A 60,948-nucleotide genomic window follows, 5' to 3' on the forward strand; every position below is an offset into this window, starting at 1 on the left:
AGGGATGTGACGCTCAAAACTGACGTCTCGAATTAGTGTCAAGGCTTCGAAGCACAAGTGTTTCGAAACGTGGTTCAAAACAGCCATGTCGTTGCCACTGCTTCGAAACATCGTTCAAAATGCCCATGTCATGTGACCAAAACTCGGGTCGGGGTAAGATCCGGAAAGGACCACGGGGCGGGAATCGAACCCGGGTCACCGGCGTACGGTGCAGGTGCCCCAGCCAGTTGTGCCACGGCTGGGGCCATGATGTCTAGCTTAGTCTTATTTAAGTGATTTCTTGATTGAGAACAGGTGTGGCAGTAATCAGGCCTGGGTGTGGCTACAGAAATTTAACTCAGGTGTGATGAAGCACAGTTAGGCTATGTTTTCACAGGGGTGGCAAACACTTTTTCACACAGGGCCGTGTAGGTTTGGATTTTTTCCGCCTTAATAATATCAACCTATATTTAATAACTGCATTTTGTGTTTACTTGTGTTATCTTTGTCTTATATTTAAATTTGTTTGATGATCTGAAACATTTAGGTATGACAAACATACGAAAATAAGAAATCAGGAAGTAAGTGTGTGTGTGTGTGTGTGTGTGTGTACACGCTGTCTGTAAATATTCTTACTGGTTTTCCTTGGCAGAGACACTCCATGGGAAATTCTGTAGCTGCAGCCAAGCCTCTCTCCTCCCTCTCCGACAAGAGACCCAGCTACACGGACATCACCATGCCCAGTAAGTGATGGTGTGTGTGTGTGTGTGTGTGTGTGTGTGTGTGAGTGCAAGAGTTTGTAGTCAACTTAAAATACCTTCCTCAACGAAAACAGTATTCCCGACTCCATTCCAATTAGGTTTTAGATCAAATCACAGCACAAAAATGGCCCTAGTAAAAATATCTTGATGATCTCAGAATGATTTCAGACTTGCTACTGACTTAAACAATCCAAACAGTCTCAATCCTTATTCTTCTAGATTTGAGTGCAGAATTGAGTGCAGCATTCGACACCATTGATCATCATAACATTTTAATGCATCGCCTTGCAAAGTGGGTTGGTCTTTCTGATAATGTTTTAAACTGGTTTCAAACCCACATTACTGGCAGAGATTGTTATGTTAGTCTAGGAGATCATGTGTCTGTAAAACATGATTTGTCCTTCAGTGTGGCCCAAGGGAGCTGTCTTGGTCCTCTGCTTTTCCCCCTCTATATAATAAATCTTCAAATTATGGCCGGGATTCTATTTATAGCTGGACCTCGGATAATAACCGGGAGCGTGGTCGATCCGGGGTGGTAATGCCTACCAGTAGGGCTATCAGTCCACAAGTACTATAGGACATTGTTTCGATTTAACTCAATGAAATAAGAGCTCTTCTTAATATTTTGCTGTTGGTTGGTTTAATAGCCTACTGTTGCCAATGAAAAGTCGTTGTCCTGCACCATGGGTCTCCAACACGTCGCTCTCAAGCCCATCGCAAGCCGCCCCCTTTTGAGCTTGCCAGAGGCTGAAGCAGTACTACATTTAAACACAATTGTTGCCGCGAGGCATTCCAGCCTACAAATTTTAATAAAAAATAACTCAATTTACAGTAGGCTACCTGGTTACGCAATAAGGTTTCCATTAGAGCACAGCGCACATAAATGAAAGCGGCTGCCTTGTTTCGCAATAAAAAGCGGGTGGAAATCCTAACACTTTTTCAACTACATATAATAAATACATATAATCAAACAGTCCAAAAGTAAATTAAATCCCAAACCAAATCGAAAATCTACTGGTTTTGGTAGCCTACCGCTTTGAGGTCTGCCTCCAGTAAAGGCCTGTGCTTTGCGCAGCCTAAGTAAATAAAAGACCCCGGTCATAATTTGAGGATTTACGGTATGCTTCCGTTAGGAAACATCAGAAGTCAGCATAATGTAAACATCCACAGCTATGCAAATGATGTCCAATTATATATTTCTGTGGAGCCAACTAACCTCGATGGCCTTTGCTCCCTTCTCGCATGCTTAACCTCCATTAATCAGTAGATGAGCAACAATTTTTTAAAAGCTAAATGACGATAAAACAGAGGTACTTTTGGTTGAACCCAAATCAAAGTGAGACACTTTGTAATCTTGGGAACCTGACACACCAGGTCAAATCAAAAGTAACAAGCCTAGGTGTCTTAGATACAGAGTTAAGCTTCAAGCCCCATATTGGTAACATTACCCAGACAGCTTATTTCCACCTGAGAAACATTGGCAAAGTGCTGCCTTTTTTAACTCAACAAGGTGCAGAGAAACTAATCCTAGCCTTTATCTCTAGCAGGTTAGATTACTGCAATGCACTTTTTACAGGCCTCCCAAAAAAGCTCCTGCTGCTTGACTTTTAACTAAGACCAAGACGAGAGAGCACATCAACCATGTGTTAGCTGAACCCCCAAAAAAAAAAAAAAAAAAAAAAATCATCAGCATATTGTACTTAAATGTAATGCAATGCAAATGCAATCCTTCCCTTTGCAATTCAGCCGACAGAGATTTGGGACTGTTACGGCCACTTTGGCCTCTCGGCTGTTCTCTACTTATTTTGTCTGCCTCTCCTCTCATAGGCCTGGTGCCGTGTGTCCCAGGATAGTGGGTGTGCCAGCGTATGGGGCGTGTCCCACCTTACCGGATAAATCTGCCCTTGAGTTAGTTGGGGTTAGAGTTAGCCGGACATCCTGTGTGTGTGTGTGTGTGTGTGTGTAAGAGAATGATATTTATCTCTGTAGCCTGTGTAACCAGCGGTGTGTGTGTGTCAAAGAGGGCCATATTTATCTCTGTAGCTTGTGTGTGTATTTGTGAGCAGAGCAGATGTGTTGGTTCATATCAGAGCTGCGATCTTGTGTGAAATGTCATGGAAACTCATGAAGCATGACAATCTTTCGTTTATCAAGAAATTCTCTCTCTCTGCCACCCCTTCCATCTCTCTTTTTCTCTCTCTTTTCTCTCTCTCTCTCTCTCTCTCTCTCTCTCTCTCTCTCCCTCCAGCTGATCATCTGTTGCGGGCAGCATCCAGTGGTCGTCCAGCCCCGGTTCTTCAGAGAGTCTCAAACTTGGACTCATCCAAAGCCATCTCAGGTGTGTGTGTTTGTGCGTGCGTTTAGCCCTTAGCCCTAACATGTTCAGTAAAGTATATACTGGGTGGTGGAAGGTCATACAAGGTCACTGAAATGTTGTCAATGAAAATGGGTCGGAATCTGGAACATTGAGTCAGTAGAATAACCCTGTGTGTGTGTGTGTGTGTGTGTGTGTGTGTTTGTGTTTCAGTCTCTCGTAGGAGCAGTGAAGAGGTTTCAACTCCTGAGGGAAGCTCTGGCTCTTCCCTGATGGCTGCCACTCCTCTCAGCCTCAGCTCACCCTCACCCACAGCACGCAGCAGACTCCGGTACACACACACAAATACAGTACAAGGTGTTTTCACACTTGGTCCCTTTCAGGCTTCTAAACGAACTCAGATCGATGACTCAGCATTTTTTGTGCTTAAGTGAGCTGAGCACGCCAACCAAACTCAGACCCCTCCTAATGTTGAACCGAACTGAGACCACTTTGAAGTCTGCGGCACGGTTCGCATTATCCTTGCATTTTGAACACAAATCGTCCTGGGTTCTCATTCACATATTGCATTGTAGGCTAGTCTATTTTGTCCTACTTGACTTTCCATTGCCAACAGAGTAGGCATGTCGTTTATTATTTAAAAAATAAAATTATAAAATTAAATTTGGTGTGTTCTAACGTTAACGCTGAATTTCTTTTCACCCAAGCTATTGGTAGCCTAACTAATGAAGAATTAGCAAACTTTGGATTACATTGCTCACAATTTTTCATGATCTGCTAGGCTCTGTCGAACTCTTCTTGCAGGTAGAAAACGTATGAGTAGCCTACATACTGAGCAGCGCAGTTAACAGGCTGCTGCTCACTTGTCATTTTGGAGGTGAGCTGAAGTTGGGCATAGCAACAGTAACCAGGTGGGGTGGGCCCACCACTGAGTTAGACAGTGTGATTGGCTGGCATGTTCTGCAGTAACTTCAGATCAAAATTCCTTCAGAAAATATATTATCATATATCATCAGAAAAAAATGAATTTATTAAACAAAATCACCAATTGACCCCAAGAGAAGGTATAGTGTGAACAGGAAGGAAACTGAGGCCCGACCAGAGGTGAAGTGCACCAGTCCTTTTTAAAATTAACTCATAATGTGGTTCTTTAAAAAGGGACTACAGTATATGTGAAAACACACACACACACACACACACACTCCTTGCCCTCATCCACAGCACGCCACAGACTCAGGTACACATACACACACACACATACAGTATAGAAATTGATGCACAGATAATTGCATATACACTTATACACATATACATATCACATACACATTCAAATACACATACTCATATTCATGATGATGTATTACATACTGTAGTGGTACAAGATACCAGTCACATTGCAGACTCCTGACCTCTTGCCATCTCTATTTAATTTGTTTAATTTAGTTTATTCTATTTATTGATCCTAGCTGAAGTCGAAGATGTTTTTCACAAAAGAATTTCACCCACTTCAGAATTGGACTCAAAATCAGACATATTTGGACTGTTTATACTGTAATTGTGTGATGTGATCCTAAACTCGAACCCTGAACACATGCACACATACAAAAACTCACAGCCAAATACACAAGTGTAACTCTGTGTGTGTGTGTTGGTATGTATGTACTGTGTGTGTGTGTGTGTGTGTGTGTATGTATGTATGTGCGTGTGTGTGTGTGTGTGTGTGTGTGTGTGCGCAGAGAGGAGCGGAAGGACCCATTATCTGCCCTGGCTCGAGAGTACGGGGGTTCCAAGAGAAATGCTCTGTTGCGATGGTGTCAGAAGAAGACAGAGGGATACCAGGTGTGTGTGTTTTTTGTGTGTGTGCGTGTTTGACTTGACCGCAAATATCATGGTCAGACCTGAACCGATGTGCCAGATGACTACAACGGACCCAGTTCAGTTCCAGATGGAACGATTTTATTGACCAATATTTGAGTTCAAAATAATTGAGTCAATATTTTATTGACTGTCTATGCACAATTTCAACCAAATTTTGCTGCTCTTATTTTTTTCATTATTATATGTGCCCTCTTATTTACTTATTTACTTAGTTTTTTGTTTACTTGAATGTTATGTTTGTCTGTGGACCTAAATTGGTAAAATATGTCTTGTCTTCACCGTGGGATAGTGAGAAACGTAATTTCGATCTCTTTGTATGTCTGGAACATGTGAAGAAATTGACAATAAAGCTGACTTTGACTTTGACTTTGACGATTTCTGTAGCCCAAGGCCTGAACCCAACTTAGCACTGGGGGACGGTTGCCAGGAAATATTTTCTTTTAACAAGATTAATCACTTATCCAACCAGGCTTAAAACTCCATCAACCCAGGACCCTTTACACAGGCTATGGGCCCCTTACACAGTTTCTGGGCCCTTTACACAGGCTTTGGGCCCCTTTACACAGGCTATGGGCTCTTTATACAGGCTATGGGCCTTTTATACAGTCTATGGGCCTCTTGTACAGTCTGGGCCCCTCCAGGTCAGCCCAGGGCCTTGGCATGAGCTACAGTGATAGGAGACCGAGGCAGTGGTAGTGTAGTGGCTAGGGAGCTGGTCTGGAATGCAGTGGCCTGTAAGTTGTGGGTTCAATTCCCAGCTTCCAACCTTTGTGCCCTTGAGCAAGGCACTGAACAAGGACGTAGCCTCGTGAGACCAGCCTGATCTCGCGAGCTCCATTTTTTCCACTCGCAGATCAGCCTGGCTTCTTGTTTGGAGCCGTTCGCCAAACGAACGGCCAATCAGCGTTGGTTTTGAGGCGGGTTTAGGTTAAGGGTACCCTAGCTTGTGGTTGTATTATCATCGTCGCTCTGTTAGTACGTCAGACGCTTTGTTGATCTGATTGGTTGATTTGGCCCGTCATAGACAGATGGTTTATCCAATCAGCTAACCAGTATTTTCGCCCCTTCCCAAAAGTTCTCCAACGGAAAGGTCCCAGATGGATATGCCAAGCAAATGCTAAGCAATCCATCTGGCGAAGTGAGGTTACCGAGGACGTTCCTTGTTATATGATTGACACATGTAAGTCTCTTTGGATAAAAGCGTCTGCTAAATGAATACATGTAAATGTAGGAGGCAGTGACGGCATGTGTGATCTTAAGGTGTGTCTCCAAAACGAAGGCACCTGTGGGAGTGTATTTGCCGAAGCGCAGGCTGGTGTGTCGAGTAAACACATTACCAAACCATCCCGTGTGTCCAGGGCAGGATCCAGGTCGGCGGGTAAACCGTAAACCATAAAGTGTAAACAATACTGTTTGCTCATAGAGGGCAGCCAGGTGCTTCGCACGCACTGGCAGCTCAGGTACATGGTCCCAAACAGGAGTAGAGTGTGAGCATTGGCGGACTGGGCATCTGCCATACCGGGCATTTTCCCGGTGGGCCGACGCACCTTTTTTAAATTACTTATGGGGAAAAAACACTCGAAATCACGCACTGAAGACTCATACATTCCCGGGAGAAGTGCAGCAGAGCAAATGTCACGTGATCACTAGTGGGTCACAACGTTGTCCCACGCAGCCTAATGTTTATTTTGTGCAGCAATAGTAGCCTACTTTGGATTTTATCGCTTAATTCTGTTCAAGTAGCATTGATGAGACAGTCACGTTTTTTCCTACACGGTATTATATGTAGAGAAAACATTAGCCTTTGAGTATTTTAATAGTCAGTTGTAAACAAATAACTATTCTCACGTAACTCTTTTGTAAATGGACTGAAGTTCGCTCTAAATATCTACTTTACCGATTATGCTAACCGTTAGCATCTCTATGGGATTTCTCATTTACATTAGCCATAAGCTAACGCATTAGTTTCTATTCTGTAACTTGGAATGCTAGCCTACGTGATTGCTCTAAAACAAAACATAGAAGGAAATAATTGAGATGTAGGCTACTCTGTTGGTCTGCTCTTAGTTTTACATTGAATCCTATGTAAAGGTTTGAAAGGAACTTCAGCTTCAGACTTTCTCTTGGTAAACTGTTAGGCCTATTCATCTTCTCTAATGTAGCTGGCTAGACCATGTCATTGCCACACACACAAGTGGGGGCAGAATTGGAAATGTGTCAGAGTGACAATGCATTGGTTGATTTGGTTAAAAAGTCACAGGTTAGGTTATTGGTTATTATTGTAATGATGCTATTCATAAATAATGAGCTGTAAAGTAACTCAGACTTTAACAAAAACATTTTTTTAAAGGATATCGACTAATTATCGTTATCGTCAAAATCACAAAAAATATCGAGATATTATGTTTTGTCCATATCGCCCACCCTTACACAGGACTGGTCCAATAAAAGCTCACGTCAGGCCCCACCCCTCCCATTTTGGCTCAGAGCCAGGATTCTGTGAGCGCATCAAAAGTTTATCGAAGTTGCCTACACAGAATTTCGGCGGGTGCCGGTAGTGACAATTGTGCAAAATTAACCCAATGTAAAAGCTTCAAAATTACAATATTGCAAGTAGGCTAGCATATGTCAGCAACATGTTGAAGTTCGTTGAGTTTGAACGATGTAAGCAAGCAAGGGACAGTGAGCAGGTGGAGAGTGCGAGCCTAGTTGAGGCTACATGATAAGAACTCAGTGGTGGAACAGGTAGGCTGTGACATGCATGCCATGCTGACTATGATAATTATGATGACTTGTTAATTGCGATAATATAATGATATGGTAGCCTATAACATAGTAAGGCCGTGCTGTGATTATAATAACAAATAGCTACATTTTCTAAATGAATGATTTGCAAACCCGGACAGCAAAATAGTTTCAAATCTACGTTAATTGTTGGTCAGATTGATCAGTTTACGTCAGACGCCCAAAATTCAACATCGATGGCATGAGTGGTGGTTGGTCTCTCAAAGTAGAGAAGGGTTCTATCTTGGAAGGGTTATCATGGTAAAGAAGGGCTAAAAGACTGTAGACTGACGGAAATGTAGGTTAAACGTCACGTCATGCACAAGCCAACTAAGCTGTATATATAACCTATACGATAGGCTACTGAAGACACTAAAGATAATTAGTTCATGTAGCTGTACTGTTCCAAAATGTACCAGCAATGTAGGTAGGTAGTATAGCCTACAGGAATAAAATATTTCCAGCAACAGCCCTGTTTGTGTTGTTTCAGTTGTCCTACAGTGATAACTGGTATAAATTACATTAATGTCTTAAGACAATCTGGGTAATTTAACTCTTTACACATAGGCTTCAGTAATTTTTGGTGCTGCTGTTAATTGTAGCCTATTGAATTTTGAAATGATACTTTGAATTCAAGCAGAAACTCTTCTTTAATAATTGCTTGTTAGCCTACTTGAATATGGAGATCATACTGTATGCTCCATGCCTACCTCTGATCAGTCAGAGAGATAACCAATGAGGCCTACATCACTTTCAGTGCTCCATGACAGTTGAAAATATATGCATATATTTAAGGGTAATGCAAAGATTTTGTATATAATTAGGTGTTCCTGACTGATTTGAGGGCCGCTTGGGCCAAATATGCCAGGGCCAATTTTTGTTCCCAGTCCGCCCCTGAGTGTGAGTCTCTGCATTGGCAGCTCAGGTACATGGTGCCAAACAGGAGTAGGGTGGTTTATCTGTGATGTTATTTAACCTGGTTTATCTGTGGTGCCATTTAAACAGTTTTTTTTTTCTGTTATGTTATTTAAAGGTGCTCTAAGCGATGTCATACGTTTTTTAGGCTACATTTTTTTTTCTCACTTACAGCAAACATCACCTCACCATCCGCTAGCTGCCTATGTCCTGAATACACTGTAAAAAAATGCGATCTCTGTGGACAACCCAGGCTCCAATCAGCCACAAAACAACTTGGGTAAACCTTGCCCATAAAAACATAACAAACTGCAAATCACCAACAAGATGCGTGTTTAGGAGAGTTTCAATTGCACGGGAGGGAGGGTGAGGAAGTAGCGAGCTAGCTTTCTGTTTTGTTTGAACGTCAACAGAAGTGACGTTACCCAGCATCGCTCAGAGCGCCTTTAAACTGATTTATCTGTAATGTTATTTAAACTGGTTTGCCTGTGAGACTATTGTAACTGTTTTATTTGCCTGTCTCTTGCCTGTCCATCTTTCCATCGCTGCCCCTGCATCTCTCCCTGGTGGTCCCCTGGCGTGTAGAACATTGACATCACTAACTTCAGCAGCAGCTGGAACGATGGCTTGGCTTTCTGCGCTGTCCTCCACACCTACCTGCCTGCACACATCCCCTACCATGAGCTCAACAGCCAGGACAAGGCAAGGCCCACCAGGCTGCTACTCACTACTCACGTTCTGTGTGTGTGTGTGTGTGTGTGTGTGTGTGTGTCTGTGTGAGTTCACGTGCATCCAGAGGCGGCTCGTGGTGTAGGGCAGTGGTTCTTAACTGGTGGGTCGGGACCCAAAAGTGGTTTGTGGAACCGTTCTGGGTGGGTCGCGGAGCTTGTGAAAAAAAAAAAGCCATTTTAAATGCTACTTTATCAGATCTAATATCGGACCTTTATTTTTATAAGACTTTATTCATATATCAGTCATTGCCATGGACATAGACAATGTTAATGTGGCAGGTTATATTAGACATCAGTTTAGTGGTATACGGAAGTAGGCTACAACCCTGAATATTTGAAGTAGGACATGGATTCACTTAAATTGAGGATAAAATGAGACTGAAACCCCAGTGTGTGGTGTGCAGTGAATTGCTGGCACATGAGAGCATGAAATCCTCAAAACAAAAATGCTACATGGAAACTAAGTACCCCTGTCAAAGACAAACCTGCAAATCAGCATTTTCCAAACAAGTAGGCCTACAGGCACTTTGAGTGTCCTACCATGTAGCTCAGCGTATTCATTGGCCTGACAGCGGAAAAAAAATATATGGGTCGCGACTAAATGAACATTGGAAATTGTGGGTCTCAAAGCCAGACCAGTTAAGAACCACTGGTGCAGGGCACATTGAAGCTGCTGATTGAAGAGAATGATAAGTGTTAAGAGAAGCTAATCAGTCTCCCTGTGAAGATAATCAGTCTTCCTGTGAGAAGTATAGTGCTCCAGTGCTTATATCATACAGACTGAAGACCAACACATCCCTGCTGCACATACAGAATCACAATGTTGCCAGGTTGAATTTGTCTGTGAAGATAAAGTGCAAAAGAATATGGAAATTCACTTAGTCATTTGATAAGACTATTTAAATTAAAATGTCATTAACCTGATAAACTTGTGTTTGCATTACACACGTTTTTTGTCGTGTCTGTGTATGTTTGTGTGTTTTTCATTGTAGAATCCTACTGTTTTCGTTGTTAGTGCATAACATAATTAGAATTAATTTCAAGTTTTGTTACTTTGTGCTATTGTCATCATAATGGTGTAACTGACTCTGTGTTTGTGTGTCTTGTTTAGAGACGGAACCTCACCTTAGCCTTCCAGGCAGCAGAGAGTGTGGGCATCAAGTCCACTCTGGTAAATTACTCAAGTATCTGTGTATCTCTATCTATCTATCTATCTATCTATCTCTATCTATCTATCTCTCTCTCTCTCTCTCTCTCTCTCTCTCTCTCTCTCTCTCTCTCTCTCTCTCTCTTTTTTTTTTTTCTTTCTCTCTCTTTCTGTCTGAGATGTTTGTCTCCCTTTCTTTGTCTGTATCTGAATAACTCATTTACTCTCTCTCTCTCTCTCTCTCTCTCTCTCTCTCTCTCTCTCTCTCTCTCATGTAGGATATTAATGAGATGGTTCACACGGAGCGACCGGACTGGCAGAGTGTTATGACCTACGTCACAGCCATCTACAAATACTTTGAGACATAAGCTTACCTTCCTCCTTCACGTCTCCATAGAAACTACAGTCCGCTGTCTGTCCATGTCCGCTGACCTCGCTGAACCAAATAGACACAACATGTACCAGTTCCCAGGTTTACCTCTGCAGTCCCCTGCACAGCACCAACACAGTGTTACCCCTACACATCAGATCTGAAGAACCCCAACAGACCATCTTCTAAGAACCCCAAGAGACCCATCTCTCTAGAACCCCAACAGACCATCTCCGAAGAACCCCAACAGACCATCTCTCTAAGAACCCCAACAGACCCATCTCTCTAGAACCCCAACAGACCATCTCTCTAGAACCCCAACAGACCATCTCTCTTGAACCCCACCACCTTATCACATCAACAGATCAACTATCCAGAACCTCAACACCTCATTACCCCAAAATAGCAACTCCAGCTTCAACTCCCCTGCATCTCTTGAACTCCTGAGTTCCTCAGTGTAACCCCCAACAAACACACTGGAAGCTCCTGCACAGGGGCCCTAAACCCGACCCATTCAGCTACACAGGGGCCCTAACCCATTCAGCTACATAGGGGCCCTAACCCATTCAGCTACATAGGGGCCCTAAACCCGACCCATTCAGCTACACAGGGGCCCTAACCCATTCAGCTACACAGGGGCCCTAACCCATTCAGCTACTTAGGGGCCCTAACCCATTCAGCTACATAGGGGCCTTAACCCAAACCCATTCAGCTACATAGGGGCCCTAACCCATTCAGCTACATAGGAGCCTTAACCCAAACCCATTCAGCTACACAGGGGCCCTAACCCATTCAGCTACATAGGGGCCCTAACCCATTCAGCTACATAGGAGCCTTAACCCAAACCCATTCAGCTACATAGGGCCCTAACCCATTCAGCTACATAGGGGCCTTAACCCAAACCCATTCAGCTACATAGGGGCCCTAACCCATTCAGCTACATGGGGGCCTTAACCCAAACCCATAACCTGAGTTGTGTTGAACCGCGCAGTTCAGCCCTGCACTCGAACCCGCAAACAGCAGCACCTCGGATCGGGAGTCGAGTGTGCTTGCAATCGAGCTAAAAGCCCAGGCTGCTAGCTCTCTTACTAGCATGTCTCTTAAGGCGTCGGGATGGAGGTTTACACAGCGTACATACTGCACAGCTACGTACCAGCTGGCTCGAGTGCAGGGCTGAGCCGCGCTGTTGAACACAAGGCAGGTTACATTGATGCCGTGACCAGGGGGGCCCTCACCTTAACCCATTCCGCTGCATGGAAGCCCTAACTCAAACCCATTCAGCTGCAGATCAGGTCCTTCAATGTGGAAGGCCTGGGACTTCTGAGACGTTACTGTGAAGTTGCCAGTATGACTTTAACCCTAAGCTAAGCTCTAAGCTCCATGGTGGATGCGGCAGTCAGCTCTGCCGCGACTGCGGAGGGAAGTTGGCCGACGTGGAATAGAACACCGGGCCCATCTGAAGGGGATCTCGCGTTCACCTGTGGCCGTCACAGGAGCGTGAAGAACACCTGCGTACAGCTCAGTCTGCATATGCAGCACAATACAAAGCTCTGCTTTCATCAGGACACAGCACTGCACTATATGGAACTCTAAAAGGCTTCCTGTGCACAGGAGCATCATTTAGTGGATTTGTACTCGTTTGTATTTTGAGCACAAACTGGAGCTGGCTTATTTTGAAGGAGAGAGACTGACTTTAGCCTGTTAAGCCTTTGACTACATTCCAGTGCCTATCATGCACACCTTCAATGAACAGTAACACTAATGAATGAAATAGTGAAGTGCATATTTAAGGTGCCTTGGGTAACACTGATGTGCTCATTTTAAACCTGTTGAGGAGTGAATTATTTTCCTGGTTCCTTCTAGAATTCTACGCAAAGATCTACAGTTTCAGTGTTCTTTAGACAGTTTATGGGGGAAATCTCTGGGTAATTGTCGCATCAGAATGCGGAACTCTCGGTTCGCGAACATTCTAATCACATATTTGTGACCGTACTCCTCAACAGGTTAAAGGTGCCTCAGATCACACTCTGATACTCATTCTCGTAGTGTTAAGGTAAAATGAGTATCTGTCCACTCAGTATTCAGTAGATCCATCACAGACTATGAGCCTGTTATGCATGAAGGAGGGACATTTACCCAGCGTAACTTACACAACATCCTAAGCACTCTAATGCCGCATTCCAGTTGTCTTGTAACACGAGTAGTGATTCGGAATGTCACATCCGTGTAAAAACCGAGGCTGGTTGCGTTCCAGATGTCAACAAAGTCGTGAGAATAAAATGCTATCGTTTAGCAATGGTCTGGTGTTAGCAGTTGTTACCAGATATAGCACACATTTACACAAACGAACATCATAGCAACAGATAGAGATTGGACACTATTGTTTCTATGACTGATTAAATGAGACAAAAACAGAACTGCTAATAAACAGTGCATATCTACGTTCTCATTAATGGGCGCAGCCATTTTGGAATTTCAAATTTTGGTACTCTGGGCTCGAAAGAGCCAGCGAGTCGGGATGCAACTTCAGGGGATGTTCAATTTGCAACTTTCGTTTAATAACTCGGGAAACAACTCTGACCGACTGAACAACTCTGCAGACAAATGGAATGAGGCATAAGGCCAATCGCCCAGCATACAGTGATGCAAGAAAGTTTTATCTTTGGGATTCCTGGAAATCTGCATAAATTTGACGTAAATTTTGTACATTGTACATTACATTAGAATAGTTTTGTTAGCAGTAGAATAATTATTCACAAAAAATGTTGACCAAAAAGTAACCAATAAGTCAACAGTAAATGCCCTTGGTGGGAAAGGGTGTGTAAACAACTTGAACAATCGCACAATTTGTTGATCAATGTCACACCAGTTAGGACTAGGAGGAATTTTGGCATTTTCCTCTGCACACAAGAATTCCAGCTAGCCTCAGCTATGTCAAAAATAACACATTTTTGTGAATACAAATTCATTTTGGCTTCTTCCAGTAATTTGGATGATTTAAATGAAGACCTGAATACATTAGGTCATATTTATGGAGTTTTTCAGAAATGTCAGGTCCATAAACTTTTTTTATGAACTGTATTTAACACTGTTACGCATGCCACACTCTAAGCATCCTTTTAGCCAGGCACCAAGTATAGCTAACTATTAGCCAGGCACCCAGTATAGCTAACTTTTTTAACCAGGCACCCAGTATAGCTAACTCTACAGCTTGTGCAGTACCCTAATCATCCTAAGAGTCAGTGTAAAACAATTGTAAAACAATCATGTACACTTCTGCCTGCACACCTCTTCTCTCTGAAAGGCATTCCACCATGTGTTATTTCACCTTTGCTTTCTGAACCTCTTGACTCGCATCTTGATTAAGGTTTCAGGAATAATTCCTTCATGTTTTTGTATAGGACACTCCTTTTCCATGACTGGTCACTAAAAAGCAGGCCTTTTTAGTTAGCTGAGATAAAAGTCAGGTTTCATTTCCTCATTTCTTTGTGTGAATTTCATGAGAATATTCCTGTGGGGCCATGTTGGCTAGGCCAACTTGCCAGGTTGTCCGTGTGTGGACAGTTTAAATCAGTGAGAGACATGCTATTTGCATTTTTGCTCTTGTGTACTTGTGCCTTAATGCTTCACCCCTGAGACATTCTTGTGACCTTGACCTTGTGACCTCATGACCTCTGTGTATTCATGTGTGTTTGAGCATGGTGCCCAACAATGTTTTATGACCACAGTCACACTTTTTCATTAAATATCAGTTTCCTTCAGACGCCATGGAGGTGTATGCGTGTATGTTAAAGACCATCACTGGCTTCTAGCTGCCCCTGATCATCTGAGCATGCCCCGTAGACTAAAGAATAGCTCGTTATCTAGACCTGAAGCTAGGTTGGGCATTTGTCTAAATGAGGTAGTCTCTGTCTCAGCTCTGATTCTCTCCGGCACCCAAACAAAGCTGCCGTTGTTCTGGAAGTGTGCAGTGTGGAAGCCAGTTGTGTTCTGAATGACATACTGCTGTCCTGTGGCTGGCTGGAGTTGTCACTTCTTAAATGCTATGTGTCAACACATGCCAAGTTGATAATTCATTCTGCTCAGTGAAGGTGCCATCATCGTTATTTACATGCTGTGAAAGGAAGAGCTATGCCAGTTACTCAAGTTAATACTCACACTTTACGTACTTCATCCTCATTACATGACCATTGCTGAAATACAAAATCTTCCTGCTTGCGTTGCATTTTACCAGGCTAAGGTTACTATCCTTAATGGTAATGGAAGTCACTTATACTTAACATTACCTTACATTTCACATACTCTTAAACTGCATAGTGAGGCTGAGTAGTCGGATGTGAGGTGAACAGTGTCACAGTCTGTCAAAACATTTAACAGAATGCAGATTTTGTTGTCTCATTTAACTTTACCTGATAGCAAAGACAGCCTGCCAAAAATAAATGCAAAAACAATCGAGCAATTATGCACCAAATTCGTACAAGATCTATTGCAGGGGTCGCCAACCTTTTTTCCTCCGAGAGCTACTTTGACAAAATGGACATGGCCGAGAGCTTTTTTTCCTCTGAGAGCTACTTTGAGGAAATGGACATGGCCGAGGGTCTTATAGTGTTATAGTAGCATGCTATGTATTCACATAGCTGATCTCCACCCAAAACCGCTGAATAAGATTTATATGCTTTTTAAAGGTTCCTTTCAACTCATTTACCTTCTCTCTTTGTATACTGTGAATTTGATTTCATAGGAATTTTAAGGAATTTTTAATGTTTCCCAAGGGTTATCAGATTTATGAACATCTTCCTCAAACTTTTTGGAGAGCTACTTAAAAACAGGTGGGGAGCTACCTGTTGGAGACCCCTGACCTATTGTTTGGTAAGCATGAAGGAAGTATGTATCCTTCAACCTCATATCTTATGAATGGAGTTATGGAGCTTTGGCTGTTATCAACTGTTGCTGGACTCGTGCATGGTGAATGTGCTTCTGAATGTGTGTACTGCAGCTCATAAACAAATGTTACCATGTATGCTCAAGACACACAGATGCCATTCTCTTTCAGGCCACCCAGAGGTACTGTAGTTGCTCTCTCATAAATATGTTAGACAACATCAACTAAGACCCCTTTTCCTTAATGTTTGATTACTTTGACAGTGACCAGACTTTGACCTGAGTTGTGGACACAATGCTTTCACTCTCATCGCTTGGATGCATGGCCATTGGGCTTCCAGCCACACAGAAATAATTGATGCTTTCCTTTAAGCCTTCATCCTCATGGCCTTCTGCTTCAGGAAAAAGAACAGACTCCTCTTTTACATATGATGTGTTTTGTTTGTTTTTATAATTAAATCTATTTTGAAGAATAGATCAAATGTCCCTTGCTGATGATCAAGAGGGCAAAAGTATTGTTGACTATCAAGGTCACTTGGAGCCACCCCTGACAGTTTATTGATGGAGTGTATTATGTCTATATTTATATTGGTTAGCAATATTAAAAAACTGCACCAACAAAGCTGAAGTTTGTATCTGGTTTGTGTCTAAGGAAAGCAGAAGCCAATGTTGTGTGTTGTGTCTTAAAGGAGTTTCAATGTTCAATCCCAAGATATGTGTTACCGATACATTTGACACAGCGCCAAGAGCCTGATTTTCCACTGCAGATAGCCTGTTTCGCTTAAACCGCTGAGCCATGCCGTTTTCTATAGAGCAGATGATAATCTAAAAGAAAAATAATTCGAAGTCAGTAATGATGCACTCGTGCAACTGTGCATTCTGACACTAGCTCATGACAGATCTTGCCTCACAGCGCAGTCCCCGCCCGTGTAAAGAGGAAACGAGCGTATCCGTGGTTTGCTTGTGCGCGCGGTGGTTGACTGTGCCAAAGTGGTCCTTCACGACTGGCCAAAGAAGCAGAGCGCACACCGATCGTCAGCATCCACCAAATGGTCGGTATCTAGTGACTTTACCGTCGCTTTTCGGATAGTTTGAGTCGCGTTCATGTGTATGAATAAACGACAGTTTGGCTGTATCACATTTAACCAAACCAGTTGAAGGGGAATTTCCAGCATTGCGGCTGTTTTCAATACTTTAAAAAGCGTATTTCCGTTCTTCATTTCGAGGTGAGATGCATTCTTTAATATGTTTAGGCCTACATTAGCTTTTTTATTATTATTATTATTATTATTATTATTTTAACAATAGTTACCATAACTTTTTGCAAGCAGCCATGACTTCTTTAGACTAGATATATGTGACCTGCAGGTTTTATTGTTTTTTAGTGGCCCATAGACCTATCCAGAATTGAATATTATGCAGTCCTACATTTTGAAATCATATGGTGTAGTTGCATCAGCTCATATTTTTAATTTAGCCGTTAAGAAAATCTGTAAAACCTAGTCAGATTCACTACATACCTATTTCCTGGTATAACCTGGTAGGCCTACAGTAGGCTATATCAGATGATTAAGGAATAGTATCCTATGGAAGTATTGTCATTCAGTGCTATTGCCTAGTTCCTAAATGCAGGTGTTTTTGCCTACAGTTAACAGGAAACAACTAGTGACCAATGTGGTCAGTGTTGTCCAGAAGCTTGTGTGTGTGTGTGTGTGTGTGTCATGTTCTCACTATAGCCTATGGACAGAAATGTTTAAGTTGGGGTTACAACTTAAAGTTGATCAGGGTGTGGTGTAAATGAGCCTTCCATGAGGTGGGTTTATTTAATACAGATTAAATTTAGCTGTTGGATTGTCAAAGTCTGCTGTCCTCGGGGGAGTGTGGTTGACTGCGTGGGAACATGCAGGGCCAACAACCCGCTCCTCTGTCCATAAGTGTGTGAGAGGGGAGGGAGGGAGCATCATCTGTCACAGGCATGCAAATGCAGATCAACCTGTTGCACATGCTTCATGTGGCCCCACGACAGGAAGAGCACCGAGTTACGCTAGTTATGATTTATAATCCAGTTACTATGCCAGAGGCTTTATCTCAGATAATACTCTGTGTGCCTCACTGTAGCAGACTCAGTGGAACTTTGTTATGTGTGAGACCAAGGAAAGATGAGGAGGAGGAGGAGATCTGTTCAGCCTGATATGGGGAAACATAACATTCTCTGGTGGTGCACCATGTGAACTCATTATTTGATTATACATTAATACATGGGCCTCTGTGTATATAACGCAGTTGCTCTTCCTCTAATTGATTGGATAGTTCTCTGATATGTTTACCTTTTGGCTGGCATAATTTAGATTCACTTACACATTAACCCAAAGTAATTAATGGCCAAGGGTTCACCTGTGGCCTTATAGAACTGTTTGTTGAAACAAAGTAACCTTGAGGTCTCTCAGCCCTATAGAAGATTGATAAGTGCAGTCATCATTGGTCAATAAACATCATACGACATCATTAAAAAAAGAAATTGACTATGTTGACAATGTTTTTTGTTTCTTTATTCTTTGTGTGATTGCTCTGTCCACTCATAGACCTCCTGCCTGCCGCTGAGTGTCATGTGATCTGAGACCGCTGGAGTGGAGTGGAGTGAGTCCGCGGAGGTTGGAGACCCCATCGGTGTTGAGTATGAACGCGCGTTCTCTTCAGTGTGGGTGGAGATGACTCCATCAGCACCAATAGGAATACATCAATGTTCTCTTCAGGAAGTAAATGTGGATTAGGAATGGGAGACTTTTGAGCAACTGTTTGTCTGGATTCTAACCAGCCCGTGTAGCGTGAGGTGGCTCAGAGTCTGGTCACAGCTCATCCTCCTGTTAGGGCTGCCTGGGGGCTAAACGCCTGGCTGAGGTTGATGCTTGGCTGGGCAGGCCTCTGGTGTTGGGTTGCTGGGGTGATGGTTGCCGTGTGACCCTCACCATGCCGATTGATGCCTCCTCTGTGCTCTACATCCTGCTGGAGCTCCTGATCGCCCTGTTCTCTGTGCTGGGCAACCTGCTGGTCTGCTGGGCCGTGGCGCTCAACAGCAACCTGCAAAGCATCACCAACTTCTTCGTGGTGTCGCTGGCGGTGGCGGACATAGCGGTGGGCGTCCTGGCCATCCCCTTCTCCATCGCCATCAGCACGGGCTTCTGTTCCAACTTCTACGCCTGCCTGTTCATCGTGTGCTTTGTGCTCGTGCTCACACAGAGCTCCATCTTCAGCCTCCTGGCCATCGCTATCGACCGCTACATCGCCATCAAGATCCCACTCAGGCGAGACACACACACACACACACACACACACACATAGGGGCAGAACACACACACACAAACAGAGGCACACATAGGGGCAGAACACACAGACAGTGTGTACACTCAGAACACACACACACAAACAGAGGCACACATAGGGGCAGAACACACACACATAATACAAACAGAACACACAGACACACACAGACACACACACACACACAGAGGCCATCGCTATCGACACAGCCCACAGGCACACACACACCCCACACACACAGGCACACATGGGGGCAGAACACACACACAAACAGTATAGAACCTGGAGCCCCAATCACACACACACACACAGGTACAGAACTAACAGAACACAAACACACACACACACACACACACAGGCACACACAGGCACACATAGGGACAGAACACAGCCCCACATACATGCACACACACAGGTACAGAACACACAGCCACAGACATAATCCGAGAATAGATACACACACACACACACAGTGTACACTCAGATATGCAGTCACACACATACACAGCCACAAACGCACACACGTGTGTAGTTGCACGCATGCCTGAAGCCCTGCACAAGTGACAGATCACAGATATGTGAGCCTGAGGTCTCTTTCTGTGCCATGTCACACAGGCCCTAGGTGGCACCAGAGCAAGTGAGTGAGCAAACCCAGTGTGCCCTGTAGAACATGTTGATGGTTAAGGGGGTGAGGTCAACTCCTGTCACCATTAGCGCTTCAAAAGCCAAGAGGGTTTCTTAGGGTCTAGCAGGTTGACATGCAGTAAAGTACTAACTATCATTAGTTGAGAGAGTGTTATTTATGGGTTCGTGGCATGACGAAACAGGTCTGTGCTTGAGTCTGTTCCCAGATTTTCTAGTGTACACGAGACCTTTGTTTTGTGCTTATTGAAGAGGCACAGCTCAGTGATTGGAGCATTAATGCCGTGCTACTATTTCTGGGTGGACATAAGGGTCCTTGAGTCCTATGGGGACGTCCAGTCTCCATGTCTGTGGTGATTCCCACGGTGCAGAGTCCCATGCTGGACATGCCCGTCAATGACCATCCCAGATGGCCTCTACAGATAGCATCTCTCTTAACATCTTCTCATCGTGCTTCTACAGACAGAGTCGGTGAATCTCGATTTATCCTTCACACACTCACAGATTTTTGATCGTGTTCCCTTCTTTGTGAGGGCTTTAGGGCTGTCCCACAGTGAAATTGTAAAGTACACGAGGGCTCGTTCACACCCTTTCTGTATCCTTTCTGTAATTTGGCATCTGTACTGACTTTACTCAAAAGAATTAACAATAATTCATAGCATTGTTACAGATATCTATTAAAAACACTCGATTGAAAACGTGCGATTGAAACGATTGCTTTATAAATATGATGTACTTGTTAACTTTTTTGCTACCTATTGTCTGATCTGCCCTTTTGGTTATTTTATGTATTTTTTTCTCCTTTTCTTTATTTTTATGTTGTATTAATCACACAAAAAAAATAGCATTGTGATGTGAAGTACAGGGTTATGGTTATCCAGAGGAAGGCGGGAAGCTCGAAAAACATCAGTAAACATTGACAACACATTTTTGGTGTTGCCAGTTTAATGATAGATCACAGGTGCTGTCCCGTTCCTCTTATTAACATTGTTACCCTTATCACCTAACAAGCTCAATTGCTTAGCAACAGCTATAGCTGCCAGGCATAAATGGCGACTTATGGAAAGGGCACAGAAAGGTGTACGAGTGAGCCCTCATGCACTTCACACTTTGTCTCGCTATCACCAGACCAAGCTCAACCTTTTAAGATTGAAAAATAAAATCGCCGGCGGCAGATCAGGCTGGGTTTACCCAGTCTACTTCACAATTTCATTATAGGACCACCGTAAGCCCTCACAAAGTTATTGAGATTCAGTCACTGTGTGTTAGCAGAAAATCTAACGGGATCATGGACCCTGGGAACATAGGGTCCTGGGAACATAGGTGCTCCCCACTATGCTACCACCGTTACACTTCTACAGATAGCATCTCTTAGCATCTTCCCATCGTGTTTCTACAGACAGAGTCGGTGAATCTCGATTTATCCTTCACACACTCACAGATTTTGATGCGTGTTCCCGCTAACTTTGTGAGGGCTTTAGGGCTGTCCCACAGTGAAATTGTAAAGTACACGAGGGCTCGTTCACACCCTTTCTGTATCCTTTCTGTAATTTGGCATCTGTACTGACTTTTACTCAAAAAAGAATTAACAATAATTCATAGCATTGTTACAGATATCTATTAAAAACACTCGATTGAAAACGCATGCATTGAAACGATTGCTTTATAAATATGATGTACTTTGTTAACTTTTTTGCTACCTATTGTCTGATCTGCCCTTTTGGTTATTTTATGTATTTTTTTCTCCTTTTCTTTATTTTTATGTTGTATTAATCACACAAAAAAAATAGCATTGTGATGTGAAGTACAGGGTTATGGTTATCCAGAGGAAGGCGGAAGTTCGAAAAACATCAGTAAACATTGACAACACATTTTGGTGTTGCCAGTTTAATGATAGATCACAGGTGCTGTCCCGTTCCTCTTATTAACATTGTTACCCTTATCACCTAACAAGCTCAATTGCTTAGCAACAGCTATAGCTGCCAGGCATAAATGGCTTACTTATGGAAAGGGCACAGAAAGGTGTACGAGTGAGCCCTCATGCACTTCACACTTTGTCTCGCTATCACCAGACCAAGCTCAACCTTTTAAGATTGAAAATAAAATCGCCGGGCGGCAGATCAGGCTGGGTTTACTCCAGTCTACTTCACAATTTCATTATAGGACCACCGTAAGCCCTCACAAAGTTATTGAGATTCAGTCACTGTGTGTTAGCAGAAAATCTAACGGGATCATGGACCCTGGGAACATAGGGTCCTGGGAACATAGGTGCTCCCCCACTATGCTACCACCGTTACACTTCTACAGATAGCATCTCTTAGCATCTTCCCATCAGGACTACAGATTAACCTGGCCACGCTCATCTAGATCTCCTTTCAGGGAGATACAAGTCTGATACACCATAAATTCAGCAATTTGTAAAGTTTAGGCGAAGTAGGAAGTAACGCATAGCCTACACCCGTCACCATGCTAGTGTTAGAAAAGTATTCCAATCGTGAGTCTGGCTTTAAGCCAGGCTATCTACAGAGAGAGAGAGAGAGAGAGAGAGAGAGAGAGAGAGAGAGAGAGAGTCTGTGTCTCCCATCAGCGTGACCGAGTGTGTCCCTGTGGCCTGCCGTTGTTTTCTCAGTGTTTCTTTCTGAACTTTAACATCCTGAGAATGTGACTGCAGCAGGCCACCGGCCTCAGCTGGACTCCCACACCGAGAGCAGAGCAGAAGGCTGGCTGAAAATAGCCGCTCTCGCTCCAGCACTGACATTTCAGACAGCATTCCGTACTTTTATTATACCGATGAGACCTGCTCCTTGCAGATTTAAGGAGCACATTTTTACTCTCCTATGCAATATTTTGCAAATTTGAAAGCTGCCCATTAATTCTGTCTGTGTGCTGTCTTTGAAAGTAAAAGTGTAGGTTCCGTCACCAGTGTACTATGGACCCTATAGGCTAGGTTATGTCCCGAATGGCTTGTAAATGTAAGTCAGGTTTCTAGGCCAAGTAGACTTGCGTATACAAGGAATTTGGTCTCTTCATTTATCCCATCCATGAATTAGTGAACACAGTGAGCACACAGTGAGCACACAGTGAGGTGAAGCACACACAGCCATGGATGTGGGCATGGGAGAGCAGTGCTCAACCACTTCCCCCACCCACATTTTTCGTATACTGGTCGGGGATCGAACTGGCAACCCTTCGGTTTCAAGTTTGAAGTCCTAACCAGTAGTCCACGGCTGCCCCCCTTGTGTCAGCCATGTTGGTTGGCTTTTTACACCAATCCAGTTCTTGTGTTCTTGCATGAGAAAATCATCATTGACTTCATCCTGATGATTAAAAGAAGTGGCGGGAGACAAGAATATTCAGTCTTGTTTGCTCAATGTCCTCAGAGTGACTCCAGGTTCCCAGAAAAGCGCCACAGCAGAAAAATGCACTAGCAAGATGTTCCATTGGACATCGGACTGGACTAGTTCCAACCCCGTAACGTCATGCCGCCAGCAACATCTGTGTAAGACTGGACAACAGAATCAGAGAGGCTAATCAACAGCCTCTAGCATCACCTTCACTACTGTGTGATGCTGTGGGCTCAGCAATTGCAAGTCAAAATTGGGGCGATATGGCGTATCTCAATATTCTGATGAGAAATGGCGAGATAACCATATGAAAAATATATTGAAAAAAATTCAAATGTACTACAATGTTTAAGTATCAGTATTTATTTCTAAAATCAAGGACATGTTAACCCATTATGTTGTCATATATCTAAATAGATGTGTTCAGTTGAAATAAAGAACAGTTTATACGCACAGTTATGCAAATGTTACATGTACTAAAATGCATATGAAATATATATAAAAAAGAGATTTTAATTCCACAATATCATTAATAATGTGATATTACTAACTCTTAAGATATGGAAGAATTATCACAATAAACAATATTATATATATTGTGATAATTCATCCATATCGTAAGAATGAATCATATTGTGATATTGATGATATTGTGGTTTGACAATGTTTTTTTGCAATGCTGTGTTGTTGTGCCACAATGTGGCACATCCCTATCTCAGACTAGTTGTTTTCTAGGACAGAGCCCCTTGTAGAATCTACAGTAGCATCCCAATCAGTCCTCTGTAGCCTTGCTGATTGCTGCCATCTCCTCTCCTCTGTCTGCAGGTACAACAGCCTGGTGACGGGGCAGCGCGCCAAAGGCATCATCGCCGTGTGCTGGGTCCTCTCGGTGGTCATTGGCCTCACGCCAATGCTGGGTTGGCACAAAGTGAACTCCGAGATGGCCGCCAACTCCAGCTGCTCGGAAGGCATGATGCACTGCCTGTTTGAGGAGGTGGTGGTGATGGACTACATGGTCTACTTCAACTTCTTTGCCTGTGTGCTGGTACCCCTGCTCCTCATGCTAGGCATTTACCTGTGCATCTTCATGGCGGCCCGGCGCCAGCTCAAGTGCATCGAGCAGAAGGCGGTTTCGTGCGAGCACAGGTCTCGCTCCACGCTGCAGAGGGAGGTCCAGGCGGCCAAGTCTTTGGCCATCATCGTGGGTCTGTTTGCCGTATGTTGGCTCCCGCTGCACATCATCAACTGCTTCACGCTGTTCTGCCCGCAGTGCGCGCACGCCCCCGACCTTGTCATGTACATCGCCATCCTCCTCTCCCACGCCAACTCGGTGATCAACCCCTTCATCTACGCCTACCGCATACGGGAGTTCCGCCACACCTTCCGTCGGATCGTCCGCCACCACGTCCTGGGCTGCTGCGAGCCTCTGCCGAGCATGAGCGATGGCAGCACACGGGCGTCGACCCGCACCAGCGTCGCTGACACCTGCAGCCTGAAAGTCAACGGCCGTGACCTCTACGTGGAGCGCAGCAGCAGCAGCAGCAGCTGTGAAAGCACTGAGCCAGCAGAGGGTGCTAGACCTGACCCAGACCAGCCCTGGACAGAGCCCGGCCCACACTGGCCTCCCCTCATGGCCCCTGCCAGCGGAGCTACACAAGCCAGCATGTTGCTGCAGTCCAGGAACAGCAGACAGGGCGGTGCTCTTCCCCCCACTCAGGGCATCCTCCAGCTCCACCCCTACACCTAACCATAACCCTGACCTGAATAGGGACCGCAGACCAAGGCAGACATCTAATAACATCTGGTTAGTCGATGAGCATTTGTAGCTCCTGTCAGTGCGGTGTTTGCAGCTCCGCCAAAACACAGACGGACCTCCATTGACTGGTTTGGAGCCAGTGGGAAACGGCTTGCTCTAACTGGCCGTCTAGCTTGCCTATTGTTCCTGAGAAGCACAGAGTAATCACCCAATATTCCTGTAAGCAGATACAATCCTGGTAGTGTTTTGCCTGGATGACTGGATCTATTGACACTCTTACACCTTTTTTCCCCTCAGCTTCCACAACCAAAAGACTCATGATTGATAATGCCCGTCATTTGCAACTTACAGTATGTTGTTATTATCAAACACATTCTTGATTAGAAGTATATGATGCACTGCCTTTAGTGAGCAAGAATAGTGTGGAAATTGTAAGCTAGAACTGCTATGTTTACGTTTTAATGTAGGCAATGTGCTAGTTGACAGTGGGCAGTCATCACCGTATGCATAGTAGTGCAACTTCGTTCCTCCCACACAGGCAATACAACGTGACCCAACGAGACTCAACAGACTGTCGGCATCACAATGAGCTGTATTTTGGGCACCAGCGCATGGTGTAAAGTTCGTTTTCCACCCGCGCAAAGTTTAATTCGGTATTTTGCACGTTTATTTTTTAAACATTGCGCCCAGGGGTGTGGCAATTAACAACCTAGGGAGGGGCCTGGCGTTGTCTAAAAAATCGCCATCGCATACACCACCTAAACCTGGTCAGAAGTCAATGGCGAGTTGTTAATTTGCTATTTTAAGAGCGCATGTCAACAGTCATATTGGCAGGTGCACGCACCATCCTTCTATCATTCATGAACGCACACCAGCGCACGTCCATGCAAAGCATTACAAATTGCACGAGTACAATGGGAAACATAATTAGCAGAGGTGGAAAGTAACGAAATACATTTACTCACGTTACTGTATTGAGTAGTTTTTCTGTGTATTTTGTATTTTTTAAGTAGTTTATAAAATCGGTATTTTAAATTGTACTTGATTACTTTTTGAGTGAAGTATTGTACTTCGCTACATCAAAAGTCCCATCCGTTACTTGAGTAAAAAAAAAAAAAAAAAAAAAAAGTTAAGACTAACGAAAACAGAAAGGGAGAGAAAAAAAAAAATCGCGCCCTAAACCACTAGCCTAGTGATAATGATCAGCATGTAGCCTACAACAGGACATGAATCAAGCTGGCGCCATGCAGTCTTTCTGAAAGAGATGGAGCTGGATCACGAGATGCATCAGATTAGCCTAACCTATGAAAGTGTATTTTCTGCTATTCCAATGGGTTGTCTCAGTTCGTTTTAGCACCAATGATTGCGGAGATATTCAAGCAAACACCATGGGATTTCGTGTTTTGACGTTTGTGCCCACCTTTCTTTGGAAAGAAGTTTATTAGCAGTTGTTTCCCCTCATTTTGATGTCTCTCTTTTTCCTGTTTTGGCCTTTGTTTTTAGTAACCTGACTTGGCTTTCTTGGGGAAAGACATTGTACCAGCAGCACAACAATTAGCGGTCCACTACTAGCGATGCTCAACTAAATAAACAAAAGATAGACTACCTTATGAATGTGCAGGCGGACTAAACCATTTAGCTCTTTAGCAAGGGAGAGTGAGAGTGACCTTAGACAGTTTTCACTATGTTTTTGTATACAAAATCCAGTCAGTCAAACTTTACATTTCGTCTGACATTCATTTTTACATTTAATTTGGAAGTTAAAATATTCAGGTAAAATAAATATATGGTGGAAATAAGTATTGAACGCTTAATTTTTCTTTTTCAGTAATTGGCCTAAACTTCCAGTGAGTCTATTCAAAATTTTCACCACACATTATATTAACACACTTATAAAAAATCCAAACATAAGAGTTTTGTGTATTAAAGTGGAATGACACAGGAAAAAAGTATTGAACGTGCCTACTGAAATTTCTTCAAAACTTTGTGGAAAAGCCTTTGTTTGTAAAGACAGCTTCAAGACATTTCCTGTATGACAAAACTTATTAGTCGCAGTATCAGGTGTGATTTTGGTCCATTGTTCTAAACAGATTCCAGGGGTCCCTCTTGTGAATCCTGATCTTTAGTTCCAGATTACTTCCAGAACTGTTTAATTGAATTTAATTGAATTGGCTGCCTTCAAGTCTTTCTGGAGCTTTCTCCGAGTGGTCCTTGGCTCTTGGAATTGACTATCCTTCTGACTCCCTGGTCAGAAATATTGCGAGGAGATCCTGTGCCGGTTGATGATGCAGTGATGTTTCTTCCACTTGAAGATAATGGCTCCCATGCTGCTTACTGGAAGATTCTGAAGTTTTGAAATGCATCTGTAACCAGTTTCATTGATATGTTTTGCAACAATAAGGTTGCAAAGGTCTTGGGAGAGCTTTTTGCTTTTATCCATCATGAAATGTTTCTTGTGTGACACCTTGGTAATGAAAAACCTTTTTATAGCCCATCAATATGTAGGCTACTAACCAAGCTTATATTAATTTGCACAGATAGAAAGGATAACTACTCTCTAACTACTTACAGATTCCAGCTCGTTCCTTCCTTTTCCTTGCCTTAGTGCTGTTTCTTAGCGTGTTCAATACTTTTTCCCTGTGTTATTCCACTTCATTACACATGACTCTACTTATGGAGTTTTTATGTGTGGATTACCTGAGTTATTACTAATGCCTGATGAAAATGTTGTGCCCCCTGTATTCCACTTTTCAAGGGCCCTCTCCTCCATTGCCCTATACTTCCCACTTCCCCCCCCTAGTTTGACGCCCTTTAATCTGCTGATCCTTCTGCTCGTTTCCAAATATAAAAACAACTCTCTGCAACTCAATATGGCCTGTCTGCCTCAGCTGCCTGTGAGGGGCTTTTCAGTTGTGCTGGATTACTGTTCACTGCAAAGCGACCCAAGGATGAGTGCAACTAACTTTGAAAATCAACTACTGCTCGAACTTAAAGAACTTAAAGGAGGTGATTTTTCACATAGATCTCCATTTCTCAACATCCTTATCAGGCAAGTACCTCTACTCGGCGGCCATATTGCAACACTTTTTGGGCGCTTATCGTGCATCTATTTCGGCAGAAATGCGTGTGCGTAAGGCTTCACGACACCAACCTTGCTCCAGCAGCGAGATCACAACAGATGATTGGCACGATGTCTTCACAGCACACCACATGATTGGCTCAATGTATTTTACAACACACCACATGATTGGCTCAATGTATTCACATGTCAACGTTTTGCCGCGGAAGGGTTGTGATATGTGTAGACAACTGTTACAAACTAACCCCATGCATTACTATGGAGGATTTTTTTAAGTGCTGTATCTCCTCATTAGAAAGTCTCTGGTAAAACTGGTTGTTCTGGTACCCCCCAAAAAAAAAAAAAAAAAAAAAAAGTAACTAAGTAACTTTTACTTAAAGTACATTTTAAATTAACTACTTTTTACTTTTACTTGAGTACATTTTCAGATTGGTATTTTAACTTGTACTTGAGTAATATTTTATCAAGGTATTGGTACTTTTACTTGAGTACAATATTTTCATACTTTTTCCACCTCTGATAATTAGAATAAACTGTACATCTCATGATGAGTAGTTATTCACCATCATTTGCAAATTGGTAATGACGGTTAAAAGTGATTAGGGGAGAGGCGACAGACACGTATGGAGCACAGCTGAAGACGCACTGTCACGAGATATAAGCAACTCCTCTGCAGGATAAATGTTGTTTTATTCAGTCATTTGAGCAATATTAGGGTAAGTGTTGCTTTTTCCAGCCTATGTTTTCGGTAGTAACCCATTGTCAGTCAATAGTGAAAGTAACTGCATATATCTGTCTTGTCGTTGACTGACTCCTTGGTGAAGTTAGTTTCACTTTGCCAATTAGTTCAAATAATAGACGAGTGGAAATGCGTGAAGGCTATGCTAGGTTTTAGTAAAGCATGGTTTAAGAATGACTATTCCATACGGTCTCGCAAGCAGCCTCCTTCAAATGCGCCATTGAATGCCAAAATACCGATGCATTTATTAGACATATCGCGCTTTGCGCCGTTAAAGGGAATGACAGATGTCATTCTCATTGGTTTAAAATGATGTTACGCCCCAAACACACCCATATGCCTGATTAAAAAACCTACGAACACCTTGTTGCGCAGGGCTCTCAAGTTTTGAAGTTTGCAAGGAGTGAGACTTTGTTTCTCAGGGGGTAGGGGCGTGGTATTGGCACAGTGCCACGCCCCCTCCCCCTGATCAAAGTACATGAAAGTCCTACGTCTGCTTGAACTACTCGTGGCGCCACGCCCCCTCCCCTAGGTCAACAGACCCACCCTCCCCATGTCCCATCGACCCAGAATTCATGAGAGAGCACAAATTCCATTATTTCAAACATTTATTTATTCTAGAACCCTATAGTAAATAATAATAAATAATATAACATACATTATAATAATAATTTCACCCAAATGGGCCCTTTGAACAGCAGTGGGTCATTCTGCTCTAAACAAACAGAAAACAACCAAATGAGAAAAAGCACATTTAGCCCCAAAATGGTCTCTTGAACAGTGGTGGTTCTGTCCGTGTGTGTGTGTGTGTGTGTGTGTTTTATGAGTGATGTTGTGTGTTGCAAGTGTTTGTGGCAGATTTTGATGCCTTGATGACTGATACTACATTTAAAGCACTGTGGTTCAATGTCAGCCATTTTCACAGTCATGAGGCCATCCTTAAAAATATTCTTGTTTGCAGTAACAGCCAAAAAATAAATAAATAAATAAATGGGTCGGTAGGTAGGTCAATATTTTTTTTTTCAAGATTCAAAGTAAAAAAAAAAAAATTTTGGTCATGGTGATTAGGTATGAATTTAAATAAATGTGCATATTGTGACGTAACTGACTGGGTCCTCAACCCGTGCCTTCAGGCGCATCACTGCAAACCTCAATCTGATGCAGATTCTGTAGACCAGCCTTTCTCAAACTTCTTTGACCTGAGGCCCAGTCATGGCAGACTTTGGGGTCATAGGGCTCATCTACACGTACCCAACCCCACTCCCTCCAAATCAAATTGTCATTATCATTATCACAATCATTATGCCTATATTGTTATACATGCACTTTCACTTAAATGTTTTGTGACATGCACATCAGAGGACTGCTTTACTAATGTAAGATATAATTAGTTTCATTGCTTTTGCATGGTTGCATGATGCTTGCATAAGAAAAGAAATACTTCTCAAAACAACAGCAACAATTATATGGGTGCTATTGTTTTGGGATGTTTCCTTCATGCAAGCATCATACATTGGTAGGAAATGGAGAAAAAAATACATGTTTTTAATGAAGTTTAATTTGAATGCCTGAATGTAAGGATTCAGGAAACACAATACCAGCTTTTTTGGCGAGCAGATAGGCGTAAATCACTGATCTGTTGATCTTTAACAGATAGAAAGAAGGCTACAATAGCTTTTGGTCACGTTATATTCAAATTTGACTATACAATACTCAGTGCTATACAATGTATTATAGTCTCTGCTCTGTTTCTATGGAAGTTCCAAAAATCAACGTTGTTCTATTAAGTGTCGTTAAACAATTAAATAGCATTCAACAGGTTGAAGCGGAGCTTTGATACCAACGTTATCGATTAGTTTCAGTTTCTCTCTCGCAGACGCCTGCATTGAATGAACGCTCATACCACCACTTTATTGTATGGCTCCATGTTTAATGACATCGATAGCAGAAACGTTTGTTTTCTTTTTTTGTCGGTCCGCGGTCTCTTGATCAACTGCGCAGCAAATTATCAGACGAAGCACCGGGCCTAATTTCACTCCACGACTCCGCGGACCAGCAGTCTCCACGTTGCGGACCCACACCAAAACAAAACTATTTCCTGATTGGTTGAGAAATCCTATTTTCTGATTGGCCGATAGGTTAGTAACTGAACAGCAGCTCTCTGAGCTGAATGAGCGCACAGACAGGAACGTTGTGTGACACGTTTGTAAAACTATAGCCCTTAGAAATTTCTGTGCGGGCTAGTTAATAATTTCTTGGAGTGAGAAATGCCATGTTTGAGCGTGTGAAGTCATTGAAATGCGTGTGTCTCACGCTCAATGCGTGAGTCTTGAGAGGTCTGTTATGTTGCGCCATGCATTCCACGTTTGATAACGAAACCCCTCCCAATGTGAACTGGACATCCTACTAAATTTGAATAGACTTTTGACGAGTGACGATGCACTTTAGAATGTCATGATGGGGCCAAATGTGTGCTTTGAAGTTGGCTAGGTGTGCATTAACCTTAACCCAGCCAACGGGGCGCTCCTCAGGGCCCCCTTTAACTCCATCCTACACCGGCCACCACCTGCAGCTGGCTGAGGTTAGGTATCCTGAGGCAGGTTCTGACTCCAAGGCTCTCTGGGACTGCTCATATTAGTCCTGTTGAGGTCAAAGACTACATGTGTCGAAGCAGAGGGAGATGGTAGGACTTTGAAGTAAAAACAAAGTGTTGTGCATTTACATTCGGATGCTGCCCGTACCCCCACTTTCAAGTCAGGACTTCAAGTCACAGGAGATTAAGGTGAACGTTCTAAAGAATATCAACGTAGAATTTTAGAACCTTGAATTGTTGCGGAACGGAATCATGTGTTAGAATGTTCATAAAACCCACATCATTAAGGTTGTTCTGATTCTGAAGACTGATCAAATGGTGCGTTCATGCCACCTGGGAATATTAGGGGCCGCCCCCTGTGAGTTGCACATTGCATTTTTTCCATGTGCTTTGCTGTCGGAATGTGTGAAAAACATGGACGCCACAACAAAGGTTAAAACATACGCTCACTATTCATAAACAACTGTATAAATTAAACATATGGTGTAAGACACTTGTTAAAGAAGGATATGCAGATTTCAAGGGACAAAAATGGGAAATTCGTAAGTTCACATTAAAATGGTTGGACATGAAAGTCCACATGGACTACAAATGAACTACAACGTGTCGACAAGCCCACAACTGGGCAACTCCGTTATTCCCACATGGGGTATAAGTATAAGTATATATACTCTTTTGATCCCGTGAGGGAAATTTGGTCTCTGCATTTATCCCAATCCGTGAATTAGTGAAACACACTCAGCACATAGTGAACACACAGTGAGGTGAAGCACACACTAATCCCGGCGCAGTGAGCTGCCTGCAACAACAGCGGCGCTCGGGGAGCAGTGAAGGGGTTAGGTGCCTTGCTCAAGGGCACTTCAGCCGTGCCTACTGGCCGGGGACCCTCGGTAACCGGCAACCCGGAGTGGATGAATAGAGGCATGGGAATAGAGCGACAGAGCGGTGACATGAAAGAGAGAGAGAGAGAGGGTGAAAGAATGATGGGGAAAGACGGAGAGAGAGAGAGAGAGAGAGAGCATTAGATAGTCTGTAGGTGATAAAGAAAGTATATAGTCTGTACTAGGGGGTACTGAGAGTGGTAGATAGTCTATAGGGGACAAGGAGAGTGGATAGTCCGTGTATCCCCTACAGATAGAGTGAGGAAGTGTAGAGTGAGCTAAAAGATGGCTGTATCAGAGAGGTTTGAACTGGAGTAATCAAGGATCTTTGGCTGTATTCCTGTGGGGAAGGAGATTGTTGCATAGAGACAGTTGTTTTGTCAACAGACAGCCCCAACAGGAATGTTGGTGGACATTATGGGGTGTTATCAAATCAAACCTGCATGGAACCGAAAAAAAAAGCCACATTTTCTTATGTTATTAATGTTCAATGATCATTTGATGGGACATCTACCAGTCATTTAATCTCTATCATGTCATGTTTTCCTTTGTGATTCATTTATTTTATGCAACCAAATGAAAAGGAAATCACTCACTGCATTTTCCTTGGTGGTGGTTTGCAGAGAATTATGTATTTCCTCATCTCTACATGCTGTACAGCTCTGTATACATCTCCTTCCTCATGTTTTATTCCCACATAATTTCTTTCTACAACTTCCTCGGCCAGTCCTGGTGACCAGTCAGGTGAGGTCATTAAATGATCTGTGAGGCTGTAGGATTTTTGTTTTTGTTTTTTTCCTTTCTCAGTGAGATTATGGTGAAATGATGGATGGTGTTGTTGTTGGGGATGTAGAGGGGGAGTGTAATGGTCTGTCCCATGGGACATCCCCTCTCATTCTGCTCATGCCTCCAGTCACGCACTGCAGTGTCCCCTCAACTTCCTGCTGCTCTTCAGCCATCCCCTGGAATCAAGGGTGCCAGCAAATCAGCACTCAGTACTGACAGAATACCCCCAGAAAACCCAGAACACGCCATAGCACTCTGGAACATCCCAAAGAACTCCAGAACATGCCGTAGCACTCTGGAACATCCCAAAGAATTCCAGAACACATTGCAACAGAAAACAGCACTCCAGAAAACCCCAGAAAATTCCACAACACATAAAAGCAGTCAAGAATATCCGAGTGCCACAACAAACAGAAAACTCTAGTCTATGAACCACAAACCGAATATCTAGCTAGGACTGTCGATGGGCTCTCGCCATGACAGTTTCTCTGCATTGGGTAAAATGTGCTGTGGCATTGTGGCGATGTGAAAGTCTGTAACCAATCATTAGGTCTATGAATAACTCATTGTGATTAGAACAGCGCTGCCCACTCAAGCAGGACAGCACGGGACGGTGCTTTGACCTCCCGTCCAAATGAACTGTTGCAGCATGAGAGGAGCGAGAACAGTGGCCATGCGCCAGAATGGGCATAACTAGCAGAGGAATGCCCACACCACACAGTGGGCCGCAAGGGGGCAAAGCAAGTTTAGGATGCCCACCAAACATCGGAGGGGGCAAAGCAAGTTCAGCTTGGGAACCCACTGTCCTGGACAATCAGGCTGGGCATTGTAAGGACAGTGCTAGTGTCTGACTGAACTACTAACTCCTCAGGCTATAGATAGCATTCAGCAGCACACAGAGCTACTGTATGGTTTTGAGTCTACTCAGAGGCCTATGCATGCAGAGGATGCCAAACATTAGAGTGTGTTAGACAAACAGTAAAAGTGTTGATAATTCCTTTCATATATGTGTAGATATAGGTAGTCTTTAATGTCCCAGAGGGATATTTATGCATTTGCATGTCTGTACCCATTCCATACATAGCATACAGAGACAGAGATAATCACATCATAGCAAATAAAATACAAAATGAATGCGAGTGAGTGTGGATCCTAACGGGTTAGTCTGTGAAGTGCTGCAATGGCCAAGGGGGCAAAATGTCTGCTGAAACAAACAAGCTCTTTTCCATCTTAACACCCCGAGTCTGCGGCCCGTGGCAGGCTATTGGCAGCGGTGTGGATTCAGGGGGAGATCAGGGTCCTCTGCTAATGCTTGCACCAGATGTGTGGTGGATGTGTCATGTTTGTCACATAATCATGCCTGAGCAGGTGGGAGCTGAAGCCGCTCTGACTGCAGTCTGGCCTCATCATGCAACGTTCTCATGCAGCCTCATAATGCAGCCTGCTCATGCAACCTCCTCATAGATAGATAGATAGATAGATACTTTATTGATCCCCAGGGGAAATTCAAGGTCTCAGCAGCATACAGACAACACAAACACATTCTCTAACAGCAGAAAGAGTAATTAAAGTATATAATATAAAAACACAACTAAGCAATAAGCACAGTAGAAGATAAAGAATATGCTAAATATACTAAAATACAAATTATACTAACTAAACTTAAATACAATATATAAAAAAATATACTAAAAATACAAATTACAAAAAAAATACAAATTATACTAACACTTAATCTAAATCAATTCTAAAAAACAGTATCCACATAGTGGTGATTAATCAATCGGAGGCTTTTGCAATGACTGAGGCAGGGACTGAGCCTGTGATTCTCTGTGCATAGTAAGGTATGGTAAGGTGCTCTAAGGTGCTCTGTGTGAATGAGTGTCATGGTGGTAGTGCAATGGTGATTGTGGTCATAGTGATAGTGCAAGTGAGTAAGTCCAACAGTGCAACAATGCAGAAATAAAGTAAAGTAAAGTCTATATATCTATATATTTAACTATTTAAGAAAATGTATAAGTGTGGCCACAGTTCGGCTGTGGCATGGAGGGGGGGGGTTATGCATATGTGCTAATGTGCTAATATAGCACGCAAACAGTGAGGCATAAAGACAGTGGTAAAAGTGGCTAGTGGCCAGACAGTACCAAACATGGAGGGGGTGAAGAGGCAGACAGACTATGCAGAGAAGTCTATCTCTCCTCTTCCCTTAAGTGAGGCATTGAACAGTTCAATGGCCCTGGGGACAAATGACTTTCTCAGTCTGTCAGTTGTGCAAGGCAGTGAACGAAGTCTCCAGCTGATCAGGCTCTTCTGCTTAACAATAGTGCTGTGGAGTGGGTGACACTCATTGTCCAAGATGTTGATCAGTTTGTTCAGGGTCCTTTTGTCAGATGGTGAAGTGATGCACTCCAGTTCAGCTCCCACATCCAGCTTCAGCTCACATCCTTCTTCCTTGTGCTTCCTCCCCAACATACTACTGCATAGAAGAGGACGCTGGCAACAACAGACTGGTAGAACATCCACACATTGAAGGACCGCAGCCTCCTCAGGAAGTACAGCCTGCTCTGCCCTTTCTTGTAGAGTGCATCAGTGTTGGCTGACCAGTCCAGTTTATTGTCCAGGTGGAGACCCAGATACTTGTAGGTGCTAACCACCTCCACATTGAGCCCGTGGAGTGGGCTTAGACCTGCGGAAATCCACCACCATCTCCTTGGTCTTTGAAGTGTTAAGTTAAGTCATGCAGCCTCATAATGCAGCCACATCATGCAACCTCCTCATGCAGCCACATCATGCAACCTGCTCATGCAGCCTCATCATGCAGCCTGCTCATGCAGCCTCATAATGCAGCCACTTCATGCAGCCACATCATGCAGCCTGCTCATGCAACCTCCTCATGCAGCCACATCATGCAACCTCCTCATGCAGCCTCATAATGCAGCCTCCTCATGCAGCCACATCATGCAATCTGCTCATGCAGCCTCATAATGCAGCTACATCTGGTTCTACCAGTGTTAATTATTGCCGTGCACGTGTGCCGGGTGATTGTGGTTGAACTTGGTACTGCGTCTCCCTCACCCAACTCATATCTGCACTGCCAAAAAAAACGTAATTTCTCGAAATATCGCGCCTTTTCTTGTGGTCCACTTCTTGTGGTATGCGTTTTGATGAGCTTCTCTGTTGTTTAGACATGGCTATAATCACTTTATAACACTGGCAATATCCAAAGTGCATAACAGTCCATTGTACTTCATTAAGTTCTTTACACCAAGTGCCTCCAACATGGCCATGCAGCTGGGTTATCGCCCAGAACGTGACGTCCGTGCAAACCCCTTATTAGACTGCAGTCTGTCCTCCCAGGGCCACTATAGCTTGAGTGAAATCCAAAACAGCAAACAGCCCAGTGTGCAAACTCCATGGAGACTAACCACACTGTGTTTCCTCATAAAAGATCTCTGCTTCACACCACAGAGAGGCTACAGTAACACCACTTTGGTACATAGCTCACCATTTCAGTCTGCATTACTCTGTCTTGTAGGTTTTGTTCTTCTTGTCATGTAACATGATCTGTGTTTTTTTTCTTTTTCGGACTGTAAACTCTGTCATACACTGCACTGCCACAGTACCACAGCAACAACTATTCAGAGCCACCTTTCTTTCAGACAGAGCCAAACCCTTGTCTCTAAGCAGGCTGTCGTCAACAACACTGACTTAACATCTCCCTATTGTTACCGTGCCCTTGTAAACTCATACATACTCTGCCCACTCGTCCTGACGGCAGGGAGATGAGTGTGTACACACACAGGATGGACACAGAGTGTGTGCTTGCGGACACAGAGCTGAGATGTTCATCACTGTGCTGCATGGTGGTGAGTATGCACTCGTATGTGTGTAGGTGTGTGTGTGTGTGTGTGTGTGTGTGGGGGGGGATCGTCACATACTGTTATTGTGTTCTTCTGCATGACACATTTATCATATCTTCAACCAGAAACTGTGATTAAGTGTATCCGAGGCAGCTGAGGAGACTGTGATTAAGTGTATCCGAGGCAGCCGTGGCCCACTGGTTAGCACTCTGGACTTGTAACCAGAGGGTTGCCAGTTCGAGCCCCGACCAGTGGGCCGCGGCTGAAGTGCCCTTGAGCAAGGCACCTAACCCCTCACTGCTCCCCGAGTGCCACTGTTGTAGCAGGCAGCTCACTGCGCCGGGATTAGTGTGTGCTTCACCTCACTGTGTGCTGTTTGTGTTTCACTAATTCACCGATTGGGTTAAATGCAGAGACCAAATTTCCCTCACGGGATCAAAAAAGTATATATACTATATATATATATATATATATATATATATATATATATATATATATAATGCTATTAATAATGCATTAATAATGCTATTAACACATAGCCTATAGGCTACAGTATCAAACTGAACTCTAATGTGTTTTGAGAGGGAAGAGCGGACCTCTTCAACCTTGACTGCAGGATCATGAACTTCATCCACTCCTTGAAAGAACGATGCCAAGTGGACCCACAAGGTGATTTTTATATGTGTGACCCTAAGGCGGGTATCACACGGACCAGTGGCAGGTTTCCTATTGTTCTCTATGGTTTGGCAGCGGAACGGTGGCAACGCTGGCGTAACGCTATTGTTGAACAAGCGGAGCGTTGACCTTGGTTCAACTTTCAAAGCGCAACGCAGAGGTGGACAAAGTACATAATTCCTTTACTTAAGTCAAAGTATAGATACACCTTGTCAAATATAACTCCAATACAAGTGCTAATGCTAAATGCTGTTGCTATGTCAACATTTTACTTGAGTTGAAGTACAGAAGTAGTTGCTTTTAAAAATACTTAAGTATTCAAAAGTACAAGTATTTTGTCCTTTTTAATGTGCTGTAATGTAATGTTTTTTGTGAACAGGATGTACATCCTTTGGTTGGTCACAAGGACTTAAACAGACCTTTAGTTCCTTGCATCCAGCATCAAAATTTTGCAACTGGTAAAAAGGATGCAATAATTCACTTTAAATTGTTATTCATTCTCTGTTCAAAAATCTAAAACATTTTCACCGCCGAATAAAAAAAACAGGATAACTCAAGTAGTTTATTTTTCATTATTGCATTTAAAAAATCACTTAAAATGTGCTTACAAGTAATGAGTACTTCATGCTCGTATTTCAAATGTAGTGGAGTCTTTGCCATTCAAATGTAATGGAGTAAAAGTCAGAAGTTTCCAAAAATAAAAATACTCAAGTAAAGTACAAATACTCGAAAATCATACTTAAGTACAGTAATCAAGTAAATGTACTTAGTTACTGTCCACCCTTGGCGCAACGCAAGCGTATTCAATTGTCAGTTAAGGCAAACTGTTTCTGTTACCATAGGAACGAGATGGAACTTATCATGGTCTGAGCATTGCATAACGCTTGCCGCTGGCCAGTGTAATCCCCGCCTAAATCCTCTCCCACTGGCTCAGGCAGACACTGGTCATCACCTGAACAGTGGCCTGGAGGGACACAGAGGTCCAGCTTATTATCCTTTAGATCAGCTGTCTGACTGACTGCATCAGCTATACATTACTCTAAATGAACACAAAGCCTGACTGCAGAGTTCAGAATGTCTTACCACTGATTCTCATCCAGTGGAGGCCTAGGCCATGGAAAGTCAGTTTGTGAACAAGATCTCTACATAGTGTGGATCCAGCAAGCCTGTATGTGATCTTTAGACAGTGTGGATCTGATAGTCTGTGGGATCTCTCTGTGTGGATTGTATTAATCTATGGGATCTCTACAGTGTGGATTTGATTAGTCTGTCAATGTGATCTCTAGACCATGTGGATCTGATTAGTCTGTATGTAAATATGATCTCTAGACCATGTGGATCTGATGAATAAGTGTGGGGAGCTGATGGGTCTGCCGGAGAGTGAGCAGAGTGTAGAATCAGCCTGCACTCTTCTGCGGGAGAGACAAACTTACATCCTCATGCTGGCAAACGGTGAGTCTCGTTTTGTTTAGTCTGGACTGTCCTCTTCTTTGTCTGCTGTGTGCAGTGTGTTAGTCTTCTAACAGTAAAGGACATTGGACAACTGACACAAAATGTACCAGAGGATCTTGTGGTCCTTCATCCCTGTATACGGGACGGACTGGGACTTAAAAAAGGCTCTGGGAAAAGACGCACACACACAGACACACACTAGCTGTTTATCATGACACAGTCTCACAATATTATGCCACTGACACTTTCTCTTGGTCATCTGCATGTGCAGTCATCTGAACCTACTGCCACTGCACCTCTCCAGTAGTAATAAGTTCTGTGTGCAACAAAATGTTCTCCATGACAACAGTATGTTTACATTCTGCCTGATGACCTGGGATTACAGTTGTGTCAGGAGAACATCCTTCCCTTTATAATCAATATTTACCCAGTTAGTAAACTGGAATCATCCCTCTCTGTTTTCATTCAAAAGATAGTTACAGTAAAAGTGTCCTGTGCAACAGAATGCTGAGATCTGGACATAACAAACTTTCACCTGCTTGGCATGACGGGGCAGTATGGAAGGTGTAACAGTCTTATCTGTCCACAGGTAGAGCTTACTGTGGTGTCGTTTACACCAGTCTTAAAGTACCTGTTCACGGATAGAGCTTACTGTGGTGTCGTTCACGCCAATCTTATGTGTTCACTGTTCACGGATAGAGCTTACTGTGTTGTTAACAGCACAGTAAGGATAGATTGATATACTGTGATATACCAAACCTAACATTGCCCAAACAATATGGACCCTTTCAAGAGAGTTCCATTATCAGCATCATAGTTGGCCCCACAAGACTTCCTTTTTAACATTCCATATGTTATCTTAATGCAGAGGAAGTAGATTGGGGCCCAAATAGAACGTTCAAGCATTGTTTTTGTTTTTATTGTTGAAAAGGTCTATAAACACAGTTTTTTTAATATACAGTACATAACATTTACCGCAAGGGTAACATGCGTTTTTGTAGAACACGTTGTCAAAAAACCTGAAAATGTCTTTTAAAATGAAATATCAAATACGGCACACTAATTTTAGGTATATCAATTTGTGCTTTGAAAATACTAAAAAATACTTTTTAAAGGGAGCATTAACTCACTTTGCAAATCTTCCATATCTGTCTATTTCATCTACAGTACCTATAAAAAGTATTCACCCCTCCTTAGATATTTCCACTTTTATAAATGGATTCTTGATCAATTTAATTTGGCCTTTTTAACAATAATTTACAAAATCGCCTCTTTATTGTCAAAGTGAAAGTAGTGCTGGGCGGTATACCGGTTCACACCGTAAACCGGTGTATATTTTCGTTATATGATTTTTTAATATACCGCCATATTTGATTAGGCCAACACAACGTTTGGAACGCTGCGCCGCGCGACAGTGTTTCAGACGGGACTTTTTTCACACACACGCATGGTGCGACTGCGAGGCAGGCATAGTGAGGGTAAATAAAACACCCTAAGTTTTTCCCCTGAAGTATGACCCTTAAGGCCTAATTTATCCTTAGGTAAGGGGTTTATTAAAGGGTGCTGCACACAATACCTAAATTGTTTCTTTAGTTAAGGAAAAAACGTTAAATGATACTGCATTGAAAGGGATTTACCGTCACGAAAATGCTATTGAGATTGTTCAATAGCTGTATCGGAACTCCCCCTATTACCGTCGGTCCCGTATTTCCACCGCCTTACGTGTATGTGTCACTTAATATCCATTTCTATACAAACCAAGACAGCGGACAACTAAAGAAAAGCAAGCACCCACACCATAGGTGTATCTACATTAGCTATGTCCCAAAAATGACATTTTACCGTGACTTGAAGAGCTGTAAACAGTGTTGTAAGGCTGCGTGTACACAACCGCTTGGAGCTCCAGTGGAATTTTAATTTCATGACGAGAATTCTCGGTCTAACCGTTCATGTGCCGTTGAAACGGTGTAAATTGGCGACCCATCAGGCCAGCACTATAACTCAGAGCGTGGTAAACAAAATCGGATATTTCAGGCAGTAAATGCTCCCGTTAAGAACCAAACCAGATTTTGTTCAAATCTACACATCTATGGCTACTGAAAAATGTAAGGTTCATTTAGTAAATGTTATTTTGAAGTGTTAAAAAACATCGTTGTTTTAGAATTTCTGAACAAAAGTGGTGATAATTGGGGGTGTTACGATAACTAGCTGGCTAGTAGGTGATGTCGTTAGTTTGCAACCCACCGAACACAGTGAAGTTTAATGATCTTATCATTCATCTCACCTTAAGAATATTCGCTGAAATTATCCAGGTAGCAAGTAAAGCATGTTATAGACTGGCTAGTTAGAAATGATCCTGACTGTCATCAGTGCACCAACTAGGGTGACCAGACGTCCTCTTTTGCCCGGACATGTCCTCTTTTTGAAACCTAAAAATGTGTCCGGGTGGAATTTCAAAGTCGTCCGGGATTTTGTTTATTCTAGCCTCAAACGTGTTTACAGCGAATTTGCATTGCTCTCTCTTTCATTCATGGATAGCCTATTAGGGGTTTGCACGGACGTCACGTTCTGGCCGGTAACCATGGTAACCCAGCACGCGCGGCCATATTGGCGATACTCGGTGAATGAAGTACAATGGAGTATTATGCACTTTGGATATCTTACGTGATTGTAGCCGTGTCTAAACAACAGAAAAGCTCATCAAAATGCGTCGAAGATGCAAAGGCATATAGGGCAGGACTTGGACCACAAGAAAATGTGCGATGTTTCGAGAAATTACAGTTTATTGGCAGCGCAGATCCATATGAGTTGGGTGAGGGAGACGAAGTACCAAGTTCAACCACACGCGGCCCCCTTCCTCTGATAACTTCTGGCATTATTCTCCTTTCTCCCTGGTTTTTTAATAACTTTTGGAAGTCAATACCTACACCAGATGTTTTTCTCAGTCTGACCTATCGGTACAACCTAAAACACGGCAATAACTAACCATTTTCCTTGACGATGTTAGGGATTTACTTCAGTGCCTAATGCTTTCTAATGAGGCAAGTATCTCCAATATGGCAACGTTCAAATCTGATAACACGCCGTGCAAACCCCTAATATAGCCTATCTATGTCATTCACATACTAGTCACGCCCTCCCCCTACAGTTCGCTTTGCATTGAGTGGAAAGTGTAGGGTGTTGAGCCTGACCTTAGCTACCGTCATTGGTCGATAATCTCAAACATTTAATTGGTCAGTCAGTCACCTCAATAGCGCAAACTTCCTTGTTTAGTGTAAGTTCACTGACGAATCAAAACGTAAATTTCCATGTTTTTGTCTCGGTCGATATCAACATGAAGCTGAGTGCCTGACCTGCAAAGCAGGCACTTACATGTCGGTCGCAAATAAAGGTGCCAACGACCGACCTACAGGTAGGCTACACAATATTCAGCAAAGCATCGAACGGCAGCGAGGGGTGAGAGCTCATCAGCTAAAGTGACAGAGTTTTTCGACCTTAACATTACGTCTCCAAAAACATTTTGATGGCAGATCAACTCATAACCATAGACTGTAAAAAATATAACATGACGAACACTTCTGCCATTGTCTGAGCGGCCTTCTCTGGACGATTTCCGACCTAGCAACTTTCTAGCTTTGGGTAGGAAACTGCACTTTGGTTATCCCTTTAAACTGCCTTTAAAGGAGAATTCCGGTGTGATATTGACCTAAAGTGTATTGAAACATGATACCGAGTGTGAGCGTATGTCTCATAGCCCATCTCGGCTTGTCCCCTGCACTCCAAAATCTGGCGCTAGTTAGCCGATGCTACCAACAGCTTTTTCAATAGTGGTGCTTCGGCATCGGGCTAGCCATGCAAATAAATCACTGTTTTGCACCCATTTACGAGGCTCAGTGTATCTCCACACTTCATTGGTAGACCTCCGAGGGCCCTGACATTTAAAACGAGACATTGAGAACTTTGAAAAAGCACTGGTAGTTTACTTACGAGACGATTTATACAGACAGTATCTTCACGAAGTTTAGCGTTTGCAGCCATCTTGAATTTAGTCACGATAAAGTCGAAGCGACGAGTAAGAATGAACAGGTATGATAAGGGATCAGATTCCAAAATAATTCAGTGGAAATGCATGGATTCCAGTTTCTTCCAGTAGCAGCAACTGGAATCCATGCATTTCCACTGAATTACTTTTTGGAATCTGATCCCTTATCATACCTGTTCATTCTTACTCATTTTGGAGTGCAGGGGACAAGCCGAGATGGGCTATGAGACATATGTTCACACTCGGTATCATGTTTCAATACACTTTAGGTCAATATCACACCGGAATTCTCCTTTAAGGGATAGCCTGCACACTAACAACAGCAGATGTAATAATCCTCTATCTAGGCTACTGTAGCCTATATGCAGGTGAATTAAATATGTTGGCATAACATAAGGGATAGATGTAGGCCTATTTCTTTACAAAAAAAAAATTCTAATAATAATGGATTGAAAAGAGGTAGGCCTAATAATAGACCAGACATGATTGAATAGATATAAGAAAATGGACAACATATCCACATCAGTCCCCATCAACACAACTGTTTTCACAGGTCAGGATTATTACGATCTAAAACAGATTGTTCAAAATTATAGAGCTAGGCTACTGTTAAAGATTCAGTTTGTATTTTCAGAAACACCTTGGATCAAATTTAGAGATATGCAACATTAAAGATGGGTTGCCATCCAAATATATCTTGCGCGTATAGAGCTCGCTTTTATTGTAATTATTGTTTTTGCACATTGAAAACTTTCAAGTGTTCAAATAGTCTTTTGAGGCAGTGTTTTTCTGTTAGCGTTGGGCCGGCCAATCAAGCTCATTAGCCTATCATACATAGTCACCATGTCTATGGTAAATGACTGTGACCCCCTTCAAGTCAGCATTGAGCAGATGCATCTTTGGCCACAATTAAAGCATGGAGTCTGTGTGGATAGGTCTCAAATAGGCTTGCACATCTGGATACTGCAATTTAACTCAATTTTTCTTTGCAAAACTGCTCAAGCTCTGCCAAATTGAAAAGGGATCGGGTGTGAACAGCCCTTTTTAAGTCCAGCCACAGATTTGCTGTAGGATTGAGGTATGGGCTTGGACTCGGCCTCTCCAGAAGATTCACCTTGTCTTAAAATCATTTCTGTGTAGTTTTCACCGTAGGCTTCTGCTCATTGTCTTGCTGGAGAGTAAACCATCTCCCAAGTCGTATAGTTCATTTGCAGACTGAATCAGATTGTACTTCAGGATTTCCATATATTTTGCTAAATTCATTTTACTTTTACCTGATGGACAAAAGGTCCTTTATCTGATGGACAAAAAGGTAAATTTTGGTTTCATCAGAACCAACAAACCTTTTTCCATTTGACCTTGTAGTCTCCAACATGTCTTTGGGCAAACTTGAATCGACATTTAATAAGAGCTTTGCCACTCACCCATAGAGCTTTGACTGGTGAAGAACTTGGGCAAAAGGCTAGGACTCACTGAGGTGAAGTGATGATGGGGTGAAGACACAGCAAGCAAACGTGGATTTTGGTGGAGAGTGCAGATTTATTTACAGTGCGAAAACAGTGCAAACAAATAGCAAACAAAAAGACTTGACGACAAAACCAAAACAAACCAACCGGTTTCTTAAGCACTAGCCATTTCCACACTGAAAACATTCCATACAACCTCTTATCCAGTTGACACTCTTCAGTCTCTCTCCTGTGTGAAATGAGGCAGCCTTTAAATAGGCCAGCCAATTACCCAATCAAGACCATTTGAGAGGGGTGAACCATTTGAGAGGGGTAATGGTCTGTACCAATATCCCTCTACTGTTAAAATCTTTCCCATTGCACTTTCCCAAGCCACATACATACACAAGACATAAACACATACACAGCCACAAAATTAAAACTTAGTGTAGGTGGGTGTATGTTTGATTGCAGACTTTTAACAGGGTAAAACATAGTTAGGGGAAAAGGAGAGGTCTCCTTTTCACAATGGATTTCACTGAACTCCAGGGGATGTTCAGTGACTTTAAATTCTTTTTGTATCCACTTATGCTTTTCAATAACCTTTTCTTTGAGTTGTTTGGAGAGTTCTTTTGTCTTCATGGTGGAATTATAGCCAGGAATACTGATTGACCAGTGACTGGACCTTCCAGATGCAGGTGTCTTTAAATGACTATACTATACACATTCACTGCACTCAGGCGATCTCCATTTCACTAATTGTGAAACTGTTGGCACCAATTGGCTGGACCACTGTTGATTTAGGTCAGTCACTTTGAGAGGGGTGAATATTTATGCAATTGCTTATCTTGCATTACATATTTTTAATTAATTAATGTTACTTTGTATAAATGTTGCTTTCACTTTGACATTACATATTTTTAATTAATTAATGTTACTTTGTATAAATGTTGCTTTCACTTTGACATTAAAGAGAGGATTTTTGTAAATAAGGACAAATTAAATTGACAAAGATTATATTTATTAAAGCAATGAAAGGGAAAATATCCAAGGGTGGTGAATACTTTTTATAGGCACTGTAAAATACAAATTGCTAAATACTAGGCTATTTTGTATTTGAAATGCATATTTTAAATACATGTATCATAAATACTGCCCATCCCTGCCTATGACTGACCTAAATCGTGCTAGTGGGACAATGGGCCTACAACAAAACTAATGTTTTATCCCCTGAGAGGATTTTTTATTTAGGCTATTTATAACCAGAGAGAGAGAGGGAGAGAGAGAGAAATGAGACACCTGAGAGATGCATATGGTTTGGTTAAACAAACATTTGAATTCAAGTTTGAAAAGCGTAGGCCTTTACTTTATAACAATTTGAAAAATGCCATCCCTTCAATTGATTCTACATGTATTCTGAATAAACTTAAATTGTAATTGGTATTTAATACAGTTACTTTTATTTTGTGTTGTGCAGACATAATTCCAATGTATCTGTTACTTCTCACCGCTGCCTGTCCACAGGTAGTTCTGAGGGAGCTGAGGTCCAGAGGTATGTCCCACTGCTTGCTGACGTGGACAGGATGCATCCAGAGCTAGCAGGTAAGGCAGCACCTCCACAGATCATGAATCAATCTGACAATAATGTTAAATAATGTTAAACATTTATTAGGTTAAGGCGTATTGGCCATTTCTCTGAAGTTATTGTCCTTTTATGGGTAGACTACTGATACATGAGGCAACTTTTTGAGCAATGTTTCTAGGCAATGTTTCATCGTATTGTGATTCTGGCACATTCACATTGTTATTGGGTGACATTTTCTTTTTGAAGAGAATTCTAATCAATAGGCAAAATGTCATTATGATCATCCGATCAGAACCTATAGAACAGCTTATGTGGCTACTCAGCAACATTGCTCAAAAAGTTGTCACATCATCAAAGATTCTTTAGAATAAAGAAGTTAATCAACTGCCATCTTAATAGCCTATATGCCAGGGCATATATTTTGGGTCATATATAGTAGCTTTTAGTCTACTGTCTTGTTTTGTAGATGTGGTGCGGAAGCTTTCAAACCCTTCAAAAGAGAACGACAAAAAGCCAGGTGCACCCAGAAGAGGACTTCAAACCCATAGCAGAAATCGGCCAAACGCGAGTGTGAAGAAAAATGTCTCAACACCCAGAAGCTAAAAGCCTGCACGTCGCCTGTTTGGACTGATGTTAATGATTGTTATGTTTATTTTGTTTATTTTTTGTTTATTTTGTTTATTTTTATTGTTATGTTTATTTTCTTGAATTTCCCCTTGGGGATCAAAATAGTATTAATCTATCTATCTATCTGGTATTTTGCCGATGTTTTAGTCAAAAGCAACAGAGTGTACACTACATACTTTCAAATAAAGTTGAAAAGCTTACATAACATAGCCTAACATTAATAATAACATCACTAAAAATAACAATAGCCTGGTGTAGACAGACTCGAATTCTATTTAGAATTTGAGTTTAGTATCAGTCCATTTGGATTTGTTTGGGGCGTTTCAATTGAAACATGCCTGTACACAATTTGATAAACCTAACCAATCAGAGTAATGAAATATGTGAATCCTGTAGGGAGAATAGCCAAAAACATTGTTTTTCTCAACAAATAACGCCACCAACAACAACCAAAACTACTCATTGTCAACATTTAAATTAAATGTAACGTTTCATTGTGAATCAAATTAAAATGTTCTCCTCTTTGCAAACGTAGGCATGGTGACAGGTTAATTTAATAATGTTGCAAAGATACTGCAGCAATCCGCATGTTAGGCTAGGCTATTTGTTTTGCCTTACTCTTTATTCAGTTCAGTTTATTCATCATCTTCCGTCCTTCGCACTACTTGTGTAGCGCACGCATTCTCAGACCTGTCACCTGTCACTCATAGTCGTAAGGGAGGTGTTTGGAATCATTCCCGCGTTACAATCATCAGCCAATCAAGGTGGTCACTTCAGTCAAGCTTGTGCATGAGTAATGACGTCATCCATAGCAACGAAGACTCACTCTTAGTTTAAGAGTTGTCATTTATCCTTACTGAGAGTAGGTCTGAAAGGCTTTGTGAATAAATTTTAAGAGAAAATTCCTAGCTTAAATCTTTTAGTGTGATTTAGGAGTACTCCTAGTGGTAAGATAAAAGGCTTTGTGAATACGGACCCAGGCATAGAGACTTCTCAATGGAGCAACTCCAGGCTGAATTTCCCAAACTCAAATCGTGTGGATGGGGTGAATTTTTGCTGGCTTCCAAGCTAACAATGTCAAATATTAACACTGAAAACATTTCATATTAAAAAAAACATAGACACAAACCATAACTCCATAGGCCTAAGAGAAGTAACTAATTAAGTGGCAGGTGAGTTGACAGATGAGTCTTTAAATATTTATTTGAGCTGGAATTAAGGTAGCAAGGTGCAGATCCAGTAAGTGTTCTGTATAGGCAGGAATGGATTACTGCACGGGCCTACCGGGCCCAGGCCCAAGGGGTCAGGGGGCCCTGAAACCCAAGCCTTTGCATGGAATCATTGCCTCAATATCAACAAATCAGGATGTAGGCTATAAATCTGATTGAATTTAGTATTGGCCATCCCCAAAATGCACCAGAATACAGCAAATCACATCAAACAAATTATTATATATTTTTTTAATTCCAAGCTGATGCTGATCTGTTGGGAATAGTAGCCTTTAATCTCTATGGCAGACTATTGACAATATCAGGAAATGTCAGTTTACAGTTTTGTCGTAGCCTACTGAATTGTGCTCAGTCTGGTCATTCTTTCTATTTGTAGCCTACGCCTAATTCTCTGACTGAGTCAGCTGGATTGGCCAGGTCGACCTGTGGTGGTCGGGACAGGGGTTGCATAATGATAGCTGAAGTCTGTCTTGTTCAATCAGTAACGTTTCAAAACAGGTAACTCGAGTAGGATACACCAGACGTTGTTGGTGGAGTGGGAACACTTCGGTAGGCTACTCCTCTTCAGGTAGTTTCGTGACTTTTTGCAACATTTATCATGTCTGGTTCCCAGTTCGAATCGTTGGAGAAGACTCTGGGCACCTATGTTCCCGAGGGCGAGTTGAGCGAAGTCCGTCGGATTTTATATGGGAAAGAGCTCAAGTAAGTAGGCTTCCGGAAAACACCCGATGTAAAGCCTTAAATAGCTTGACGTTAGCCTACATCAACTCAGACCGTTCTGAAGGCTTTGACAAAGGAAATGCTTTGTCGACTCACTTGACTAATTTTAAGCTATGTAATTATGTGTAAACATGCCAAGACATGTAGCCTAATTGGCCACGTAGCCTAGGCCTATCTATCGGTGCCAAATAAATCCTCGTTTTGCCTGTTTTTGACAAGATCACATTCCCAAATCTTTTCATTCCCTTGCTTATGTCAGTATTTTTTTAATAGGCCGCTCTTAGGCTACATTCCACAAATGAAAAGGCTACATTCCAAATCAAAATGACATGGTTTCTGCTCTGCAGATAAAAAGCTAATTTGCTGCAGTTGACTTTTGCACCCCGTCCTCTGACCGAATCTCAACGACCGCGAGTTGCTGTGTAGCCTCTCCCCTATTTTTGATTATCATCTGTTGAACTGCAAGTGCAGTTAATCGAAATCCCCTACCACCCAGTCTGGGTTACGCCTGCATCAATCTCAGGCCGTCCTCCAGGTTCAATATGAAAGTCATGCATCATGTTGATTGGCTTGATCTCAATTAACCAGACAGTAGTTGATGATCCTTTGCAAATAAATATGTAATTTTAAAGAATTATTTTAAATAAGTTGAATAGGGAATTTTAGGTGGCCGTATAGCCTATCAAACTGAAGATGATTATTGTTGAGTAATTAGTATTACACTCCCGTTTTTCCCGGGTTTCTCCCGTATTTCAAGGTTCAAACTCCCGTAATTTGCATGGCCATCAAACTTCATTTTAAAATCATTGATCCATTCAGGTTGCCAGATTGTGTATGAAATACACCCTACACATACACGATCACTTAGTTTAAATTTCAACCGTTTTGTCATAGGCTAAAACCTGGCAACCCAAAACCCAAATTAGGAAGCGGGTGCCGACTGCGCAGCCTGAGTCTCGTCGTAAGCAAGCGGGCTAGTTGAATGGCCTACTCCAGAACTAGCTGTTGTGAAATTGTTGGGAATTTAATTGATTAACACATCACATAAACTGTTTTTGAGTGTTGTTGATACACTAAACTTGTGCCCTCGGAACCAAATCTGACAGCAGCTTTGGAGTTTTGGAAGTAGGCCTAGGCTGCAGGCAGGCAGCTGGTGGATACATAACTGGCATGCTTAAGGTAATGGTAAGGTAAAAGCAACGGCCGAAATGCAGCGTTGAAACACGTGTATGAAACGTATTAAATATGCAAACACAGATCCGGTATAAACACAGCCCCCGACGCGCAGCAGAAGGGTGTTGTTCCGCCCTGAAGGGACTTACTTTATTTATTTATTTTTTTACTTAATCAAAACAAATCAACAGCACTTTGATAGATATTACTTGGAATACACAATAAAAAGGCATGACTTTTTGAGTTTTTGCAAACATTGGTCAAATGGTCCCTGGTCCAAGCCTGTTTTTTGAAATTGACCAAGGTGCCTGTCTCATCACAGCAAACTAACTGGCAAAAAGCAGCAAAGTGTGTGTGTGAAAGAGAGAAAATATGTAATTGATTCATTATTTAATTTATAACTGGATTGAACACGCAATTTATTCAGAGACTCGTCTTATTTTGACACTTTGAGCATCCCAGGGATGACTTCCATGACTGGACCTGCAGACGTGTAAAAATACTAGATGTACCGCATAGCGGTACAAAATATGACCGCCGCTCAGTCCTGTACATCCATTCCGCGAATATAAATCATATAAATGAATTTGTCTCCATCTTCTACTCCATCCCCCACTCTTGAAACTTTTGTGTATGCTTGTTTGGAATGTGTGTTTGCGAACCGCACACAAAGTAGCCTACTGGCGCTGCAAAGGTGAATAGATTTGTAGCACTTGCCAAAAAATTTGTAGCATTGCTATAAAACCTTTAAAATATCTAAACAATCACAAGTAGGGCAGTTCATCACAGTCCATCCATTGCAACTGGACTGATGAAAGGTACACCATAGGCTACATTGTATTTGGGAAAAGCAGAAGGTAGCAGCATAATGTATTTATTTATTTATTATTAAACAAAACAATCCCTGTCAGTTCCATGCAGTTTTCAAGTTTAGTCATCTAGTTCATATGACATTCAGCTTTATTGTCAATGCACAAATTAAATACCAGTAGTCTAAAACAAAATGCTGTTTTACCCAGTGGTGCAAATAACTGACATGTCCAAAGGGGCCTTCATGAAATGCGTTGCTAGACTGTTCATACACATTTTAACGGGCCAAGTTGAAGAGCTACTGTCCGTTATTGTTTGTGCAAATAATATGCTGATTCATGTTCCCTTGCATTTTGCAACTATGAGGTCCATGGTTAGTCTGGCTTTCGCCAGAACAAACTCAATCTTATGAAGCTCAATCTTTTAAGAAATCGAAAAGGAATCGCCGGCAGATCAGGCTGAGTTCACCCAGCCTAGTCCATTGTAGGCGCCCGATAGAAATATTGTTTAATTTTGCAATTGAGATATCCCCCCCCGACGTGTTCCCCCCGGTTTCAGAGCTATTCTAAATGCAAAAATGCATAGAGGGAGTTATGACAAAACGTGACTGTTAACAAACTATAAGCTATATAAGGTAGGCCCTATGCTAGGCCTATTACACAACATAAATTGTCACTAGGCTATGCTGGCGACCCAAATAAAATCTCCTTTGGGAACCAATGGCTTACAGTATCAAGCGGACTTAAGCTGCCACCTCTTGGCGAAAAGTTAATAGTTTTGCATATCAGTAGTACGCAGCTGTGTGAATCACGGAAAGCGACACTTCTAAATGGAACCCAACCCACTGTACAGTAGCTCAAGGTCTATGGCTAAAGCAGCCATAATGAAAGCGTTATCATTGTTTGGATAGGCCTACTTCACGTGTTTTTTAATCGCATATACAACTAGGTACCAAGCTGGCATCAAAGCACATCGACTCCCCTCTCACACCCTAAACAAGCACTTCGAACAAACAAAAAACGTCTCAGTCTCACGGTATAGCCATAGGCAAAACTGTATTGGACCGGTGTAACGTTGGTAGGCTACTAAATCATCCATCGCCAAAGAATGATTTTTTTTGGCGCACGCGGCAACAAATATGTGTAGGTACAGCCCTGCCCTGAATACATCTCTCAAGGTGCGCTCTAAAACATTTGGTTTAAATGGAGATGTAGATCACGGGTGCGTTAATAAATCTACATTGCGGCGAGTTGACAAATTTGTCGAATTTATGTAGTTTCAGTCCTAGTTACTTTACTTTGAGCCATGCTCTTCCTTACTTGAATCACCTTTGAAAATAGAGGATTGAATTAGCCTATATGGGTGTTTGGGAATGAACGTTGACTCAGATGCTTTTTGAGACTTTGAGCTAAATGTCCCAGCCCAGTGTTTAGGATGCATCATCAGGTTATCTTTCAGGTAGCCTTTATTTTCCAATAGAAAACCATCACGTAGCGAACGTGTTGTGGCTAACTCATTTAGCTCCTGTTAGTAGCCTAGGTTATGGTTATAAGCAAATGAGATGACAGTCGAAAGATGCAATTAGTGCTGTTATCAATTTTCTTGGTAGCCTAGCCTATAACCACATTTATGGTTTTCTACAAATACATCAATAATCAAATTGGCCTCTATCACTCAACCAATGCTAACGTAACATTATTTTAACTACTCTAGGCTATTGATATAACTTAAGATTAACGTAGCCTACCTGCAGTAAAAACCAAGCATGTCCGATAAACATTCGCAGATTTATTTCGGCTTCAAGAAGAAATGGGAATTACATGTCATGCAGAAATCATCCTACCCTTATTAGACGTTCTCTGCGGTAAACTACAGTCTTGTCCTTGTAGGAAGCTAGTGTCTTTCCAACCCACTTTAGATTAACTTCCACCAAAATTACGCGTCTCACTGCAAAGATGCGCCATCTGGTGGACAAACGACTACGTGACGCCAATACTGGAAATGCAGCCAAATTATTATAATGAATATTTGGTTTTCATTTAATCCTACTGAATTTGTAATTATGTATCGGCCGTTGTAATTGCCGATACTGATGGTATGTGCGTACCTGTGTGTGTGTGTTCGTGTGTATATGTGTGCACCACCATCTACAGGCCAATGAGTGTACAGTACAGTCACTAAATGTACACATAACTTAATTTTTTAGACCCCCCCATGGATGAAATTCTACGAAACTTGGCATACCCCCAGAGAATGTCAGGTTAATCATACACATAAAATTTGGTGCAGTTCTGAACATCTTAACTGAAGAGAGGGGCGATTAAAGCAGAATGAAATTGCATTTTCATTTTTTAGCGGGGGGGTGCAAATCACAAATTAGTGATTATGGGCTAGGTTGATGTGGGCCCTTGAGACCAACATACCATAAAAATTTCTTCATCCTCAGTGCCACGGTTCAGGTAGTTATTTAGGAAAAACTGCATTTTTTGGGTTTCGGGGGCCAAGCGCGGTGGGGGAGTGGCCCCCGGGGACCAAACAAAATTTTTACGTAAAAGTCTAGTGGGGCTACATACCCACCAAATTTCCTGTGGTTCGGTGTCCCGGGTATCGTTGACCAAAAATTCAGGAAGTAGATGACGGAAAAAAACAAAAAAAAAAAACTTTGACAATCCCTATATGACCGCTTCGCTAGCGGCGGTCATAAAAAGGATGGGCTAGTTCATGGGTTAGTGTTAATGGGCTAGTTCATGGGTTAGTGTTTATGGGCTAGTGTTAATGGGCTAGTGTTATTGGGCTGGTGTTAACCCAGGCCACCTGACCATGGGCTATTGTTTATGGACACATGTTAATGCAATAGTGTTGATGGGCTGGTGATATTGGGCCACTGTTAGTGGGCTGGTGTTTTGTTGACCCAGGCCACCTTATCATGGGCTATAGTTGACAACATGTTGATGGGCTGGTGTTGATGGACTAGTATTAATGGGCTGGTGTTGACGGGCTGTTGTTGATGGAGAGTGATTAAGGGTTGGTATTGATGGCCTGGTGTTGATGGGTTGGTATTTTGGAGCTGTTGATGTACTAGTGCTTAAGGGTGGGTGTTGATGGCCTGGTGTTGATGGACTAGTATTAATGGGCTGGTGCTGACAGGCTGTTGTTGATGTACTAGTGTTTACGGGTTGGTGTCGATGGCCTGGTGTTTTGGGGCTGTTGTTGATTAACTAGTGGGTTGGTGTTGATGGCTTGGTGTTGATGGGCTAGCATTAATGGGCTGGTGTTGACAGGCTGTTGTTGATAGGGTTGTTTAAGGGTTGTTGTTGATAGGCTGGTGTTTTGGGGCTGTTGTTGATGGACTAGTATTGACCCAGGCCATTTGCCCCCACCCCTCCCAGGACCCTGGGGCTCCCGCAGGTAGCACTGGATTCAGCCGCGGAGCGAGACTTTGACCTGCAGGGCTACGTGTTTGAGGCGGCACCGGAGCAGCTGCGACCGGCCCGAGTCATCCGTGTTGGACTCATTCAGAACAAGATCGTCCTCCCCACAGATGCCCCAGTGCTGGATCAGGTACAGACTCGTAGATTTGTGATCAACATGAGCTTCAATTCATTCTAGTCAAGTGTACTCTTCCTCTCCACCTGTGTACTGCATGCAGCCGAGTGAGTATCCCTGTGATAATCTCTGTGTAGTAAGGCCTTAATGTGATGACGTGTCTAATCTGTGATAATCTCTGTGTAGTAAGGCCTTAATGTGATGACGTGTCTAATCTGTGATAATCTCTGTGTAGTAAGGCCTTAATGTGATGACGTGTCTAATCTGTGATAATCTCTGTGTAGTAAGGCCTTAGTGTAATAACGTGTCTAATCTGTGATAATCTCTGTGTAGGAAGGTGTTAGTGTAATAACGTGTCTAATCTGTGATAATCTCTGTGTAGTAAATAGCTGTTAGTCCTGAACCTGTAGTGACTGGGCCTCCCTCTGTGGCACAGATCACTGCTCTGCACAAGCGCGTCGGGGAAATGGTGGAGGTGGCGGCCATGTGTGGAGTCAATATTGTTTGCTTCCAGGAGGCCTGGAGTAAGGACACACACATACAGTACATGCCATCTCACACATATGCATTTCTCTCTCTCTCTCTCTCTCTCTCTCTCTCTCACACACACACACACACACACACACACACACACACACACACACCCTCTCTCACATGCAGATTCATACAGATGGTGTTTTTCACTCTTTCAAATACATACATACACACCCATAAATGCATGACCTCATTCAAACTCCACTCACAAACACATAAATACAAAGAGATTTTATACACACTCTAACCCAACACTGATTTCTTACACACCCTAACCCAACACCGATTTCCTGTATACCCTAACTCTGACTCTTGCTGTAAGCAGTTGGCTTTGTCGTCTACAGCCATGCCCTTTGCATTTTGTACCCGCGAGAGGGAACCCTGGACGGAGTTTGCGGAGTCAGCTGAAGAGGGCTACACCACCAGATTCTGCCAGGAGGTTAGGGGGCAAAGGTCAAAGTTCAGGCTCTAGGGGTCACCATCCAGCTAGTGCTGATTTATAAATGCAACCTGGGTGAGGTGGGAGAGTGTGTTTGTGATGTGTGTTTGACTTGTAGTTGGCAAAGAAGCACAACATGGTTGTTGTGTCCCCCATCCTGGAGCGAGATGAGATTCACGGAGGAACGCTGTGGAACACTGCTGTGGTGGTGTCGAACTCGGGGAAAGTTCTGGGGAAAACCAGGAAGAATCACATTCCTCGTGTAGGAGATTTCAACGAGGTCAGGATGAGCTGAACCCCTTCTCACTGTTGGGGCATTATACACCCTGTGCTGTTTGAATTACTTCTTCAACTCTCAGTCAAAAGACCCTGCTAGGATCCCTGGGCAGTACTCTTACTAGTAGATTGGCCACTGCCTTGACCTTCAAAAGAAGGAATTAAATAACAAACCAATTAGGTAAATCCACCAGTGAGAAATCACAGAAATCACAGAAAAAAAGAGAGTCTTGACTGTGACCTCATAGTGTTGATAGAAGGCTGATGAGCAGATGCACATCAGAGGACCACAGTGGGTAAGAGTAGACATAGAGCTGGACTATGGAATTAGGATTGCAAGGGGCAGATCCAGTAAGTGTTCTATAGACCAGTTTGAGGGTTTTAATTGTTTAATTTAATTTAATTTAATTTAATTTAATTTAATTGTGGCTGCTAAATAATATTACAAAATATAATAATAAGCTTTATTTGTATAGCACTTTTCATACACAGAATGCAACTCAAAGTGCTTATATTCAGAGCATTTAACACAATACATTTGGAACATTCAAACCTGTCTGTACAACACCTCCATGGTTAATTTTAATGTGCCAAGATTATCTAAATAACTGATATACAGGCACAACAAGCTTGTTTCCATGTCAGTGACAGTTCACTGAGCAGTAGCACACCAGTTCTTTAAATCAAGTTTTTTATTATTATTATTCAGAGCAGGAATGAAAGAGTGTACAGCAGTCTATGTGGGAATGGGTTTGTGTACGGGTTGGTATAAGCAGACTCCTTTACCCCTCAGTCCAAAGTTTTATTTTTGTAGTGTCACATGCGCTCTAAGCAGTGTGTGTGTGTGCGTGTGTGCATGCATGCGTGCGTGTGTGCGTGCGTCCATGCGTGTGTGTGCACGTGTATGTGTGTGTGTACGTGTATATGTGTGTGCTGCTCACAGGCCTCCTACTACATGGAGGGCAACACAGGCCATCGCGTGTTCCAGACGCAGTTCGGCAGAATAGCAGTGAACATCTGCTACGGCCGCCACCACCCTCTCAACTGGTTCCTCTACAGTCTGAACGGAGCAGAAATCATCTTCAACCCCTCGGCCACAGTTGGGGCACTCAGGTACACATGATCTATTACCACAGGAACTAATGCCATACAGGAACAAGTACCATACAGGAATTAGTACTACACAGGAACTAATACCATACAGGTTACAGGAACAAGTACCATACATTAATTAGTACCACACAGGAACTAGTTCCATACAGGAACAAGTACCATACAGGAATTAGTACCACACAGGAACTAGTTCCATACAAGAACAAGTACCATACAGGAATTAGTACCACACAGGAACTAGTTCCATACCGGAACAAGTACCATACAGGAATTAGTACCACACAGGAACAAGTACCATACAGGAATTAGTACCACACAAGAACTAATACCATACAGGTTACAGGAACAAGTACCATACAGGAATTAGTACTACACAGGAACTAGTTCCATACCGTAACAAGTACCATACAGGAATTAGTATCATACCGGAACAAGTACCATACAGGAATGAGTACCACACAGGAACTAGTTCCATACCGGAACAAGTACCATACAGGAACTCGTATGACACTGACCCTGTCCGACAGTCCACAGGGTTGTGGGATCACCATGATTAAATGTGTGATCAATCTCATTACATAGATAAGTGGATGCATATATGTAGTCTGCCTATAGTAAGAACAGTGGTTAGTACGCTGCATACAGCATGCTCAGTGTGCTCAGTGTATGAAAGCTGACCATGATGTGCGCAGACAGACCATGTTTGTTTGTTTGCTTGTTTGTTTGTTTCAAGTGAGCCCATGTGGTCCATTGAAGCAAGGAATGCAGCCATTGCCAACCACTGCTTCACCTGTGCCATCAACCGTGTTGGCACGGTAAGTGAACCAAACCTCTTTGGTAGTTGGTATGGAAGGGAAAGCTCATTCCTGTGTGTGTGTGTGTGTGTACATGTGATTGTACTGTACTGTATAGTACAGAACAGGTTGTTGTAGAAGTTTTTAGCATGTCTGTATTGTGCTGACCCTTTTTATTGGCTAATTTCTATTCAGTCAACCAACCTACCAACCAATCTACTGCTATCTATCAATCAATCAATCAATCAATCAACCAACCTATCTGCTGCTATCTATCTATCAATCTATCTATCTATCTAGTTATGACTGAGCTGTATGTTGATGCTCTTTGCAGATGAGTGGCCTGAGTTGTGTGTTTGCTGCTGTTTATACGCCATCACTTTGCAAGCCAGCATTAGTGACTTGAATAGCATGCTGCAGCTAAGGGTAGCCAGCGGAGCTCAATGAACAGCGGGGTGATGGTGGTTGATGTGGTGGTTGATTTGTGACAAAAGCAGATGAGAGTAAGATGAGCAAGAGGAGAACTGTGTGTGTGTGGTGTGTGTGTGTGTGTGCATATGTATTTGTGTGTGTCTATCTCGGGGTCATTGTGTGTATCTGTCGCATGTTCACATTAATGCCACTCATGTGCTATCTCTCTTTAAAAACAGGAGCATTTCAAGAATGAGTTTACATCTGGGGACGGGAAGAAAGGTAAGGATGCTAGCAGGCTGCACTTGTGGTGTCACCAGTCACCTGTATGAGATGCTGGATTGGTTCCCAATGTGTCAAGCACACTACTTTTCCCTCATAATGGTTAAACCACATTCTTACACGGCTGTGTCGAGACTGCCACGGTCATATATTAAACCAGTGACAAATGTGGTTGTTAAATTGTGCTGTTCTCTCTAATGAGTTGGTTGTGTCTGCGCATTCTCTCTAGTTTGGTTGTATTCAGGCTAAGTCCACACTAGGTCAGATTAATTTGTATCTGACACACTCAAGACTATCTCTGTCCACACACTTCAGCACATGACTACTATCTGTATCCATATCCTTCAGCCTACTATGACTTTGGACACTTCCACTATCGGTATCGATATCCTTTAGCTTAGCACACAATGACTTCCGCTATCTGTATCCATATCCTTCAGCCTACAATGACTTTGGACACTTCCACTATCGGTATCGATATCCTTTAGCTTAGCACACAATGACTTCCGCTATCTGTATCCATATCCTTCAGCCTACTATGACTTTGGACACTTCCACTATCGGTATCGATATCCTTTAGCTTAGCACACAATGACTTCCGCTATCTGTATCCATATCCTTTAGCACACAATGACTTCCGCTATCTGTATCCATATCCTTTAGCACACAATGACTTCCGCTATCTGTATCCATATCCTTTAGCTTAGCACACAATGACTTCCGCTATCTGTATCCATATCCTTTAGCACACAATGACTTCCGCTATCTGTATCCATATCCTTTAGCACACAATGACTTCCGCTATCTGTTTCCATATCCTTTAGCTTAGCACACAATGACTTCCGCTATCTGTATCCATATCCTTTAGCTTAGCACACAATGACTTCCGCTATCTGTATCCATATCCTTTAGCACACAATGACTTCCGCTATCTGTATCCATATCCTTTAGCACACAATGACTTCCGCTATCTGTATCCATATCCTTTAGCTTAGCACACAATGACTTCCGCTATCTGTATCCATATCCTTTAGCTTAGCACACAATGACTTCCGCTATCTGTATCCATATCCTTTAGCACACAATGACTTCCGCTATCTGTATCCATATCCTTTAGCTTAGCACACAATGACTTCCGCTATCTGTATCCATATCCTTTAGCACACAATGACTTCCGCTATCTGTATCCATATCCTTTAGCTTAGCACACAATGACTTCCGCTATCTGTATCCATATCCTTTAGCTTAGCACACAATGACTTCCGCTATCTGTATCCATATCCTTTTAGCACACAATGACTTCCACAATGCTATCTGTATCCATATCCTTTAGCTTAGCACACAATGACTTCCGCTATCTGTATCCATATCCTTTAGCACACAATGACTTCCGCTATCTGTATCCATATCCTTTAGCTTAGCACACAATGACTTCCGCTATCTGTATCCATATCCTTTAGCACACAATGACTTCCGCTATCTGTATCCATATCCTTTAGCACACAATGACTTCTGCTATCTGTATCCATATCCTTTAGCACACAATGACTTCCGCTATCTGTATCCATATCCTTTAGCACACAATGACTTTGGACACTTCTACGGCTCCAGCTATGTGGCAGCTCCAGACGGCAGTCGCACGCCGGGTCTCTCCAGAACTCGAGATGGGCTCCTGGTCACCGAACTTGACCTGAACCTAAACAGGCAAATCGCAGACAAGTGGAACTTCAAGGTCGGTTAATGCATCATTATTAAAACTGATTATCTCTCCGAGCTGTGTGTCTGTTCTCTGCAGATGACTGAGCTGTTTGTTGGCGTTCTCTGCAGATGAGTGGCATGAGTTGTGTGTTTGCTTTCTGGAAAGGACCGAGTTGTGTGTTTGTTGCCTCTAGATGACCCAGTTGTGTGTTTGTTCCCTGCAGATGACTGGCCGTTATGAGATGTATGCAGAGGAGATAGCTCAAGCAGTCCAACACGAGTTCCAGCCCAACATCATCAAAGAGTAGAACGACATCATCCAGCATCATGTGGCATCCTTGGAAACATGAGCCATCAACAGCCTAGTGGACGCACACCCACACCACTGCTAACAGCAGCTAGTTTTACCAGTACAACTACCAGCAGTGCTATTACTACTACTACTACAAATAGTCTAGTTCACCTACACCACCGCTACTGCTGACAGCCTAGTACACCTACTCCTACTACTGACAGTATAGATCTACATCATCACCGCTACTGCTGACAGCCTAGTTCACCCACCCCTACAGCCTAGTACACCTACTATTACTACTGACAGTCTAGATGTACATCACTGCTACTGCCTAGAATACCCTAGTGCTACTGGCAGCCTAGCATGCCAATACCACTAATAACTACATTACTGCAATGAAGAGAAACCACTACAGCTCCCAGGCTGGAGCAGTGGCGAGATGCAGAATACTAGAAGTAGTGATGGGCAAATGAAGCTTTGGTGAACCACTAAACCACAGCAGTGTGAAGCTAGCGACACTAATGAAAAAAAACAATATGGCCACCACATGTAGATTTTTCAACATAAAAGTCTTTACCCAACCAGTATATGTAACCAAAAATATTGGTTTGTTAAGGACTTTTATGTTGAAAAATGTATGCGTAGAGGCCATCTTTTTGCTTTTCAGCTAGTGTCGCTAGGTTCATACTGCTGTGGTTCAGTGGTTCACCAAAGCTTCATTTGCCCATCACTAACTAGAAGTAGTAGTAATAGTAGTAGTAATGATGATGCCATAACCAGGAGTCCCAAAGGAAGTGTTACCAGGCATCTTATATGTGGTCTGGTATTTTGTCACTGTTGGATTGCAAGAATGGTTTCCACAAAGATTTAACCAGCAACTTATCAAAAGAAATAAAAGCAACATAGACAAGAGTAATTGCATCGTTAAAATAAACAACATATACTTTTATTGATCACTAAATGCAACTGTATACATAATTCTTTAAAAAATAAAGTGTGTCATTATATTTTCCTCCTTAAGAAAACAGCGTAATTGAAATTAAA

General features: G+C 42.6%; 4 protein-coding genes across 6 annotated transcripts in view; all 4 read left to right on the forward strand.

Moving 5' to 3' along the window:
• specc1la (sperm antigen with calponin homology and coiled-coil domains 1-like a) overlaps positions 1–16,369 on the forward strand; it is a 40,137-nt gene extending 23,768 nt beyond the window's left edge. The window contains exons 14-20 of the mRNA XM_048244542.1: positions 632–722; positions 2,989–3,078; positions 3,268–3,385; positions 4,791–4,893; positions 9,217–9,333; positions 10,474–10,533; positions 10,788–16,369. Coding sequence (XP_048100499.1) covers positions 632–722; positions 2,989–3,078; positions 3,268–3,385; positions 4,791–4,893; positions 9,217–9,333; positions 10,474–10,533; positions 10,788–10,877 — 669 coding nt within the window. The 3' untranslated portion in view covers positions 10,878–16,369. The remainder of the gene's footprint in view (positions 1–631; positions 723–2,988; positions 3,079–3,267; positions 3,386–4,790; positions 4,894–9,216; positions 9,334–10,473; positions 10,534–10,787) is intronic.
• Positions 16,370–16,831: 462 nt separating this feature from the next.
• adora2aa (adenosine A2a receptor a) lies at positions 16,832–24,830 on the forward strand. The gene is made up of 3 exons (XM_048243830.1): positions 16,832–16,986; positions 18,343–19,062; positions 23,890–24,830. The coding sequence occupies exons 2-3, from the start codon at positions 18,728–18,730 to the stop codon at positions 24,809–24,811; spliced, it is 1,257 nt and encodes a 418-aa protein (XP_048099787.1). The 5' UTR covers positions 16,832–16,986; positions 18,343–18,727; the 3' UTR covers positions 24,812–24,830.
• An 11,491-nt stretch (positions 24,831–36,321) lies between these two features.
• LOC125294870 lies at positions 36,322–46,789 on the forward strand. Of its 3 annotated transcripts, none has more exons than XM_048243918.1 (5): positions 36,322–36,764; positions 37,341–37,427; positions 38,763–38,885; positions 45,897–45,974; positions 46,424–46,789. In XM_048243918.1, the coding sequence occupies exons 1-5, from the start codon at positions 36,740–36,742 to the stop codon at positions 46,558–46,560; spliced, it is 450 nt and encodes a 149-aa protein (XP_048099875.1). In that variant the 5' UTR covers positions 36,322–36,739; the 3' UTR covers positions 46,561–46,789. The 3 variants fall into 3 exon arrangements, with proteins under 3 accessions (XP_048099875.1, XP_048099876.1, XP_048099877.1); XM_048243919.1 differs by having other exon boundaries at positions 37,348–37,427; XM_048243920.1 differs by lacking the exon at positions 38,763–38,885 and having other exon boundaries at positions 37,343–37,427.
• A 1,460-nt stretch (positions 46,790–48,249) lies between these two features.
• On the forward strand, positions 48,250–60,388 carry upb1 (ureidopropionase, beta). The gene is made up of 10 exons (XM_048242513.1): positions 48,250–48,515; positions 53,906–54,077; positions 54,499–54,586; positions 54,941–55,035; positions 55,154–55,315; positions 56,255–56,424; positions 57,158–57,239; positions 57,869–57,911; positions 59,489–59,643; positions 59,834–60,388. Exons 1-10 carry the CDS (start codon positions 48,412–48,414, stop codon positions 59,915–59,917), a joined length of 1,155 nt encoding a protein of 384 aa, XP_048098470.1. The 5' UTR covers positions 48,250–48,411; the 3' UTR covers positions 59,918–60,388.
• Positions 60,389–60,948: the final 560 nt, after the last annotated feature.

Source organism: Alosa alosa, chromosome 5 (assembly GCF_017589495.1).
Source record: "Alosa alosa isolate M-15738 ecotype Scorff River chromosome 5, AALO_Geno_1.1, whole genome shotgun sequence".
Classification (NCBI taxonomy): Eukaryota; Metazoa; Chordata; class Actinopteri; order Clupeiformes; family Clupeidae; genus Alosa; species Alosa alosa.

What these genes read in the sequence shown, in the direction of transcription:
- adora2aa (XM_048243830.1), top strand. Translation starts at nt 18,728, where the DNA reads ATGCCGATTGATGCCTCCTCTGTGCTCTACATCCTGCTGGAGCTCCTG. An exon ending in GCCATCAAGATCCCACTCAG is followed by an intron (nt 19,063 to 23,889) that starts GCGAGACACACA and finishes CTCTGTCTGCAG; the next exon opens with GTACAACAGCCTGGTGACGG.
- LOC125294870 (XM_048243918.1), top strand. Translation starts at nt 36,740, where the DNA reads ATGTTCATCACTGTGCTGCATGGTG. An exon ending in CATCACTGTGCTGCATGGTG is followed by an intron (nt 36,765 to 37,340) that starts GTGAGTATGCAC and finishes ATGTGTTTTGAG; the next exon opens with AGGGAAGAGCGGACCTCTTC. An exon ending in CATCCTCATGCTGGCAAACG is followed by an intron (nt 38,886 to 45,896) that starts GTGAGTCTCGTT and finishes GCCTGTCCACAG; the next exon opens with GTAGTTCTGAGGGAGCTGAG.
- upb1 (XM_048242513.1), top strand. Translation starts at nt 48,412, where the DNA reads ATGTCTGGTTCCCAGTTCGAATCGTTGGAGAAGACTCTGGGCACCTAT. An exon ending in TTGCTTCCAGGAGGCCTGGA is followed by an intron (nt 54,587 to 54,940) that starts GTAAGGACACAC and finishes TGTCGTCTACAG; the next exon opens with CCATGCCCTTTGCATTTTGT. An exon ending in CAGACAAGTGGAACTTCAAG is followed by an intron (nt 59,644 to 59,833) that starts GTCGGTTAATGC and finishes TGTTCCCTGCAG; the next exon opens with ATGACTGGCCGTTATGAGAT.